The sequence below is a fragment of the Calliphora vicina genome, chromosome 3, assembly GCF_958450345.1.
Source record: "Calliphora vicina chromosome 3, idCalVici1.1, whole genome shotgun sequence".
In the NCBI taxonomy this organism is placed as follows: Eukaryota; Metazoa; Arthropoda; class Insecta; order Diptera; family Calliphoridae; genus Calliphora; species Calliphora vicina.
In genome coordinates, this window is record NC_088782.1 from 93,438,568 (window position 1) to 93,510,656 (window position 72,089).

The 72,089-nt window shown below is 30.0% G+C and overlaps 2 protein-coding genes across 2 annotated transcripts in view; one reads left to right on the forward strand and one right to left on the reverse strand.

Moving 5' to 3' along the window:
- Positions 1-3,986, forward strand: part of mRpL39 (mitochondrial ribosomal protein L39) — a 5,122-nt gene extending 1,136 nt beyond the window's left edge. The window contains exons 4-5 of the mRNA XM_065503577.1: positions 1-90; positions 3,818-3,986. The exon at positions 1-90 is cut by the window's left edge and continues 353 nt beyond it. Of these exons, the coding sequence (XP_065359649.1) occupies positions 1-90; positions 3,818-3,874 (147 nt within the window). The 3' untranslated portion in view covers positions 3,875-3,986. The remainder of the gene's footprint in view (positions 91-3,817) is intronic.
- Positions 3,987-21,264: 17,278 nt separating this feature from the next.
- Positions 21,265-53,805, reverse strand: Zip71B (Zinc/iron regulated transporter-related protein 71B). Its single transcript, XM_065504052.1, has 4 exons — positions 53,226-53,805; positions 37,052-37,352; positions 25,416-25,757; positions 21,265-22,571 (listed from the first exon to the last, which is right to left on the reverse strand). Exons 1-4 carry the CDS (start codon positions 53,373-53,375, stop codon positions 21,562-21,564), a joined length of 1,803 nt encoding a protein of 600 aa, XP_065360124.1. The 5' UTR covers positions 53,376-53,805; the 3' UTR covers positions 21,265-21,561.
- Positions 53,806-72,089: the final 18,284 nt, after the last annotated feature.

The window sequence follows — 72,089 nt, forward strand, 5'->3', positions numbered from 1 at the left end:
ATTTATAGAATGCAAGGTGTAGCCTTACCAATTGGATTTGTCCTGAATCACGTAGCCTATGGTACACTTGAAAATCGTGCTAGAAAATTGGTAGGTTTTCTTTAATATATTTTGATCTATATACAGTAGGGTGGGTCAATTTGTTCGGGCCCAAAAAACGTGGTAAAGCCTATAGCAAATTCGTAATCTACGGAAAATTCTATGAACTTTTTCAGAAGAAACCATGGTTCTAAAATCAAAATCGAGCTTCCGGTTTTTTACGAGAAGATTTGGAGCTCAAGACCTCTTTTGCTAAAAATAATAATATTTCTTCGTTTGTGTTCCGATTTCAAAAAAATTACATATATCGGAACACAAACGAAGAAATATTATTTTTAAAATTGAACATACCCGAAGTCTCCTAGCAAAAGAGGTTTTGAGCTCCAAATCTTAGATCCAAAGATAGATATTTTGAGTTAATACCCTCTTGTTGATCAAGTGCGATATATATGCAAAAATAAAAACAAATTTGTTATCATTAATCCCGCAATTCCCAAAATAGTTTTGAAAAATTTAAAAATGGGATTTATTAGTTTTTTTGGCTATAATATTTCTACCAAAGGCGGGGTTATCGGAACCCTTTACAAAATAATTAAGAACATATTTGGCCATACATATGGCCATGTGTTACTATATTCTGATATCGACTATGGGAATTTTGAGTTGAATTTTACAAAAGATAGGCGTTTTATGGACGGACCAGGTCTCAAAAATTTTTAAATTTTTTTTCATTTAAAATATTTGATGTAAAGTCAGCTTTTCAAAAAGTATAAATTAATTATACATCTTCTTTTTAGATAACATAAAGAAAGAACTTTTTCCAAAAATTATAGTGAAAAATCTCCTTTAAATTTTTTAAATTCAAATGCATTAACTCACTCACGATTTCTAAACTTGGATTAATTTAGTATTAAAATATTCCAGGGAATTCCTGGGAATGAAACGATTTAGGAACCGTAGTTGACACGAACAAAAAACTTTATAAATTAATGTGCCATCAACCTCCAAAGAGTTATATATTAAAAGTATATATGGGAAAAACACTATTCTTTCTCTTCTAAAATCCGTGTATATCGCGATTAAATTCTTTCGTACAAACATTTTAATCGACAAAAATTATAAATTTGTTCATACTAAAATTTTTTGGGATTTTACCATATGCAGTGCTTCAAAGCTAAACTCGTACAGCATGTTGTTTTCTATATTTTTTCTTAATTGTAGCAAAATTTTTATAGGCACATTAAAAGTTTATTCGTGGGTTTAATAGTAAAACAAATAGCTTGAATTAACTTAAAACCAAAACAATAACCTGTAATTAGAGGTAATCCACAAACTGTGGTTAAAGACAAACTCGTAAGCCCTTCGTACTAAGAAGGGCCATCAGATATCTCGGCAAAACAAATAGCCGCGAACACTACATTGAGGCTAAACGCAGCAAAATCATGGCAACTTGTAAATTACGGTCTGGTACCGTTCATGTTGACTACACGATACCATTTGTAACTTTCTTTAAGCAAAGCGTGCTTACACATAAGCTTACAAGAAAATTAAAAAAGGTATCGTGAAGTCAACATGAACGGTACCAGACCGTAATTTACAAGTTTTCTGACCCCTCCCATTTTGGTACCCCAGATATTCTGAATTGATAGCTGAATTGTCAACCAAAGGTTGACTACAGCAACAAGCACACTAATAAAATAATAATTATGTAATAATAAGAATACACACACATACAGTGGTTAACAATCCAAATATTTCATTAGTGGCCTAAAATCTGAAATAATTTTTTAAAAAATTTTACCTTTTTTGTAGTATTTTATTTGTATACTTTTATTAACTTAATTTAACAAAAAACAAAGTACATAATTAATTAAATTCTAAAAATGAGAAAACAAAATTAAAAGATTTCTTTATTTATTACGGCATTGACAAAACAATGGAAACTTAGGTATTATTTTAACAAATATGGTCTAAACTTTGCAATAACTCAATATTTTGTTGGGTATCCCTTATTTTTTATAACTGCTACACATCGACGATGCATTGAACCAATTAAAGATGGTCAATGGTCTCCTTTGAAATATTTTGTCATTCCCTTATAACCGCCTCCGATACATCTTCCTTCCTGGTGTAATTTTGGTTCCTTATTTTACGATCTACAATTTCCCATAGATTTTCTATGGGATTGAGATCTGGCGATTGGGCAGGCCACTTCAAAACACGTACCTCGTTGGATTGTAACCACTCGGTTACAACCCTAGAGGTGTGTTTCGAGTCGTTGTCGTGTTGGAATCTCCAAACTAGGGGCATATTTTCCTCAGCGTATGGATACATAACATCGTTTAATATGGTTCTGTATCCTATACCTGTCATGGTATCTTTTATAATATGAATTGGGCCCATTGAAAAACATCCCCATACCATAATATTGCCACCGCCAAACTTTACAGTCTTATTTGTGTACTTTGGATCTAATATTTTTCCCTTTGGTCGTCTTACAAATGTTCTCCCATGACTGCCTCTTAAATTGTATTTGGATTTGTCGGAAAAGAGGACAGTATTCCATTTCTGTATCGACCAGTTTAAATGATCCCTGGCAAATTGTAGACGAGCAGAACGGTTCCTTTTAGAAATGAGTGGTTTTTTCACAGGACGATAGCAACCAAGACCAGCCTCATTTACCCTGCGACTAACTGTTCGGGTACTTATTTCTAATTTTAGGCTATTAACAACCTCTCGAGGAGTTATTTTTGGGAATTTCTTGAACTCTCTCGCTATTAAATTATCTTGTCTAGGAGTAGTCTTACAAGGTCTTCCACCTAAATGTTGAGTTTTTACAGAACCGGTCTCACGAAATTTCTTTATAATTTTTGAAACTGCTGATTTATTTATTGAATATTTGTCACAGATACTTTTTTGTTTTAAACGAGCTTTAAAATCGTTAATTATTTTATTTTTTAAGTCTTCACAAATCTTAACTTTAGCCATTTTTGTTAACTTTGAAAAAAAGCAATTATGCGAAAAACTTAGAAAAAGAAATTGTGAAAAATTATCAGAATTTAAAAATAAAATAACTGTAAACATATTATTTTCGTTTTACACTTCTTTCTTGCAGAAGTTTAAAAGTTTCCATTGTTTTGTCAGTAGCGAAATAGTGAATATTTTTAATTTTGTTCCCTTTTTTTCAGAATATAATTAATTATGTTGTTTGTTTTTCAGTTAATTTATATAAATAAAACTATACAAGTAAAATACTAAAAAAAAAAATTATTTTAAAAAAATATTTTAAATTTTGGGCTACATATGGAGTATTTGGAAAAGTTTCCATTGTTTTGTCAACCACTGTATATAATAAAAATATTTGAAATTTCGTCTAATTTATAAATAATATAAATATGGATTTGGCTTCCAATATTCTAATTCCTAACAATAGTAAAGTTAAATAGATGATATTTATAATAGACCTTGACAATGAAGATTGTGGATGACCCCTTGGCAGGGTAGAAAATGCCAATTGTCTAAAAATTTTAGTTTATATGACAAAAAAATAATTAACAAAATTCATAATCTCAATAGTAATAGGAAATAAATATAAAGTTCTACTACAGTGTTTATCTTGGCAATAGTTCTCATCCTCTATGGAACAACGGCTACAGGTATTGCCTCATGTAAATTAAGAAATATCACTATATTTAAATCAAGCTTGTTCATGAAGTATTCCGAAACACAAAGTCAAACGTTTGAAACTTTAAATTAATAAATGATTTTATACTTTCAGAATCCTGCTCGTCAGCCAAATGAACCATTCGAAGAATCGCAAATGCAAATGGCTTAATTTGTTCTTTAAGAAAATATGTTTTATTATTTGTATTATGTTATGTACGACTATACATTTACTTATTTAGGTCAACAATTGTTATTTTGAAATAAATTTTTTTTAATAAAAACATTCACGTGTTTCCTTTCGGTTAATATATTTTATTAAATATGTATATTTTCAGACGACAATGCTGAATATTTATATTTGTCAAAAACTCAAGTGTCATAAAACAAAAATTGCATTAGATTTTAAATACCTAATACAAATAATTTTTTGATTTACGGTTGGCGTTGAACAATTTTTAAAACAATTCAAAAATTTTTTATTTTCATAAATACAAATAAAGAAAACAAAAAATGTAAAGAAATATGATATAATAATAAAATAAAAATGTGCTGAAAAATATCAATATTAAACAATAAAATATTTTGAATACTACCGTGTAAACAAGAAATGTATATGTCAAAATGATTTATTGACAAACCGAATGGATTTCATAATATTTTAAATTTTAAAAGTATTAAACGATTCATGGATCACAATATTAGTTGGGAAAACAACGTCAAATATTTGGGAATAATACTGGATCCAAAACTAAATTTTAAAAATCATATACCACATCTATTAGATAAGATCAACAAGTTAATTTGTATAATGTACCCGCTTATAAACAGAAAAAGTTTTCTTAGTGTCGATAACAAAAAATTAATCCCAAAATCCATATTTCACCCTCTAATGTTTTACTGTGCTCCAGTCTGGGCCACTTCTGCTAAATGCCATCTTAAATAACATCAAATATCCCAAAACAAACTTCTCAAGATGTTATATAACCTTCCTTGGCACTATTCGACTCCACACATTATCTGGCATTGAACTCGTTCAAGATAAAAAAAATAGATTAACACTAAATTTCAACAGAAGATGTCAATACTCTCAATACTTACACATAAATGAACTCCAGTCATAATACTATACTCAATATACTCTAGTATAACATTTTATCCTAAAACCACTGTTTCATAAAGGTTTTTGTAAAATTTTTTCCTTCCTTTTCCTAATTACTAAAAGCTCACAAAATTCAAATTTAACTACTAAGCAGAAAAGAAACAAAGTTTATAAACTCTTTAATATATATAAGACAAATGTAAACATTATTAATATATTAAAATAAATAAAATAAGCTTAAAGTATTAATACACAGTATTGTCGTCTGTAAATACCTTAAATTGTTGATAAACTTTCGTAACGTGATGTCTCCATATGTATTTAAACTTAAAACTAACAAACTCCTACATATGAATATGGGGGATTTCATGTCAAGTGAACCAACTTTTGAAATCGATGTCTTCGATAAGAAAAAACACATGCTTGGCCAAAATGTCAAATATGACCCCCTCTAACATGAAATCCCCCATATGTGTAATATACATTAGGGTGATAACCAAAACGTATAACCAGTACTGTAATATATGTATATTAAAATAAAAAATCTGGCAATCAGGTGATTGTGCCAGCTATTTTTTTCCTGGTCGCTTTCAAATACTATTAGCAGTGACACGATTTTAATAAATTTGGAACAAATAATTTTCAAAGAAGTTTTCAAGAAAATTATGAAAACTCCTCAATCTATAAATGCATAATTTAGCATATTTATCTTTTAAGTGCATATACATGTGTTACAAAAATATTATCCCACAAAAAATCATACCAACATATCTCCAGTCATTGTCCGATTTGTCCATTGTGCAATACATCCACTATAAATCTTATATATAAATAGGCCACACGTTTTTTTGTGGTACACTTTTAAGTATGTTATTGTCCACCAATATTGATGAAACTTATATGGTTTAAGAGGTTATTTTCTCTAGATGTGCACAATATAAATTTTTTTTAAAAAATTCTTTCCATAAAAGTGGTAAAAAGCGTTTTAAATTTCCTTGAAAAACAACAACAACATGTTTATGCACATCTAAATATACACATGCATTTGTACACACACATGAAAAATATTTTTGCATATATGTACTCAAAAGTAACTGTATAACATCGTTATTAGTGGTCAAATTTTGACCACCAGGCGGTCCTAGTAGTCATAATCTTGTATACAACTGCAACATATTCAAAATATTGATATTGATAATATAAATAAAGTCAACACAATTCTAAAACATTGTAACACGTACACATCGCATATGAAACAAACATATCAATCAGGCAATATTTAGTACCTAATTTTCTATTTTGATTTAATCTTATAATTTTTCATGATTTTAAAATTTGTAAATAAATAATTTTATATTTTTAAAAAATTTTGCTATATTATAATTTTATGAAAGTTAAAATATAAATTTCAAAAAGGTGCAAATAAGTTATATCCCTAATGAACATATTCGTGTTAATCCAAATTTAATACACAAATCTAACGTATAAAAATCATTGTTGTCATGTGTCTCCATGATCTGTTTAAATTCATTTTCACAGAAAATGGTTCCGCTAATTACTTAAGTCGTCAAACATCAACAATATTTTGTCAATGTTTGCACTTATCTTTATTACTCGAAAGTACACATTTCTCAAACACAATTCTTATAAATAATAATAAGTGCACTCAGAAAATGTCGATGGTCATCAGATACAAATAATATACATATGGGGGATTTCACGTCAAGTGGTTGCTTAGTGGGATGCGAGTGGGATATATAGTAAAATAAATGTTTTGTAACTCAAGATATACAACTTTGATTTTTTTTTGGCAAAATCGAACTATTTTTCAAAAGGGGCCGTTTTTTAATTTTTTTTTTTTGCTCAAAAGAAAGCATAGGTCTATTCCTTTAAGAGCTTTTTGGTCTCGTAGTGGGATAGTATCAAAATAAATGTTGTAACACAAAAATTGTATGTCTTGACTTACAAAATATTTATTTTGCTATATATCCCACTCGCATCCCACTAAGCGACCAAATAGATCTTAAAGGACTAGACCCAAGCTTTCTTTTGAGCAAAAAAAAATTTAAAAAAGGGCCCATTTGGGAAAAAAGTTCGATTTTGAAAAAAAAAAATTGCATCTTTTGAGTTACAAAACATTAATTTTGAAAGATATTCCTCTCGAAACCTACTAAGCGACCAAATAGGTCTGAAAGGAAAATATCCAAGCTTTCTTTTGAGCAAAAAATTAAAAAAGGGTCCATTTTGAAAAAAAAGTCAACAAAGTTTTTGATTTTGCAAAAAATTGCATGTTTTTTATTTTTTTTTTAAATATTTTTTTTCGAAAGAATGATGAAATAGTTATATAAACTATTTGGAACACATTTTACTAAGAACAATAGGTAATAAGTTACATGGATGAGAAAAATCACATGTTTGGTCAAAATGTCAAATTTTGACCCCCTCTAACTCAGAGAGTTCTGGACCGATCTTGTTAAAACTTGTGTCTGAATTACTATTCAATAGGTCTAACCTTGGTGTAAATTTCATCCCGATCGGAAGACATCGATTTTAAAAGTTGGTTCACTTGACGCGAAATCCCCCATATATTTAAAGTATGTAGCTCGTGTAGTACTTAAATCGTGGTATATCACGAAATATGAACGTTTAACTCCTATGGTTACCGGTCCCTAACGTTATAATAAGTATACTTTTAATTCAAAATATCTAACGGAAGAAATATATATACTATTTTGTATGTGCGGCTCTTTACATACAAAATAGTATATATGTATGTATATTTCTTCCGTTAGATATTTTGAATTAAAATTTTGGGAAATTGATTTTTTCTAGAAGATTTCAATATTATAAAAATTCCAAAAAATTAATTTGAAAAAAATTCGAAAAAGTTCCTTTTGTTCTGCAGCTCCTCATGTTTTATGACATTACTGACCACAAAATTGTGTACAAAGTATTTTACCTCGAACGAATCACTTCCTGTTCCATATTGGGATATCCAATGATGTAATACAAATTATCACAACTTTTCATTTCACATAGGTTTCGCTCAATAGAATTGGCACAATGAAATTGCAATCAATTTATTTATTTAATATCAATGCAAAGAAGTCTTTGTGTTAAGAAAATATCTATCTATGTAAGTAACATTAGTAAATATTATACATAGAAATTACTATATATGTATGTAAAAATCTCCCACAACATAAATGAGTTGGTGAGATGCAAAAAACTCGTTCGTTACAAAAATTAAAGAAAAAATTGAGATAACTATTGATTCTGGCAGTCCTTCTCTATGTTACAGTTTATTTAATTTTTTCAACTGTAGAGTTTTACTAATTCGACTAATTTGGTCCATTTAATCAGCCGCTACATGTTTTTCGCGTTTTTCCTAAATTCGGTTTATGTGTAACGAGTGAGTTTTGCATTTCACCTACTCAAATATATCTTCAAAATTAAAACAAAAAGGTTTCTATAGACAAAGTTTTAGCAATATAAATGAATAATGAAATTAAGAATTAAGTATGGTCTAAATTTGACCTCTATTCAAGTAGTCCAAGAGTTTCCTTTTGTACGTAAGTTAAGAATACGTAAAAAGTTTGAGATCATTAGAAAGTATGCTTCAAGTTCGGTGAATTCTTATCGGAAAGGAACGACATAAAATAAAAAGATGTCTTAGTGGAATATCAATCTGAATATTACGTGTTGAATTGATAAAAAACAGATTTAAAAGTAATACGATCATGATCTTGTATATTCACATCGAATTAATCTCAAGCGAGTTCATATACATCCAAATAAATATAGAGTTGATGTCATCATTTAAAGAATTTTCAAAATTAATTTGTCTAGAATCGGTAACATACAATTTTCCTAATTTGATTTTGCATATTCTTCTGGTGTAAATTTTAGTTTTGCTAAATTTACCTTGAATTATTTTCATTTTTTAAATCAACAAAAAATATATTTATTAATATCAGCAGATGTGTTCATTTTTATACGTGATACAAATTAGCATGGAAATTAGAAAGATAAAAAAACGTTTTATACACTTTAAATGTGCATCAATATTCGAAAAATATATTAAAAAAATAGAAAATAATGTACCGGAACAGATAAATGTTATGCTGTCAAAAACATTGAAATTACGATACAATCGATCCTGCACATTACTATGATGTTGTCCTCGGGAGGCTATAGCTATGTAGTCTCATTTACAAAGTTTTTTAGTTAATATAACAAACATATTAGATAATTTCTTTGTTCGAAAAATCAATCAATAAAATCGTTTTGATATTCTTTAACATATAAGCAATTACCAGCTTCCCCCTTCTGAATCCGAATTTAATGAAAACATCAATTAGTTTTTCTTTTCCTGGTTCTACAAAACCTTCTAGTGGCTTGATGTAAATTTCGGTATCTATTTTACCGTTCAAAAATGCAGTTTTCACGTCTATATAGTGTACAAACATATTTTTATAAGAAGCTACTGTTAGTAACGTTCTTAGTGTTGTTATCTTGACAACGGTAGTAAATATCTCATCGTAGTCCTGACCATATTTCTGCGAATAAACTTTCTTTGTACTTCTTATTACCATAACCACTGATTTCATTTTATATACCCATCTACAGCCAACTAGAGTTTTATCTTTTGGCATTTCAACAAGATCCCATGTGTTATTACCATGCAATTAATTTCATCTTGCATAGCCAAAAACCATTCATTACTACATGAGCTTTCGATAGCTTCTTTAAAACTTTTAGGTTCCTCTGAAGTCGATATCATATTAGCGTATCTTTTGGGTATTCCTTTCGTGGATCTTGATAATAACATCGCTTTCAGAAGTAATAACATCGTCACTACTAATATTAATGACACTATCAGTTATCTCAGTATCGTTGTCTTCTGGAGCTGTTTGAATTGACTCTGCATTACCATTTTGTTCTTCATTGTGGGTTAGATCAAACGATATTAATTCCGGAGACTTATCATTAACATTTATTTCTTCTATAATTGAACTGGTATCTATAGTTTTCAAATTTACCATCAATAAAAGTGACATCTCTGCTTATGGTAATCTAATCATTTTTTGGATTTAAAAATCGATACACCTTTGAGTCCTCACTATAAACCCAGTAGAATTTGCTTCTTAGAAACAGGATCAAGTTTACGACGTTTCTGTTTATTTATATGTACAAAAGCATAAGCCAAATTTTCTTATATGTTTCATATTTGGTATGGCCTCAGACAATGCACATTCACATTTCCATTAGGCTCCTATTTCTCCTTTCCGCTACACAGTTTTGTTTTGTTGTGGTGTATAATATGCACTGTATATGGTGTTGTTAGTTGATATTTAATGCCTTTACTTTTAAGAAATACATCCATTTTCCTATCAATTCGAATTGTTTTTATCCGCTATCCAAATTTATTTTCGGTATATGGAACAAATTCTTTGATTTTGTCAATGGTTTCACTTTTATTTTTAAGGAAATATGAAGTACAACGGCTCTTATCATCAATTAATATTCCAGATGGGGTGTCTGCATTGATTCACATAAATCACTGTGAATTAAATCTAAAATTTCTGCAGATCGATTTTCAGAAAATTTCGGAAATGGTTTTCTTTGCATTTTGGCTTTTAAACATTTTTCACAAACATTATTACAATTAGAAACACTTACTCCGTGAAATAATGATTTATTTACTGCCGTCTTAATTGCGTTTATGTCTCTATGTCCAAAACGTATATGAGCAATTCCATATCATCGTACGTGACATTTGTACGCCTATAGAGTGGAATAGATTTTGCAAAAATAAGAGTATCTGAAAAATAATTTGGTCTTTATGTTCCATTCAGAGGGTACTATATTTTAAAATAATAAAGAGTTCTTTAGAAACATTTTTGTCCAAAATATCGAGCGAAATAAGTGTATATCCTACGTGACATAAAACGGAAGTCATTTTGAGGTACGTGTAGAAATATGCGAAAATTTTCGAATCGTGAGAAGCGTTATGTTTTCTTTTAATTTCTTACACTAAACGAAATATTTTTCCTTTACAATCCGTCATATTTAAATAAAAACAATCTTTGGATGATTTTATAATAAATAAAATTTAATATCGTACGTGACATACCGTACGGGACAGATTTTTCTCTTATAGTAAAACAATATATCGTCGTCGAAAATCCTAAAGTACGTATCCTCAAAAAAAATCAAAATCGTGTTTTTTATTGATTCTTATTCATAAGGTAAAACTACATGCCTCTACAAATTTTTAGACTTCTGTGTCCAAAAATAACGATTTTATATCCATAATTCAAAACTACGTATCATTTGGCATTTATGTTTCTTCTAATTGTTTAGTGTGGATTTCATTCGACATGGTAAAGTGTACATTATAAAATAAGTAAATATAACTTATAATAAATCTGGAGAACCTACGAAAGTTTTTTTTGCTTCGAAAATGTCGAATTTTATGCCAACAAAGCGTCATATGCGGGAAGTTTTGCTTTACTTCTTTAATATGAAAAGCTTTTGCAAGCAGCAGGATTCATCCAAAAACAGGAAAATTGGGTACCATACGAATTGATGCCTAGATATCTTGAAAGGCGATTTTTCATGTCAGAAATGATGCTAAACACTACAAAAGAAAAGCATTTTTGTACCGAATCATTACTTGCGATGAAAAATAGATACGTTACAATATCTCGAAGCTTAGGATATCTCAAAGCCAAATATCCATGGCGATAACGTAATTGTCTGTATTTGGTGGGAGCAAGAGTGTTCTATCTATTATGAGCTTTTAAAATCTCACCAGATCATCACAGAGAACCTGTTCCGAACGCAACTGATTCGTTTGAAGCGAGCATAGGACGAAAAACGCCCTGAATATGCGACCACTTACTCACATGTTGCAAATGATTTAGAAATAAATGGTTGGGAAATTTTGGCTCACCCGCTTTAAGGACGTACCATAGCCATAACCATATAAAACAGCTGTTCGAACCAAGCTTATGGGCAACACTGTATATGATTATCGGTGACATACCATAACGCCATAACCGTAGATATCAACTGAATTTTGGTTTTCTGCCTTATGGTCCAGTCCGTACAATGTCCGACTACTATTTCTTTCGATCGATGCAGAATACACTCTCTGGGTTACGTTTCACCTTAGAACAGAGTGTCCGTAATTGACTTGATTCGTTTTTGGCCTCAAAAGATGAGTAGTTCTTTTGGCTTAGAATCCGTATGTTGACAGAATGATGAGAAAATGTCATAGTCATACTTTTAATAAGTTTATATTATACAAATGTTTAAAAATAAAAGCTAAAATTGAAAAAAATACCGAATTTTTAAGTCATGCTTCCAATATGAAGTTTTATGACGTTTTTTGCTTCTCCTGTAAAATTATAAAAAGTGATGTTACGTACTTTTGGATTTTCGACGACGATATATTCTGTAAATATATATATGTATACAAAAACTTAAAAAAATTAATAGAAAATATGTATACATTCGGTTTAAATAAACAATTTTATAATAGCAAATAAACAATCAGAGTCCAATTCATTTCACCCTACATGCTAACTGGGAGCTTAATTTTAACCGCAATTTCAGCCTAAAACACGCCAATTAAATTAAAAAATTAAATATAGTCAGTTTAAACTATTATTTTTGCCAATAAAATGTTGGATTAAGCTCTAAATACTTACACATAGTAATATTTTAGTGTTTTCTCCTATTCAAATCATCTTGAAAAAAAGTTTCAGGGGTTTTGGGTTTTCAGTCGTGGTATGTATGCCATTTATGAATGCAATCACTCACTGTATTTGATTTTATCATTTATTTATTTTTATCAAATGGTACCGTAAATCCTTCTAATACAAGTTTTCTAACAGATAGCAAACTTCCTTCCAATGTACGTCGAGTGCAGATACAATACCGTTGTAAATTTCCGGCAGGCTTCCTAATAAAAATGGAACAATCTTATGTTCCGGAAATTCTTCACCCATATCTTTTAAGCGATCAGCAATATTCAATAATTCGGCAATATGATCCTGCATTGATTCTCCATCTTGAAGTTTATTCCAAGTTAATTTTCGCAAAATACTTACCCCCATATGCATAAAGCAGCCGGATGATAAATGCCTGGTACGAGATGGAAAATATTGGACTGTCTTTGGTACAAATAAAAAAGCTGAAATTTGCTAAAGAATACTGGGAAGTGCTGAAGAAAAATCATGAAAAGGCGAATCTAACAAACAGAGTAAACCCCATATGCATAAACAGTTTATAAATTTATCAAAGGTTTATAAAAAACTTTTGTATGGAAATTTTCTTTGATAAATTTATAAACTGTTTATGCATATGGGGTTTACTCTGTTTGTTAGATTCGCCTTTTCATGATTTTTCTTCAGCACTTCCCAGTATTCTTTAGCAAATTTCAGCTTTTTTATTTGTACCAAAGACAGTCCAATATTTTCCATCTCGTACCAGGCATTTATCATCCGGCTGCTTCGGAATATCAGACTTTATAACATCCCATAACTCACGTTCCAACAATAGCATTTCCACATTAAATTTCCATGTGTGATAATTATTGTTATTTAGTTTTGGGAACATTGCCTTTGATATCCATTTTAACCTCTTGAATGAAAAATATTAGAAGACTTCTTTCTGTCTTTAACAAAATTTTATTTAGAATGAAGAAAATTTTCCTTCAATAAATTTGATATAAAATATTAAGGAACACTAGATTTAAATAATAACAAAATTTATAAAGTTATAGAATTAAACAAAGTTTACAAATTAACAGTTTATGCGCATTGAAGAAGTTGTGTATTTCGCTGAGATAACCATTCACCAAAACGTATATGTCATCAATGTTGTGCCCGATCGCCATAATGGTGCAGTTATCCTCATACGAAATCACTTATACTCGATTTGGCTGTGCGGGGATTTTGGAGAGGAAGTAGTTAAACAGGATTGGCGACAGGACCCCGACCTGTTTAACTCTACGGAGTTATAAGTGTTTGTCTCTAAAACTTCTGTGCACTGCAGGATTGTGACCAATAAATTTTTATTTAAAGAAATTATAGTCGAATGTGCACATTTATGCACTGTTCAGCAAAAAATGTTTTTTTTTTGTAAAAGCTTGTAGAATATACATCTTACTTTTCAAGCTTTTTGCTTGAAAAACTTGCCCTGATTGTAACACTCTACGTGTCAGACTAATTTTGATTTTAAGTTTTGATGGATAAATTTTGAGCTTTCTTATTATATTGTAAAGTTGGCACAAAGTCAGATTTTTGTGTTACTCTAAATCAGGGGTTCTCACAAAATATTGCGTCACGGCCAGACCATTTCATTAGAGGAACGGCAAACCGTATATTATATTCTTATAGCAAAACACAAAAAAACAATAATTTATAATTCGATCAAGTTTTGTTAAATATAGCTTTTTATATTAAAGAGTGAGTCAGAACAAACTTATACACAGTATTAAAGCTAAAACTTATCCTTGATCCAACAAATTATTATTTTTATAATCACGTTAGCTTTTAAAAATATTTCAGAGAAATGGACAGCGAAAAAAAGTAAGTGAACAAATATTTAAAACTTAAAAATAAAATATGATATGGAATTTCAAAAAATAGCAAAATATGTGACGTTTCTTCGTCACACTGTCTCAGGAGTGATGATTTCAGTCGATATTGCGTAATATACTTGCTAAAAAATAAGGGTGATGTAGTTATGAAACTCAAGGAATATTTTCATTATGTTAAGACCAAATTTAATAAGATTCCTAAAATATTGCGTTCAGATCGTGGCGGTGAATACCTTGGAGATAATGTTAAGAAATTCCTCAAGAGTATGGGTACACAACAACATTTGACAGCGCCATACACTCCGCAACAAAATGGAATTGCAGATAGGAGAAATCGTTATTTGGTCGAAATGGCAAGATGTATGCTTGCAGATGCTAATCTACCAAATATATTTTGGGGAGAAGCAGTTATAACAGCGAATTTTATTCAATATCGAATCAGTACAAGATCTAACAAAAGCATTCCATTTGAAATATGGGAAAATAAGAAGATTGACGTAAATCTATTTGAAGTTTTCGGTTCTGAAGCTCAAGTACTTATACCAACGCAAAAACCTAAAAAGTTAGATCAGAAAACAGAAGTATTGATATTTGCGGGATACTCAGAAGAGTCAAAAGCACTAGGTTTTTTAAATTTGACGAATTTAAGAATAGTAATAAGTCGAGATTACAAAATACTTAAGTCTACTTCAAGAAAAATCGAAATGGTATATTATAAACCAGAAGAAGTTGAAGTGAATTTGAGCAGCAAAGATTCAGATACAGTCATTCAGTGCAACGAAATTCCAAATAATAATAATGAAGATTATTATTCTGCAAAATATTTTTTAGTGCAATCTGAAGATGAAAATACTATTAATGCTTCCAGTGATGCCAATGATTTGAAGGTAATTTCAAATTCAAGTAAATCTAATGATTTAGAACAAATCTAAGAGCCACAAGTACCTTTGAGAAGATCAAATCGTTCGAATATTGGTGTACCGCCAAAACGGTATGTAAATTTAGTAAAACATTTTGAACCCAGTACTTATAAACAAGCTATAGAATGTGATGAGAAGGAAGAATGGGTTAAATCTATGAATGATGAAATGAAATCGATAGAAAACAACAAAACTTGGAAGGTGGTACCATTACCCGAGGGACGAAAAGCTATAGGATGCAAGTGGATTTATAAAATTAAACGATGTTCGAATGGGGAAATTTTAAAATACAAAGCTCGGCTGGTTGCACAAGGCTTCAGCCAAAAATAATGAGTTGATTACGACGAAGTTTTCGCACCAGTCGTAAGACAATCTACATTGAGAAGGTTTTTAACAATTGCTGGTTCCAGGAATTACAAAGTCAAGCACTACGATATAAAAACAGCATTTCTAAACGGCGATCTTGATGAAGATATATATATGCGACAACCAGTTGGATATGAAGTATGCAAAAATAGCAAAGAAGTAATGGTATGTAAACTACAAAAAAGTTTGTATGGACTCAAACAAACAGCGCGATGCTGGAACACAAAACTATTTGATATACTTAAACAGGAAGGATTTGTTCAAGGAAATGCAGATCCTTGTTTACTTAAAAAGCAAATTGATGATGAATTTATTTTCATACTTGTCTATGTAGATGACATTTTGGTAACAACAAAAACAAACGAATATTTCAAAATAGTTGAAGATATTTTACAAGGCAATTTTGAATATACAATACTTGGAGACGTATATTTTTATCTTTGTGTCAAAATTGAGCGGGAGAACGATGGTTTTTATAACATTTGTCAAAGTCAATACATTGATTCTATCGTTTCAAGAGCTAGTTTGCAGGAAAGAAAAGTCTCGAAAATACCAATGGATGTCGGTTATATTGCCTTAGATCGAACAAATTTTAAAATAATGGATAATAACACGAAATATCAAGAGCTTATTGGATGTCTGATATACCTGTCCGTAAATAGCCGTCCAGATATGTCGGCAGCAGTTTCTATATTAAGTCAACATGTTTCTCAACCAGCTGAAGATGATTGGATGGAGCTTAAAATATTAATAAAATATCTTAAAGGAACCATGAATTTAAAATTAAAACTTGGAGGGAATAGATCTGAAAAACTTATTGGCTACGTAGATGCTGATTGGGCACAAAACCGCATAGACAGAAAATCATTCAGTGGCTATGTTTTTAAATATAATGGTTGATGTGTAAGTTGGTCGTGTCATAAACAACAAAGTGTATCACTATCGTCAACAGAAGCCGAATACATAGCGCTAGCTGAAGCAGCACAAGAAACTGTATGGTTAAGAAAACTCATTGATGATGTTGGTATAAATCGCCACGAACCTACTATAATTTTCGAAGATAACCAAAGCTGCATAAAGTTAGTTGGTTCAGAAAAATTTAGCAAGCGAACAAAGCATGTGGACACAAAATATCATTTTGTACGTGATCTTAAAAATCAAAATATTCTGACGTTATCTCTTCTGTAGGACAATACCTACAGAAGAGATGCAAGCCGATATATTAACAAAACCGTTGTCTCATATTAAATTTTCGAAATTTAGAAGTTTGTTTCAATTAAGGAAGGGTATTGGAGTATTTATTATAACTAGCATAACCCTGTGCACTTCGCTACCCCTACCCTAGTAAAATTAGAAAAATATGAATGGAAATACGAAAATAACACATACAAAATTTGAGAATCTCTCAATTACAATTCACTTGAAATAATATAACTAATTGAAAATAACTAACTAATTTTGTATGGGAGATACCACTCCACTGCTCTGATCCCACCCATTTTTAAACCTTTTATGTAAATATCAAGCTTTACTTTAACTTTTCTTTATAAGGGAGGGGTCAATCCTAATAAGCCGATCATGCTTAGCTAAACTTCGAACAGGGATCAGGAATAAATTCGTTTTTAGCTAACCTCCTTAGAATGGTAATAAATTGATTGATACAGAGTTTAAATTCTTTTAGAATTATAGTTCTCCAGATATTAAAAATTATTTACTTTGCGCCATAACCACTAATGCAATCCCGACCATTTTCAGCCAATCTGTGTAAAATGGTAAGAGATCTATGCGGACAATGTTTGAAGAACCTTGCAATTATTACTTTGTATGGGAGGTGACTCACATCCTTTTCCGACCTCTCCCATTTTGGGTGCTATGCCCTCTAATCTAATTCCGCCTATATTCAGCTAAACTCCGCACAGTAATAAGAAATTAATTCGCTAAAAGTTTAAACACTTTTACAATTATAGTTCTACAGATATTCGAAATTAATTATATACTTTGTACAGGGTGTGCCACGCCCACTATTCCAATCCCGAAAAATTTCAGCGAAACTATGAAAATTTATAAAAGAGCCATTTAGACTAAGTTTGAAGAATCTTGCAATTATATTTCACAAAATATTTAGAAATAACTATTTACTTTGTATGGGAGGCGACTCACCATTTATTCCGACCCGTCCCATTTTTCATTAAACTTCATGCAGTGATAAACCGTTGAAAATCGTCACAATTATAAAATAAATATTTACTTATCTACAATTACATATTTACCCCCATATGCATAAACAGTTTTTTAAATTTGTCAAAGGTTTATAAAACAAATTTTGTTTTATAAACCTTTGATAAATTTAAAAATTGTTTATGCATATGGGAGTTAGAAAATAAAAAAACACCTTCAAAATATATTTATTAAAGCGAATTTAAATTACTAAAGTCTTCTTCTTTGTTTTCTATAACAACTCTCACTTAAAACAGAGCGAAATCAATACTGTTTAATTGTTTCTCTTATTTATTTACAACAACATATTGCACAAACACGCATTGCTTTGTTTACTTTTTTGCTTAAGGTTCACATGTACACGTTTTTGCATATGTGTTAGTAACATCTTTAAACGCTTATAACTCCTAAAAAACTGAACCGATTTCAATAAAATATATATTCTGCACTTCTGTGAATAAATCCCTTTAAAATGGTATATTTTTTGCCCAAATTGAATGTATAATGTGAGCGTAAAAGGGGTCTAAAGAAATCGACTTGCCTATTAATATTATGATGATTATTACAAACTTGTTAGTATTAACTTTGTTAAATTCTATTGAAATTTATAAATTTATATAAGTAGGTTTTTAAACTTATGTACAACAAAATGAAAATATTTTATTCTGAAATAAACCTTTGATCCAAAGAATAATAACAAGAAGTGAAACGCTGTCAAAAAAAACCTAAGTCGGTTGTCATAAAAAACCTAACTATTTGAATGTATTGGTAACATTTTGTTTATATGTATTGGTTTTCAAACCACTTTCACCACACTCCTCAAACACACAGAGTTGTAAAAAAGCGACCTTAAAAATTATAACAAAATTTTATTACAATTAAATTTAAGAATTCAAATAAATCTCAAATTATTTAATTTATATTTGACCTGGAAATATTTTATAAATAGATTTTTTTGCTTATTATACCAAAATTTCTGCAAACATTAAATTTATTTGAATTTTTTATTAATTTTCAATACGAAATTTTACAAATGTGTTTTTTTCAGTTTTAATTTCAACCCCCAAAAAATTATTGTCAAAAAAATTAAAAAAAAATATTTTTCGTTTGTGCAAAATATGCATGTTTCGGTTACTTTAATGGTTTGAATTTGTGTAAAAAAATAAAAGAATATTATGTTTTTATGAAAGACTGTGTTAGAACTGCAATTTTATTGCAATTTTCAAGAAAAAGTTTTGAAGTTAAATCTCTCTCTCAAGTGCGTTGAATTCACATACTACCCGTATGTGAGAAGAGAGAGAAGTTGTTGTTGTAGAAAAATTGAGAGGCTTCCCTTCTTGTTATTCTTTGCTTTGATCTATACGAACATAGAATTACATTTCTCTACACTTTTTTGGGACTTGTAACATTTTCTGTGTAAATTTATTTCGAGGTGATAATAAATTTCAAATTATCAAATATTTAATTAAAAAATTGATTTACATTTTTTGGTTGAAATTTAATGAATAAACCAATAATTAAAACAAGTATTATATATTTAGTAACATATTTATACTCAATTCCATTTGACTGAGATAATATTGAAATTTTTAGAAAATAAAATGGACTTAGCTTCGCCCGGTAGCATTTACTAATGTTACTTCGTCAAGTTTCTCCAACCCTGCCTGTTCTGTTTTATTTGCAAATAAAATATCTAAATTTGTATTGCATATGCTGACTTCCAAAATGTTGTTGCTTTGTATTTGAACAAAGTATACTGTTTCATAATGACGGCATACAAAATGCTTACTGTGTATACTATTTCAAAATGCCGCCAATGAGTATTTTGAACGCAGTAAAAAAGCAATCACGCATCAGTTTTATAGTTGATGCTTTCTTTGATAATTTTTTATTTACGCACACAAATAAAAAAAGAAAAGAATATAGAGAATGGACGACTTACAAATGGAAGTAATATTATTTTTTTTGGATAAAAAACTTAATATAAGCACCAAATAAATACTTTTATATATTTTTCAGTGAAAAAAATGATAATTTGCATTATGTTCATTTCATATCGTAAATGTAAACAAAGTACATAGTTGCATTGTTTAGGAAGTTTAAATATGTACATAATTAAAATACCGTAGGAGAACTGCATACAAACTTTGTATTGATACATTTTGGAAGTCAGCAATACTTTAGGGGCTTTTTATTACAGTTGACTGGACTCAAAAAAGGCGGTTTTAGCCGTAATTTCTTAATTTTTTTTTCTTTACAAACAATCTCCTGAATTCGAATCGAATAAAAAAAAATCAGCCAAATCGCTCCAGCCGTTCTCACGTGATGACATTACATACATGGACCATTTCATTTTTATATATATAGATAAATTAACCATTCCTGTCTACTAAAAACTTTAAATTTTAAAACTGTGTATACTTTATAGGACATTTTATGTTTTCTACACATATATGACGGTTAACCGGTTTAACCGGTTTTTTTGATGTCGGTTAACCGAAAAATCGTTTTTCTAAAAAAGCCCAATTTTCGGTTAACCGAGAAACCGGATTTTTAAAAAGTCTTTTTTTTATAAACACTATTGGTGCGTGATGTTTTTTATTCCAAAGACCTAAAAAAATGATTTTCATTACTTATACAACATTGGCCATCACGTGGTGGTATGCCAAAAATTTCGCCAAAATTAGTTATATGCCTAGTGTATATATCCAAAATTCTTAAAAAAAACTACTTTTGATTAATACATGATTTTGTAAATTATAACCATTGCGGACAAAACTCAATAATAAACAAAAATTTTATTGAATTTTTAAATTATCGTCATTATCATTTGAGGAGAGTGAGGTCGATGCAATACATCGTAGGTTGGCCCTTTTATTAAATTTTTTGATTTCCTATGATCCCAAGGGCTAAAATTGTTCTCCGTAATCTAAAACACAAACAGTAATTAAGTTTAAGTTTTCAACATCTCATACTTACTTGACATCATGTTATCAATGAACAATTGATTTTAAACTAAATTCATTTACTAATTTTAAATAATATTAATTTTTTGAGCTTGAGGTCAGATTCATAAATAATATTAAATATCTGAAAAATAATGTATCTTAAGTGTACCATCATCGACTCAAAGAGTGATTCAATAATTGAATTCCTTTTAATTTTATCCAACTACATTACGCAATTTTGATAAAATTTGGCCCATTTTAATAAAATTTGGCACATGTCATTGTTTTGGAACAAAATTAAATTAAACGATCCTTAAATACTCAGTGCTTTCGATAAACACATTAACTTCTATATGTATATAATCGTAAATGGTATGGATTAATTAACAACGGATATTTTTTGATGTTTTTACATTCAAATTATTTATTTTGGTCGTATATTAAGCTGTTTAATTTCGTAAATAGTATTTTATTATAGATTTTTAATTGAAATTAAAAAATTAAATTTTACAAATTCGTTTTACTTAAAACTATGTATTTAAATTGTTCGTATGTTTCTTAAGTTTTCTATGGATAAAGTTAAAAACTAATTCTTAATTACTAAGACGATGAGAGGACATTTACTTTGTATAACATAGTAATACTTGGCACAAAATAGGCGTTATAATTATATTAATTATTATTATTATTATATTAGTTGAACAGTTCTTCTAATTCATCTTCATTAATGGCTATGACTAACATTATTAGGCCACCAATAATGATACCTAAAACTTGTACTAATGAACTTTTCAATTTTCCATTGCCTTCGTTCGCCATTGCTGGAACTAAATCGGCAAAAGCTATATATAGAAAAGAACCGGCTGTTCCTGCATATATCCATTGGGTCATATTTGTATGTAGATTAGCTATTAAAAGGCCAATTGCCATGCCAACGAAACTTAAAACTGAACTGACAATATTAAGGCAAATGGCTCGTCGAATGGAGACACCAGTTTGAAGCAACAGAGCAAAATCGCCCAACTCATGCGGCAATTCGTGACAAAGAACAGCAAATGCTGTTGCCAAGCCGGTCACCGGATCAGAGGCAAATGCTGCACCTATAGCTAAGCCATCGGTTAAATTATGCAAACCATCACCAATGACGACCATAAAAGCAACAGGCGTTAAAGGTCTTGAAGGCTTTTTCATATCAATTTTGGCCTCATTTAACATAATATTCAATTCCCGTACATCGGCTGTTGCAGGCTCGGCGGCCTTTTCAGAGCCTAATGAAGGCATTGGATTACTTAATGGTTTTTCATTATTCTTCTGTGTTGGTGGATGACTGTGACTATGATGACTATGTCCATGAGATCCTTCAGCATTATCACCTTTTAACAACGGCAAGATCGTTTCAATAATGTACATAAATAGGGCAGTGAAAAAGGCACAAGCACAAATCCATATCACACTTGTATCATGCTTATGTGAGGATTCCTCTTTATGTTGATGTTCATGGGATTCGGGTGCTGAGTGTTGACTAGCCAAAGCGTGAGGAATAAGATGCATTAAAGCGTCGCCGCTTAGTGTTCCTACTGCAACAGCTACCAAAAAGTTGAGTATTTCTTGATAAGCTACCGTCTTCATTAAAGGCACTAAGAGTATTCCCAAGAGTCCACATGCTGAGAGTATAAAAATTGAAGCACTTGCGTAAATCCAAGCTAAAATAAATAGACAAATTTACATAATTATTGAAAACAATTGAAATTGTGATTCATGAATATAAATAATAAATAGTCATGGTTTGTATATATGTATGTATGCCGATTTTAATATGATTTTGGGGATTTTTGGAAATATTAATCTATTGACGAAAACAATTAGCAAGTGCTCAAACTTTAAATATTTACAATAAATTCAATTATTCGGAAATTGTTGTAGAATTTGTTGATATGTGTACTGTTGAAATATGTTTCGCACGTGATCACATAAAAAATAGGCTTTGAATGAAACAATATTTCATGGTGTTGAGATAAATTTCCTCTGGAAACTTGTTTTTATACCCTTTACCATGAGTGGCAAGGGTATATACACGCAGAGAAAAAATATAGTTGGGCATGGTTACTGTAACCATTTCAATATTGTTACAAGATTTTTAACAATATTATAGTCACAGTAACCATTTACATGATTGTGGTAACCATAATATGGTTAATTTACGATTCACATGATTGCATCAACCATATATATGGTTACAGTAAACAAATATATGTTTGTGACAACCATTCATATGATGAAGGACTTATCATATTATGTTGCTCTCGGCTTAAAGCTTATCATAATCTGAGAACAACATATTATGATAAAATTATTTATCATAAATATGGTTGCCACAATATTTCAAAATCCATTGCAACGATGTATATAAGGCTAGTAATTTGGACCTACCTACATTGGGTCAAAATTTTTTAACACGAATTTTTTTTTATTAATAATTTAAGGGGAGAAAACTAAGCACCCAATTATATAGAATAGAATGAATTTGACTCTGTTTTAAAAAAAACTCGATATATTCCAACGAAAAATGGATTTTTTAAGGATACAAGAACTATATATTAACCAAACCATTGTATGGTGAAGAATATCTACTAAATTCAGAGTGGGTTCTCGAAATTTAATAAAAATTTAGGATATAGTTTAAAATTTTCCATTGCATAGACATATACAGATGGAAATGGCTTTTAATTATAAGTATGTATGTATTAGTTCGCTTGAGTGAAATGACAGTTAAGTCGAAGGATATTTCCATTTTGATAGAAAATATAAGTTAAAATCTATTTAATACAATATTTTTAAGGGACATTTTATAGTGTTTTATTACAATAATGAAGTACACAATTTATGGATTTATATTTTAAAATATCCTTGCATAATGGATATTTTTGAAATTTATTATCCTTATTCCGTCGGATGAAGGTTTTCAATGATATATTCGGAAAATGTATGTCCCTAGGACTTATATGAGTCAACTAATTTAAAATTTGAACCTAAAAATATATTGTTACGTTTTAACCTTTTCAAAACGCTGGTTTATTTCCTTTAAATAAACCGGATACTTTTGATTGCAAATAAAAGCCGTTTAGTAGTTTAACAAATATAACAACTCTTTATTTATTTAAAATGTACAACAACCACAGAATTAAATAGCCACTCAATGTTTTTTATACACGTTTATAAATTCTCAGAAATACAGACAGAACCCAGCGGCGAAATTTTTGAGGCCTTCAGCTATAAGGCCTTCTGTAAGACCTTTTTTAGATCCAGTACTCATGATCGCTTGCCTTCTCAGGAAGACCTTACGGAAGGCCTACCTGCTCCCTTTTTTTTGTTGCTACAAACGTAGTACAAGCAGAAAATACCGTTAAAAACTCACATCCCAAAGACAAAACTACAAATACAAAAAAATGCAAAAGTGAAGAGAAAAAAAGAAGCAAACTTAAAATAGTTTTGCTTAAATTCTTTGGCAAAGCGGTTGTTCACATTTTTTACTTGGTCATTATTGGTTTTTATTATAAAAAATTAAAATAAATAAGATATCGCTTAGGCCAGGTAAGTTATTAAATTTTAATCATAGTTTAGGCTTAATCAAAGATACTATTTATTTAACAAAATTTTTTTACAAAAGACCTGAAAACAAGCCTGTGAAGAAGGCCTGCTACCAGGCCTGTTGAAGAAGGCCTACTATCAGGTCTGTTAAAGAAGGTAAAGCAGAAGGCCTTGCCTGGCTAGGACATCGTGTGTAAAAAATGTATGAGTATGGAATGGGGCAATAAGTCCTTGTGTCTGCTAAATAAGGCCTTCCAGAAGGCCTGCTTACTACTTCTTTTCGCCGCTGGGAATTTATAATGTACACGAATTTACTTGAAAAACACAACACACTTTAAGGCATTCAGTTCATGTTTATTCGAAAAGCGTCTCTGATAAACTCAACTCACGACTGCAACCTCTGCCACTATATGGTTCTATAGAAAGCTCTATTTCTACAATGTTCTTTAACTGAATATTCGAATTCGAATACAGCTTTGCCAACTTAGATCAATGGTCAACTGAAAGCTTTTATTTAATAATGCCCACAGATATGTTACAGTTTGCTATTACAGCACTGTTATTTGAAAGCATTATGCTACTTTTAAATCAGCCCTTAAAATGGTTATATTTGAATTCAAGTACAATTTCGTAACAATATTTTAAGTTTTCCGATTACAGCTAAGAATAGTCCCGCTCAGGAATATGTTTAGAATTTTTTTCTGAAATAAAATATCTTTCATAGATTTCAATCAGATAGTATTTTCTTATTTTGAGGACAAGTCAAAATTGTTATTAAAATTTAATACTCAGTGTATATGGAATAATAAATAGACATGATTTTGTACCATTGTAAACGGATTTCCAAACTTTAGAACCGATACGGTACATATTCATCAGTCAGACCCACAATCCTCAATATTTCCAAAAAGAAAAACGTTTCATATAAAATATGTAGAAATAAAATTATTTTAACTTACCATTCCATAAAACTCCTTTATTAGAATTGTCATGCGTCAAAGGCAGAGACAGTATACACACTTGTTGATCTATTTGAGCCAATAGAGCTGGACACAGTTTCATAAAAGCCACTGGCGTTAAACGAACATTGTTAATGAAATGATTGTACTCCTCTTCCAAATCATGATCGTGATTATTTACTTCCATCTTTCCGTTTAAGGATGACGCAGCTACGGAAGACGACGTAAAGGTTTTATACAATTTACGTTTATGCAAATCATCGTGGTCGACAACTAAACGCAAAAGGGATTTCGGCGATAAACAAACATTCGCAGACAATGGAGGTCCATCAAATGTGGCTTCTGGTTGTTACAAAAGTTTTGAATGACAGGTGAATGAAAAGAAAGAAAACAAAATAATTAATTAATAAATAAATAAGAGAATGTGTGATTCTGTATAGGTAGTTGGTATTTTTAAATTTGTATATAATATAGGTTGTGTGATTGGCATAAATTATTTGCAGCTTATTGAATAAAAATAAAAGAGCAACACATTATAAATATGGTTAAAACAGTATTTATTTGAGGTTGCTTCTTTTGTTTTCTAAAATTCATTGGCAGTGGGTTAAAACGATCGTTTATCGTTTATGAATGTGTACACAGAGAAAAACAGATTCGTTGTCACAACCGAATTTGTCGATAATCGAATTTCATCGGATGCATGCACTATCTTATAATTCGATTGAGTCTAGTGAATTTTTGTTACATGCTGTTTTACAAAACTATTAGTTGGAGTAATTGAATTAAATTTTAATAGGATTTTTGATTTATATTCATATCTTATGTTTTTATACCCTTCAGCTTCGTGAGAAGGGTATATATAAGTTTTTCATTCCGTTTGTAATTTCCACAATATAATTTTCCGACCCTATAAAGTATATATATTCTGGATCCTTGTAGATCCATGTCCGTCTGTCTGTCTCTCTGTTGAAATAAATTTTCTGAAGACCCCAGATATCTTCGGGATCCAAATCTTCAATAATTCTGTCATGCTTTCGAGAAGTTTCCTATTTAAAATCAGCAAAATCGGTCCACAAATGGCAGAGATATGAGGAAAAAACCAGTACAACCTCGATTTTTAACCTACATATATCTGGATTACTACTTACGTCATTAATATAGACAATATTTATATCTAATGATAGATATTTCAAAGACCTTTGCAACGACGTATATAAGACCATAGTAAGTTGGACCTACAATGGGTCAAAGACGGAAAAAATATTTTTTAACCCTAATTTCTTTTTCACAAAAAAAAATTTAAAAAAAAAGAAATTTTTTTTGAAGATTTAAAAAACAAAAAAATTTAAAATAACAATTCAAAAAAAAAAGTTTTTTGCAAAAAAAAAAAAAAAATTTTGTTTATCTAAAAATTTTTAAAATTTGTATTTTGAAGTATAATTTGCTGAAGGGTATATAAGAATTTGTTGATTGAGAATTCCGAATTTGGATTTTATAATCAATAAGAAGCTACTTTAACTTAATATTTTATTTGGAACGTAGTGAAGGCACAAAACGATTATACTAACCGAATTTACGTTTGTTGGAAACTTAAGCGATTGCAATTGTAGTTTTATTTTTGTAAGAATGGCAAATATGATATGATTCCATATTTTTGATTAAATATTTATGTATAATCAGTACCGATTTCCGACCGATCCTTTTTCTGTGTGTATGTAAATGTAATAACTTACATGTTATATTTATTTGAAAACAGATTGTTTTATTCATAAATAAATAAATAAAATAAAATACACTTTACGCGAATACGATCATATTCTTACAAGTCAAATGGAAAATTGTTCACGTGTCTTGGTAACGTTGAAAACAGTTTTATTACGTGCAAATATTTTTAATTTACGCATTGCATTTTAACCACATCTAAAGTCGAGAATTTATAGCCATTTTATTTTATATTTACCTGTTAATATCTACGTAGTAGAACAATAGTTGTTTGCTAACAACTGACAATCTGACTGACTTTGATTTACAAAAGAAGAATTCTCCATTATATTATTTGTGAACAATACAATTCATTAAACCCTCCGAATAGCAGCCTTCGAAATTAATGCAACATTATTGCAGTCTGGCAATGCCCTCATTTAAATATAAATATGTATGTGATGGCGCGCGCGCCATATAATTAACTGGTTTTTTGTATGGCGTTGTCAACAAGTGTCATCACTGCTTCCGTGTAATGTGTCACATGTGCCGCCATTTAATACAAATTATTCTGCTTTAAATGTTTTAGTGCAGAGTCAAGTCAGTCTACTTTAGTTATTTGCATTCATAAATATTTCGGTATTTAGACTAATTACTGTGTTGAAACAATTATCAACTTACATTTTAATTAGTTGCATATAAGATTCCGGGAAATAGAATTATCTATAAAAAGTATAACTTTTATTTTGTTATGATTGTTTTGTATGTAATCCAGCTGATAAATGCATTTTTTATGTCAACATAATAAGATAATTCAGTAGAATAATTTATTAAATGTGTACTTATTCATGCATATAAAAAAGAATTTTACGTTGTAGTTAGGGTTTCGGAAACGGGATTTTCCTCCCGGAAAAACTCTACCTAACATTACAGGGAAAATTATGGTATGTTACCCGGAAAACGGAAAATTCTAATTATGTAGATATAAGTATATTTTTTAATTTACTAATCTGCATACAGAAAATAGTAATGTTACTGACTGTCATTTCTAAATGGCTTGTTCGATCGGGATAAAGTTTGACGTGGACGTAAACAAGGAGTATTCGAGTTTATGTTATTAAAATGGATCCACAAATTTTTTTGAATCTAATTGAAATATTGACTTTATATTTTTTTTGTAAGACCAAAAAATAATTAATCATAAACAGTTAGTTTGGAATAAATGTGGATCAAATTGTTCCTAATATTTATTAACAAAACTCAATGAAATTTTCAACTTTTTAATAAAAATAAAATTGTTATAAAATTGTCTTAAAGAATTTTTTTTAAATAAAAGAACTCTTTTCGCCCAAAAAACAGCAAAAAACTACTATTTTTTTAATATTTTAATTGAAAATCGTTTATTTTTGGATTCATAATAGATATTGATCTGAAATTTTTTGTATATTATTGGTAATTTAGTTGTCTAACTAAAAACAATCGAGTTAAAAAAGCGGCATGGCAAAATTTTGAAAATTTAAATTTTTAAATACCTATAACTCGCACATGCAAGCATGTTTTTCAAGCCCAGCGCATTCCAAAAATATAAAAATCTTTGAAATCAGATGGAAAAAAATGGCACGTGTTTAAGATCAAATTGTTCCTAATAACTAAAACTTGAATACTTCTTGTTTATCCCGATCGGACCAGCCGTTTAGAAATGCCAGATTTATTTCCAAAGCTAGAAGCATGAAATTTGAAATATAGTTTCCCCCAGTGATGGGAAATACAGTACTTTTTTCAATCACTGAGTACTAAAATTGGAAATCTTATTAGATATGTATTTGTATATTAGATAATCTATATATAAGGAGTGAGATCGAAAAATTCTTAACACACGTTTTTCATTACATTTTTTAACCCAAGTATTATTTGAATTTTTTTTTGATCAAGTTACCTTTGAAAAACATGTCAGTTATTATGTGTAATGTCAATTATATTAATTTTTTTGTTAATCTGATTAAAATGAGTGACCAGAAAAAAGTGCGTACTGAAATTATTAAATATTTTCAACAAAACCCAACTTGGTCTTACAAAAAGTTGGCCAAGCATACAAAGGTCTGCCGTCAAACTGTTTCCAATGTTATTAAACAGTACCGGGAGAACTTGTCAGTTGATAGAAAACCTGGTTCAGGTAGAAGGAATGGTCCACATGATGTTTCTAAAGCCAAAAAAATAGAACGCATTTTCAAAAGAGCTCCCAACACATCCGGTAGGAAAGCAGCCCGGTTAGCTCAGTGCTCGGACTATTTGGTACGAAAAGTTAAAGCTAATGCAGGTTTAAAAACATACAAGGCTCAAAAAGTTCCTGACAGGAACGCTACTAAAAATTTAGAGGCCAAAAACAGAGCACGGAAATTGAAGTCAAGTTTTATAAAAAAATATTCTTGCTGCATAATGGATGACGAAACGTATGTTCTGGCAGATTTTTCGCAACTTCCAGGTCAAAAATTTTATGTTGCTGATGCTCGAGGGAATGTTGAAGAAAAGTTTAGGACCCAAAAGCAGACAAAATTTCCCAGATAGTTCTTGGTATGGCAAGCAATATGCAGTTGCGGCAAAAGAAGCCACTCATTTGTTACAACGGGCTCTATAAATACCGAAATTTACATCAAGGAATGTTTACAAAAAAGGCTGCTTCCATTCATAAGACTTCATAATGTGTCCACTTATTTTTGGCCTGACTTGGCATCCTGTCACTATGGCAAACAAGCCCTTGAGTGGTACAAGAACAATAATGTGGTATTTGTACCAAGAGAGGCAAATCCTCCAAACTGCCCGGAGCTAAGGCCAGTGGAGAGATATTGGGCTCTTGTTAAAAGAGAATTGAAGAGTACAAAAAAGGTGTCCAAAAGTGTGGTAGATTTTAAACGGAGATGGACTACATGTTCGAGCAAAGTGACAGAAAGCACTATAAAAACGTTAATGGAAGGGTTTCCGAAAAAGGTTCAAAATTTCATCACTAGTGATTAAAACTATAAAAATAATTTTTTTTGTAAATTGTAATAATAATTTCAATCAAATAAAAAAAAAATTAAAGCTGTAAGTTTAGTGGTTTCTTTTTTATAAACATATATGTATGTTAAGAATTTTTCGATCTCACTCCTTATGTATAAAAGAGTAACGTTACTGACTGACTGATTCATCATCGCACAGTCCAAACGGCTGAAGCTAGAATCATGAACTTTTAACTGTGGGTTCCTCACTCCCCAAAACGATCCGATAAGAAGGGATTTTTGGAAATTCGAACGTTTAGGGGGTAAAAACGGGTAAATTCGGTAACCTTATATCTTAAAAACTAATAATGATACAAAAAAAACTTAAAATTGCATGTTTTTTTTTATTCAAAAAATAAGCTGACAGGTGTTACGTACTTATTCGAAATTCGAAACTTTTAGGGGAGAAAACGGGTAAAAACTGTATTTTGGTACTTTTTTGGCACCCTATGTATCTTATTTTTAAATTTCAAACTTGAGGGGTGTTCAAGGAAGAAAAGGGAAATTGGTACTTTTCTCCTAATGGTACTTTTTTAACATTTTAAATTAATTCAGTTATCGACATTAAAGTTAGCTGATATGTATCTGAGTGAAGTTAGTGTTAGGAATAGGGGATAATATTTAGGTACCAAAATGAAACATGAAATAAAGCTTATATGGAACCGAAGGAGTGGGAAACCACAAGTGTGGGCTTTTTGGTACTTTTTCTATATTCTAATGGTACTTTTTTAAATTTTCTTAGAGACATGAAATTAAGCATATATGGTCCTAAGTGAGTTAGAATTCTAGGGGGCGACTTTTTGGTACTTTTTCTTTATTTGAATGGTACTTTTTGTAATTTCTTCACCAATTAACCTAGAATCATGAAATAAAGCTTATATGAACCCGAGTGACTGGAAAACCACAAGTGTATTCTTTTTAGTACTTTTTCTATATTCTAATGGTACTTTTTTTAATTTTCTATAACAATGGACTTAGAAACACGAAATTAAACATATATGGTCATAAGTGAGTGAGAATTCTAGGGGGAGACTTTTTGGTACTTTTTCTTTATTCGAATGGTACTTTTTGTAATTTCTTCACCAATGAACCTAAAGCCATGAAATTAAGCTTATATGGACCCGAGTGAGTGGGAAACCACAAGTGGGGGATTTTTGGTACTTTTTATATATTCTAATGGTACTTTTTTGAATTTCCTATAATAATGGACCTAGAGTTTCCAAAAAATCGAAGAATTTCAAAACCGCGGTTTCGGTTTTAAAAAATTAAAAACCGATCGGTTTCGGTTTTGTGATAATTTATTAAATATTAAGTATTATAGAAACAAAATTAGTTGATAATATAGGAAATGATATACAAATCAAAAATTCAAACTTGACGGGTTATGGTTTAGTGAATGCGAATTTAAAAGTGATAATCAATGGTACTATTTCCTTATTGCAATTGTACTTTTTGAATATTTTATAATAATAAACCCAAAAATTTAAAATTAGGAACACATTTTGCATTTTCTATAATAATGGACCCAGAAATATGAAATTAGACATTAACAATTAGATTCACAAAGTGAGACTTGATAGTACTATTTCTTTCTTCTAATTGGGGTGGCGAAGCGCACCGGGTCAGCTAATAATTACATATTGTTCTACAGTAAAAGGTTTCAACATAAATGTTATGATTTGGTTTCATTGATTTCAATTCATAAATAACATTTATAAATAATTTCCTAAATAAAGGTTGTTTTTTAAGAGGCGGATCACTTAAAATTTAAATAAAACAGAGAAAAACGTTTTTAATATTCATCAAATTGGCTTTTTTAATTAGATAATTTTTGGGCATGAATGTTTATATATAGGTTCAGACATGTGGACTCCGCGGCTGGCGCTTACCTTATTGTTAATGGCTGTTTAATGATATTTTTAAGTTTTTAGATTTTGTTGATTCATCTTGAAATATTGAACAATATATCGCTATTATACACAAATTGTTTAACTAAATCATTAGATAATACAATTGGAATATGTACATTTTTTATAAAATATCAAAAAATTAAATAATTTCCGTAATGTACAATTTTATAATATTTATATTCTTATTTTCGATTAATAATATTTATTAAAAAATTCATTCCAATTATGAATTAATTTATTCTGTGTATAGAAATCATAGTTATACTGAAAAATTTTCTGTAGAAAATACTGTTTTAATTTAATTTTATCTATGGCCTCTTGGCCATAGTCGGTTACAAATTTCTACTATAGAAAATATTGTACTGAATACTGAAGTTTTATATAGAATATACTGTTATACTTATTTTATTTTATTATTATTAATGAAAATTATAAATTTTAAATATTTTTAAATTATTTTAAAAATTAAATAAATAAATTAGTTTTTGAATTTTTAGCCGCAGGGTAAATGAGGCTGGTCTTGGTTGCTATCGCCATTATCAAATACAGATACATTTGAAACGAGGAAAGTAAGCCACACCTCTACGTTATAATCAAATGAAATACTGAGGGAGATAATTTTTGTAAAATGAAACCCAAGTTGGGAAACCTCCATAATAATAAATACTTGTTAGTTTGTCTTCTATTTTCAGAATTTACTTATGTTCTTATTTTTTTTGCTAATATAAATAAGTTCATAAAAGTATTCTCGTATATAAATAAAAAACTTAAAACATACAAATTTCATAATAATTTGTAAGGATTATTGGTTAATGTAAACCACAATATACTTATATGTATATTATTCTAAAGGTATGGTCACACATGGCAAATATTTACCACGTAACCACTTTTTTAACTTGTTTACTCTTAGAAGTGTTTTGTAAGATCAAACAGCATCAAATAAAATAAAACTAAATATTTGTTTTGAATTGTCCTAAGTTTTGAAATAAATTAAAGAATTCAGATATATTTTATTTAGCGGTTACGTGATTTTCGTAAAATATTTGCCATGCCATGTGACCCTACCTTAACCTCCTCAGTCCCAAGGAAAAATCAAGCGTCGGAAATCTTCGAAAAGTTTTTTTATGCTTCTGGAGGAAACAATAGAATAAAAAAATTGTTCGAAGACATAAAGGACGAAAGGATTCTGAGATATTGTAGGTGCAGCCAGCTGGACATTTGGAACCAAATGAAATAAAAAAACTTATTTATTTAAACATGTTTCTTTTTGAATTCATGAAAATAATTATACTCCTGGGTGAAAATTGATTGATTAGGAATGGAACTATATGAAGCACTACATATCATTTGTAATGCATGGAAAAATTCTAAAATGAAAATCATTTTAGCCGCTTCACTTGTGATTGAGGCAAAACTTCGGGTGCTGGTGACTCTTCTCTTTCCATTAATTCTTCCGCTATGTCCTCTTCAAAAGTCAAACCGTTTTCGTCCACCTAATATTCTTCATTAGCAATATCTTCAATATCGCTTTCCATGAGTAGGTCAACAATTTATTGTACTGTAAATTTACTTGGCATTTTTTTCGTAATAGGTTACAAATGTGCAGCGGGCTGGACGTGTAAAAAAATGCTAGAATAAGGGCCTAACAATAAATTTAATGAACATTTACAGCTGCGGTCAAAATAATAGCACCACGTCATTCATATTGTTATATAATATATTACTTAAAAACTGTTGAATTAATTTTTGTAAACTTTCAAACATTAACAATAATTTTGAAAATTAGATGCAAATTTTAAGAAAAACTACATAATACTACCTACGAAATTTATCAGTCAAAAAAATAGCACCAAGATAGAAATCGATTAAAATAAACAAAAATTAACCGGGACAAAATTTAATTTAGTAACAATTATTATGGTTTGTAAAAAGTAAAATATTGCTGCCATTTGTTTTCGTATTTTCTGGCAAACCCTCCTACCCATAAAGATTCTAAAATTTGGAAAATTTTTTATCGAACTTGTATGCCAAATATATTTTTTCATTCCCCAAAATAAATTCTTAAATATTTTTGGTTTCCTTTTACCCTTTTTATGACTCTTGGCCATCTATTTTTAATAAAATTATGTTTGAGGATATCGCATCCTGTGCCACGACATTGACCTTTTAGCTTGAAACCGAAATTTATATCAATTTATCATTCCATATATCATTCCTAGGGTCATAATTTCTTTGATTTATATCTGAGTATGATTTTATCAAGCATTTGATCTATAATATTGAATTAATTATTCCACATATTCAATATATTCTTCGAATGCTATAGTAGAAAAACCACAATCAAATTATAATTTTAAAATCTGAGTGTTTGTAAGAAAAGATGAATATAAATTTTGGTTGAAATTGGATTCGGAGGACATTCTATAGAAGTCTGATATCAAACAATATAATTTGTTTTTTAGTACTTAGAATGTTGAAAAAAGGTAATGTGACTTTGGAAATTTTACCTTTAATAGAGGATGTTATATTGTTTAATGTTGAAAAAAAAATTCCCGATTTTTAGAACAAAACACATGTTCTGCTAGCTATATAAATGGTCGTAAGACGAAAAATAATTTTTTTTAATCAGGTCTGCAGACGTTTGATAAATGTCCAGTGGGCTGCACGCCAGGACCGAGGAGGTTAAGGTACCGAGGTTGGGTAACGAAAAAATACTTGAGCTACATGTTGATGATCATAATAGTTAAAAAAAACTATTTCCTAATCTGGCCTTTACATTTTTCAAAATGATAACAAAAGAAAAACTAACATGAAAAAAATTGTAATTTTGAAAAACTGCAGTTTTAATTGCGTGTTTTGCTTATATCTCGGTTATTTATGAAAAGATTTGTAGGACTCTTTCGTCACGGAAAGTATTTCTGACAGGTTTGTATAAATTTTCGTATACATAAGCCGATTACCAGCGGAATCACAAACATATATATATATATATCAATGCCACTTAAGGTCTATTAGTTTTGGAGCTTCCTTTAAAATAAAGTTGTAATTGCTGTGCTCCACGAAACTTGTAGATTCCACTAAAAGTGAAAAGGTTTCTATCAAAGAAGTATAAAAAATATAATATGTATATTGAGATAATATTTCATCCAAATCCGGATTCCGGAATTATAGTGTTAACGTATTTTGATTTAAATTAAAATTTTATTATTCCTTAATGCAATTGTAACTATTTTATTTTCTGATCATTTACATATTAGATTCATTCATAAAAATGTAATTTATGTTTGACAATAGATTACAATTTCTACATAATTTGTAAGCATAATACTACTTAGTAACATTGTATGAATTTACTATGTTCAACAATTTTATTCAGCATGTATTTGTATTTGATTCTATAATAATTATACACTTGAAAATAAATAAAACTATAATTGAACTTGTACTTGAATTGGAAATATAATTCGGATTTTTTTTGTGTCATATTTACTTAAGTAAGTCTTACTTACTATTATAGCTTGTTATTGAATAGACATTTATTTTCTAATTAAAATTTCGAGAAATGTTTATTTATTTAAGTCAACAAATATTTTAAATAGTTATAATTATTAGGAGAAAAACCCGTGTTTTTAAGTGATGTTTATTATAGTTCTGATGATTTTTACATTATGTTAATTAAATTGTTTGAGTCCGCCAAAATAAATATTAAAATGCGATTTAGTAATGTAATAAACAATTTAATTAAACTTATTTATTTTGCAAATTATGCAAATTTTATAGTTTCAGTTGTTAGTTGCAAAAATTTATTAACAATTAAAAATTTGTATCTATTGAATTTGAAAATCAATGTTAATTATTAATATAAACAAAAACATTTGGAAAATATTATGAAAATTTCGATTTTTTTGTTGTTAAATGACTCAAAACAATTAAGTAATAGTTAGTATAACTAATCTATGATATTTATATACAGAATTTAGCAATACTAAATCGCATTGTCTTTGCTTTTACTAAATTGTAGTTTACTTAGATTTTAAAAGTTGCAAAGCTACAATATCAGAATTTATATAGACCAAAATCTAGATGGCTTCTATTTCTATCCCAATTGAAAGGATCGTACACTATTTTTCATAACACGTATTTTCAAAAAAATGTTCCAAAGGAGCTTGTGTATAGACTATTATATTTGTCGAATTATTTAAAATCTCGTGATCATAGAAATCTCTAGCTGAAAATCGTTCAAGTAAATTAACATTTTTGTTATTAATTTGATCAAATTGTTTTGAAGCGTGTGGAGAAAATCAATAATAAATAAAACTTGTTTGTAAATAAAAAGTTACTAATTTGTATCCAGCAAATATGTGCTTTATGTATGTACATTACAGTAGATTTGCATGTTAATTTGATAAAATGTCACAATAGTCAATATAGAAAATATTGATGGCGATTAGTAAACATATTATTAAATTGAATAAATATGTATTAACTAATCTATGTAAAACGATATTCTACATACATATTTACACAAGTACCTAGGATGATCGTTACAATAACAACTTAATAATAACTATATATAATCATTTACACGTCTATTATTCATTTCAAAAATTCATACTCGCCTCATCTCATACTATTTATTTTGAAATGTCTGTTTATGTGTTTGCCAATTTAACATGATAATATTTTATTGCTGCCGTACAATAGTTTTTATGGAATTTTCTTAATTATCGCAATAATTTAAGATAATAATTCCAAGAGGTAAAGTCAAGGTAATTTCAAGTACAATGTTAAGTCCTCTTTCTATATCTCCTCTCTATGAAGATAATGTGTGCTTGGGGCAAATGTGTAGATATAAATTTTGTGTTAATTCATATCTCGACATTGAGATTTTATATTATTTTCATGCACGTATCATTGATAAAGTAAATACTACTTAGTTAATAAGCTAAAAGTCATTAAACTATTTGAATTTAATACAAACACTTACCGTTTTCTCGAGGATGTCTGTGTTTGGGATCGTGCATTTCTTTAAACTCCAAAATAATATTTTTATCTTTTTGACTATCATTTTCATGGCCATTAGTTTTTTCCTGTGTTTTTTTCTGAGTGATTTGAACATCGTCTTCATCTGGCAGCAGTTTTATTGTTTGTATGTCCATGTACGATTTCATTTCCTCATGATCTTTAAAGTTATTCGCAAATCCGTTTGGATGGTGCTCGTCTATAGTGTGCGAAGCTTCAAATTCAATTTGCCCCAATCCCAAACTATACATTAAATGTTCAAGACCCTGTAAAATATTAAATGCAAATATGTTAATATACAATGAAGAAAGATAATGTAATAAAAACAAGTAAAAGTAAATACAATGAGAGTGAAACGGTTAAATCTGGTCATATATAGTAGGGCGGGTCGATTTAATAATCTCCCAAGTGACAAGAAAAATCGTACTCTAGGGATCAAAATAAGAAACTTTGCCCAAACAACCCTCTAAAATGAATTCTGATGTTCCTTACTTTAACCCATTTAAAGTGCCCCAATCGAGTCTAAATGTATGGCCGACCCCCACTAACTTTGGAGGATCGACCCACCCATGCTAGTGACCCACCCCCTGTCGTAACCTTGTACGTCTGGACCCCACAAAACGATTCCCCTTTCCAGATATTGAGATAGCCGAAATATGAGCTCGATTAAAAAACGTTAACCCGTGCCGCTCGTCGCTCAAAGTTCGAAAAAATCCAAATTTTTTTTCCGGTAATCCCCATATAATAAAAGATTAAGTTTGAACAAAACGCTCTTTATGTTTGAAAATTGAGTTCCAAAATACTTTTTAACAAAAAAATTTTAATTCCGAGACACATTATGTAAAAGCCCGTAAAATTCATAGAATACTCCCAAACTGGCTCCTACTGGTACCAGGTCACGTTTTTGGGGCTAAAGGCTTTTTAACTCGGTTTGACTTAAAATAACATCAATTATGTACATAACATACATTTTTAAGAACAATATTAGATTTTTTTTGATATATTAAACGTGTTTCTATTCTTTACCGTTCTGGAGTTATGACTCTGTATGTCAGCTTTTTGGCAAAAAATTTGGATTTTTTGAACTTTGAACGACGAGCGGCACGGGTTAACGTCGTTTAATCGAGCTCAAATTTCGCCTATCTCAATATCATGTCATAATAAACAAATTTGAAAACAAATATGCTTAGTCAAATTCTCCAATTTTTTTTAAATTTAGCCTTTGGGTCAAAATAAGGAACATCAGAATTCATTTTAGAGGTATGGTTCCTCGGGCAAATTTACTTATTTTGATCCCTAGAATACGATTTTCCTTGTCATTTGACTTGGGCGATTTTTTTGCGTCCCTACAAATCGACCCGCCTTAATATATAGTAATTCATATGCGTATTATAATATATGTGATTTTTTGAAGCGGGACCTATGGCATATTATAGACAGACCCCCTCATTATTTGATAGTATTTTTGTTTAAAAACTATTTCTCAATTAAGAAAATTATAATTTATAAATTATTTATAAATTATATATGTATATTCGTGATAAATATATACTGAAACTACAATGCCAACTGAATCCACTTGGTCGACTTCTCGCACCAAACCAAATCAAGGCTTGGTAAAGCCGATCTACCATACCGCTAAAATAAGGTACATTTGTCAATCAATGCTCTCGTGAGAGAGCAAATTATAATGTATTTTTAGTTATAAGATTGAAAAACGAAAATGTAAAAATTGTTTTTGAAATATTACCACAAATAAAAATTTATATTTTTCATTTCCAAAAATTCATTAGCATATTTTATTGTGCATATCCTTATAGAAAATTGATATAGGCAGGGTTGCACAGTGGTTTAGAAACCTTTTTTTTTTGGAAATAATTCGGTATCTTGGGAACTATTGGAGATATTGTTACGAAATTTCACATGGTTTGAGCTGAGGTTTTCGAGTTGATTTACGTTTGTTCAGCTTCCTAGCGCTAATGGGGGCAAGTTGCTGATTTTTGAAAAATTATTAAAAAATGGGACTACTTGGCATAATTTTTAAATAATAAATTTATATAATTATACCCTTCACTATAAGTGCACACAAATAAAAAATATAGTTACTATGGTCACACGAAAACAACCGATTTAGTTATCTCAAAAGTCGAATAGTCGAAAATCGTAGAATAGTCGAAAAAAGTCGACTATTTAATTGTTAAAAAAATATTTAAGTGCAACAGTATACTAAAACTAAATATGCACACAATATATATAATAGAAATAAAATAATAGCTTACAATTTGGTACCCTTGCATCTAAATTTGTTAAGGGGCCCACATTAACATTAAACAAATTTAGCACCTAGTAACGCATATAACAATACCCCCATATCTGCTGGGCATTTCATTCAAACTCTAAATCTAAATATTGAAATATGTGATAAAAAAAATTAAAAATTCTCTTGTTTGTTTCAATCATTTTTTATATTCTTCAAATTTATTTTTAATAATTTTAATTTTAACCTTTGATACTGAAATTTTGCAATTTTGTTGCTAGTATTTGACATAAAATAATTTGTTATTTTGTCAAAATCATAAACACTTAAGAAAATATGAAACCGTTGGATTTTAAAAGACATGAGTTTCTGTACATTTAGGGTATTCAATTAATCGGGTTTCTGGTTTAATCAGTTAATCGAGCAAATAATTAATCGAGGTTTAGATTTATTCGGTTATTTTAAAATTATTCGATTAACCGAATAATTTCTATTTTAATTTTAAATTGAAAATACAACAACGAATTTAGTGTACAAAAACATAAAAAACTGCATATAAGGTATTTGAGATAATTTTTGTAAACATATCGCCTATTTGTTGCAACAACGTCATAACTCAAAATCCGTGTTTTTTGAACTGAGTAATACAAAATATGCGCCGTTCTATAATCTTTCATATAGTTTTATCAGTTTTCAAAAAAGTCTATTATTTTTTGTGTGAGAGTGTTTTTTTGTTGTAAACATCAAAATTAAAATTCATGTTTTCTCGTATATTTGATAAGTAAAAATTTGGGTTAAATACAGATTAGAAAGATGTTAACATCTACTATTTATAATTCTGAAATCGCATTATTTATTGAAAATTTATTTAAGAAATAGTAAAATGTCATAAAACATTCAAAGAAGTTTTTCTCGAAACGACTTTTTTGAATTATGACGTTGTTGCAGCAAATGAGCGATGTGTGAGTTTTTTAGGGTTTCAGTGAGATCTTCTGAAATAATCGTTTATAAAAAGAATATAATTTAAACGATTTTTTTAAATTTAATAAAACTTTTCTTTGAAAAAACTGTCTCGCTGATTGTATATGTTGGAGAAATCAAAAGCATGATAAAGAATATTCCTTTTTGGATTGTTTTAGATGATAAAAGACTAATTTCAAAAAAAAAATTTCGTCTATACATGTAAATACAAAGTTTTAAAGACATATAAATTAAATATGTCAGTTGTTATACATACTCTCTAATTATGTTTATTTGATGTTCAAAAAATATCTAATTTTAATTTGAAATTTGTATTTGAATTGAAAGGGAAAATAAATACAAAAAAATCTTTTGAAGTGCAAAAAAAAGAAGGAATTTCGGTTAATCTGTTAATCGACACAAATTAATCGGTTTATTTGTTATTTGAAAATCGGCAATTTTAAATTATTCGAACAGTTAACCGTCCAAAATTAATCGGTTAATCTATTAACGGTTAATCGATTGAATACCCTAGTACATATTCATTTGCCATTTCGTTTTGTTACAAATATTATGGTGAACCAATTAATGAAGTCACGTGTTTAATGTTTAAACAGTTGGATTTATTAAAATTATTAACATAGTTATAATTGTTATAAAATTAACAGCATTGTTTTCTTATAAGCTGCGTAAATACATATGCTTTAATATGCATAGCAAATATCGTTTATAAATACTAGGGTATTCAATCGATTAACCGTTAATCGGTTAACCGATTAATTTTAGACGGTTAACTGTTCGAATATTTTGAAATTGCCGATTTTCAAATAACAAATAAACCGATTAATTTGTGTCGATTAACCGATTAACCGAAAATCCTTTTTTTTGCATTTAAAAATATACTTTTGTATTTATCCGTTTCAATTCAAATACAAATTTCAAATTAAAATTAGATATTTTTTGAACATCCTATAAACATGATTAGTGAGTTGTATAACAACTGACATATTTAATTTACATATATTTGAAACTTTATTTATATTTACATGTATAGACGAAACTTTTTTTGAAATGAGTCTTTTATCATAAATAAACGAAGCTGTTAAATTAATCAAAATCTAAAACAATCCAAAAAGGAATATTCTTTATCATGCTTTTGAGACTTTTTTTTCCAAGAAAAGTTTCATTAAATCTAAAGAAAAAAATCGTTTAAATTATATTCTTTTTATAAAAGATTATTTCAGAAGATCTCACTAAAACCATAAAAAACTCACACATCGCTAATTTGCTGCAACAACGTCATAATTCAAAAAAAGTCGTTTCGAGAAAAACGTCTTTGAATATTTTCTGACATTTTACTATTTCTTAAATAAATTTTCAACATATCATGCGATTTCAGAAATATAAATAGTAGATGGTAATATCTTTCTAATCTGTATTTAACCCAAATTTTTACTTATCAAATATACGAGAAAACATGAATTTTAATTTTGATGTTTACGACAAAAAAACACTCTCACACAAAAAATAATTGACTTCTTTGAAAACTGATAAAACTATATAAAAGATTATAGAACAGCGCATATTTTGTATTACTCAGTTCAACGGATTTTGAGTTATGACGTTGTTGCAGCAAGTAGGCGATATGTATACAAAAATGATCTCAAATACCTTATTTGCTGTTTTTTATGCTTTTGTACACAAAATTTGTTGTTGTATTTTCAATTTGAAATTAAAATAGAAATTATTCGGTTAATCGAATAATTTTAAATTAACCGATTATTAACCGAATAAATCTAAACCTCGATTAATTATTTGCTCGATTAACCGATTAAACCAGAAACCCGATTAATAGAATACCCTAATAAATACATATTTAAAACAAAATCTATTATACCCTTAACCATGAGTTTTAAAGGTTTGTCAACTAAGTTCTAAATCCTTATAGATAGCGGAGTCCGTCTCTACATTTCTATCAAGAAAATCTGTCTTAAATGAGGTTATTTAAAAAAATTCGGGATTTGTCAGAAATACTGAATGTCCATCTGCCAAGTGTACATTATACCCCAATGCACGCCCCGTTGAATTGTAAATTTTGATTTTATTTTAAAACTTTACAAATCGACTACTCGTATAATAATATGAAGTTTTATAGTATCAAAATTAAAGGTATAATTATAAATTAAAGTAGAATAATTTTCAATATATAATTTGGGTTCTACCGTGATTCAATTATAAATTTTATTCATCGACGCACCGTTGACGCGATCGGAAAAAAGTGTTAATAAATCTGTATCTTCTAAATTAATGGTTTCATTGCAAAATGATGTGCTAACGAATCGAGCAAGAAGACAAAATTTGTGATAAAGGGTGTCAACGTCGACCACTTCTGGTTTGATAAACTTTGTACAGCTCGTAACAAATATATTCGGTAATAGTCCAAGCTTATAAAGTTTTTAAACCAGAAGTGCTCAACTTTGACATCATCAAATTAATTTTCTCGGATCAGTAGTTTAGAATATACAGATTTTTTACCACCATTTCATATGGTAACTCCAAAAAAATATATATATTCATTAACCCTTAAATGCATGATTTTTACTTTTATTTTTCTATTAAGTTACAAATATTTAGTTGATTTTTATTTATTTTATTTTCATTAGCTTTAGTTTGATTTAGAATTCTTTAGCTGAAACATTTCGTGCTCCATTTGATTTTTCTGAATTAGTATCAAGCTTATATTCGTCTAAAATTAAGTGGAACTGGAATGTAGACAATTGGCAACAATATGCATTAAAAGGGTTAAGACATGCCTGTACCAGATAAACAATTTGTATACATTTCAGTAAATAATTTATATCCATAGTAGTATAAAATTCAATTAATATAAATATAAACTGGAATTCTCCGATTACTAATTTAAGAAATATAAATACATGCTGCATACAGATGTTGCAAATAGGTGTTGCAATTTTAGCATTGAATGAACGTTTTAAATTTATTGAAGCAATAGAAGACTGACTATTTATAACTAGGTATTTTTTATTTGATTTGATTAAAATGCGGAGCACGTTTATTGTCTGGAATATTTTGTATTTGTTTTGTCAAAAGAAGTACTTTTGTAGCAATTTTTTCAAATAAAATTTGAACATTTATTTGTCTTTTACATAACTTGTGTTGAAACTTATTATGGAGATCACAAATAGGATCACCGTTTCTTAGTGTATTTAAACCGCTAAAGTTGAAATTAATTTATGACACTTTTTTTTAGCTGTGATGAAAACCGAAAGAGTTCCACAAGTATATGAGTACAAAAGAAGAATTTAATTATAAGCTAGTATATCGATACATTGTTTGAATAATCATTAATGTTTTAGAAACATATTTTGCATTATAAAATTCCAGTTTAAACAAAATATTTATATTTACGAGAATGTTTTGGATTTTAAGTGTGCCTGCCCATAACAAAAATATTTATTCTTTTTTGCAATGTGTAAAGAATTATTTATTAACTACTATAAATTACTTATCATTATTTTTTGTTGTACATTTTCATATATTTAAAAGTAATTGTTTGTTTATAAGCGTGTATGCCCATAAGTTTATGATAAAATATACATTAATTCCTATGATATTCAAAAGTTTAAACACCTTTTTCAAAAACATTTACATACATACAAGTTACATCGAGTGTATAGTTGATTAATTGCCAAATTTCGTAATTATAACAATTACGCCATTAAATAAGTATTTTATTTAGAAAAAAAAACATTTAAATAATGTATCTTTAACGTATAAAACTAAATACATAAATTATATTATTCACACAATTAATACATAATTTTAAATCGAATTAGGATCAAAACTTCCTGGATATTTATTTGGATATAGTTTGCATCATTATTTAACATAATCTGTGATATTTGTTTGATTTCATATTAATTCATTTAACATATGGAAAATAATTTATGAATTAAATATGTATACATTCATAGAATAATATTTCTAATCAACGTTTAGTGTTGTAGGAAATCATTTTTAATATCCGACACCATAGTTGGTGAACAGTATAATAAATATTAAAAAAATCATAGATCTTCATTAGCTATTATTCATAAAGATAATTGGGGGTTTCACACCATCGGCTATTAGGTCATAATGTATTAATATATTATTATAGTTTAAACAAATTTTTGTTGTACTTCAAACTAAAAAGTTCTAAACTAATAAGACTTTTTGAACAATGTTTATTGTTATACCCTTCGCCTTGAGTGGCAAGTCCATTGCAACGTAAGACTATAGTAAGTTGGAAATACAATGGGTCAAAATCGGGAAACATACTTCATAAAAAAAATTTTTTTTGTCATAAAATATTTTTTCCAAACATTTTTTTAAAAATTAAAAAAAAAATTTAAAAAAAAAACTTTTTTAAAAAAAATAAAAAACAATTTGGAAAAACAAAATTTTTTAAAAAATTTAAAAACAATTTAAAAAAAATAGTTTTGTTTAAATAATAATATTTAAAAAAAATATATTTTTAAGTATAATTTGGTGAAGGGTATATAAGATATATTAGGATATTATGACTTAATAGCAGACCGTTTGAATTACCCAAATATTTTTAAAAATATACATAAATTTATTTAGATATCAACTTACATATTTATTTGGACTTAATAGATTTAAATAGACCGAAAGCATTTTGAATATTATGCGGTTAGTTAAAGTACAATATTAAGCATGAATTTATTTAAATCTTATTAATATGTTGACAGAATATTTGATAAACTAATTCAAAAAATATTTCCAACAGAAACTAATATTTTGTTGTGACGTTAATGTTTTTGTTTACCTAAACACTTTCTAAACGCTATCAGGGCTTGGTGTTGTTGGTAATTTGGGTCAATTGACAGTAACAGCTTCTGTTACCTAAAATTTAAATTTATCTTTGCATCTTAATCATCTAACTATGTACTACATATCTAAATATTAGTCGCTCATACTGATAAACAAACTAATACTCATTATATACTTGATCTTTATTTGATCTTGCTTGCCATCCATCTTAAATTCGTCTACAGTGTAAGTTATAAATAAGTATCTAAATATTGTACATACTCATAACGGATGCTTAGTACAAAACTGTAACAACTCAAAAATTGAATTTTGGAAACATGTCTCTAACTACTGAACTCTTCCAGTTAATTCCATCATTTTGCGAGTATGGCATATTTTTTGGAGTTAGAGTGATTTTTTCTAAAAGAATTTTTTTTAAATATATTCAAAGCATTATAAATGTATGTATGACATTAAATGTATGTAATTTTATTTGAAATAATATTATTTATTTTTTTGAGTTGTGACGATATTTCATTAAGTGAGCGGACATGTTCGTATGTATGTCTGGCTGGCTCTTATGCACACATGACTTGTGTCTTATTTAGATTATTTACTAAGAAATTGTGTTTTCTTTTTTATACATTTTTTTTTAAATGATAGTACCGAGATAAATACATAAGTTGATATAAAATTAACAATAATCTGTAGATATCTTAACTAAATACAATAGAGTACTTCTACTGTACACCAGCAAAACAGCATGTGTACAAGTGAAAGATGTGTGTAGGAGTTAAAAGGCGTTCTTTAACACCATTTCCATAACACCTCAGCAGTTTTACAATGTCCGATTTTTTGGGCTGACTCCAATGTATTTGGGCTATTCACACGGTCTACTATTTGGTCATAATGTCCTAATATATTATGATAGTTTAAAAAAAATTTTGTTGTGTTTCAAACAAAAAAAGTTCTAAACTATTAAGACTATTTGAACTATGTTTGTTGGTTTGTCATAAAAATAATACTTTTTTTGTTTAAAACACAACAACAACTATTGTAATATATTAAGACTTTATGACAATAATAACGCATAATATGTTGATTATGCGGAAATCCTAATAAATTTTACACAAATTAGTTCTAAGTGCTCTGAAATTATAGTGTTAAGTATGGCGAATATCGGACAACATTTGTCCCTAGTCCCCATACAAGGCCCTCTCAGAAAATGACTTGAACATTAATAATTGCCTTATAATAATTAATATCATGATGAATTTGAACATACGCTAGTTTTATACAAACCAGTCCATAATTGAATATACCCTCGATATAATCCCTATATCAGAAAACTATTTGATCGTCTATATATAATTTATATATAATGATATTACCATAGCTCTCGACATAAGTCATTTAAAGTTTTAAGAAATTAATCACTCTATTAAATTCTGTACAGTTCGTACCATAACTGATACAAGTCCCCATAGAAGGCCAAAACTACATATTGATGGTGGGTATAGAAGATTTGGATACTCACTGTTTTGATAACAAAATGCAACATTTTCTGACGTTGTGTTTGGCAATACTACAAATTTTAAACTAGAGCCCACAAACATTAAAGTGGATTAAAGTTAGTTTAGTTTTATTTTTAGATTACACATTGCAAAAGGAAAAAAAATAACCATATACGGACACCACTACATGAAAAAAGGCCAACAAAAAACACCCGTATCTCCCAGTTTTGCCCAAAGTCATGGACATTTTTTTATGGGCCCCAAAAGATTTGGACCTTCGCGAGGTCTCGGTGTCATTTTTGCAAAAAAGTTATAATTTTCTCAGGCTCATATCTTGCAAACAGTTGGGAATTTTGATTTACTCTCTGAGGCAAAGTTGTAGCCCTTGACATAAATGAACATATAAAATCAAAAAACTTCATATTCTAGATCAAAATTGCAAAAAACTTTAAAAAAATTGATTTTTTAACCTTTTTCCCCTGTTCAGGTCCATAGGTAGCAAACCGTTCAAAATTCAAGGAAACAATCAACTACAAAAATGTAACTAAGATCTCAATTAACAACTAGAACATATGAACTTCATATGAATGATTCTTAACACCGTTAAATATTTGACGTAACCACCAAATAAAATATATTTTAATGCTTGTATTTAATTCAAAAACTCCTTTCAAATTCAAAAGAAATATTTAGTATTATTTTATTTGTTGTTGTTTGATCTTACAAAACTCCTGTAAGTGTAAACAATGTCAAACTAATATGTGCTTAAAAAGTGTTTACACGTTTTTGAGTAAATATATGCCGTGTGTGATCCTACTTAAAGTAATTGAAAAATGTCTAAGCAACCAATTCGGTTCAATAATATGATACAAAATTCAATTGAACAAAACAAAAGTTCTCAAACTAAATTATGATCACTATTAGATCAGTCAAATTAAACTAATCAGAAAAATTAAATGTGTAGTATTTATTCAAATCCTAATAATATTTTTTCAAGTTAATTTAATTGCTCTGCATTATTTATTATTTATATATTGCCACAACTCGAAATTTAGAAAATTTCTTTAATTCTCTAACTAAGCTCTTTCTTATAATTCAATATTATTTAATTTTAATATTGGGTTTTTTTCAGAGTCTATTACACTCACGTAATTTGGATTAATCATATTTAAAGACTATCTAATAAAATGACATCGAAAGTGATTTTATTCGAAACAGAATTATTTGAGTTATAACTATCTTACATTAAGCAAGTGATGTTTCTCTTGTGTTTTAATTGCAATCAATAATATAAACAGATTGCATCGATCTTACTTTTAGTAGTTAATGGTGTAGAATATTAATAAAGAAATTAAAAAAATATATAAACCGTTTGGCTTTCCCGTGCTCAAAAAGTCATCGTCATTCACACAGAATAATATGTCTCCTCTTGATTTATAAATCAGACATGTTTTTTTTATTTTAATGTATTTTTAAGTGATAATATGCGTTGAGTTTTGATTAAATTTATGATGAATTTATTTACTTTTTGTAAAGATAAAGATAAGTAAAGATAGTGATATATATTTCGTTTCTATACAAATATTTACGTTTAGTACATAATGAAAATCTTTTTTTGTTATACCTATCTTCAGCTAAAGTGTCGTTGTAGCATTTGTATGGATGAGTTTAATACGAATGTTTTTTCAACCTCATTAGCTGTTCTACATAATCCGATTTAATGTTAAAATTTAGATTAAATATAAATTATGTTTTAAGTTATCATTAAATATATGCAGATATAAAATAATAAGCTTAATACCAACATATTTAGGTAATATTAGAATGGAAATTTTCAAAAGTATGCAATTTTTCTTTTGCTTTGTTTTGATTTCGAGATCTTGGAAGCTTAATGAGTATTAATATGTAAATTTTAAAATTTGTAGTCCTGCGACCGCTGTCTCTTTAATGTTGGTCGCGAAGAAACTCAACGATTGTGCGGATACACGATGGCCACTACTTGTGCGAAGGTATGTCAACAACAAAGTTCTCGAACGTATCTATCCTTTGAAAAGTTGAATTTTAACCAACATACTGATAGACGGACTTTCCTATCTACAACCATCCAGAATAGTGTATACACTTTTATTAATATTTTGTGTCATTGTATTTTTCCAGTTATTTTCTTATAAATTCCAAAAAAAAATATGTATATGGGGGATTTCATGTCAAGTGAACCAACTTTTAAAATCGAAATACATAGCTAACTAAATTACATTTAGTTAGAAATAGTTAATAACTTATATGGATGAGAAACTCAGAGAGTTCTTGACCGATCTTGTTGAAAAATTGTGTCTGAATTACTATCCAATAGGTCTAACACCTAGACCTATCGATGACATCGATTTTAAAGTTGGTTCACTTGACATGAAATCCCCCATATGTATAAAATAAATTCCGAAATTTGAAAGCAAAACATTAGACTATACCTGATTTACTTTAAAAAATTGATACCTGTGATATATTGATTGTTAACTTAGGCCCTGCAATTGTGTATTTGATAAAAACTTTTGACATAAGTGTAATTTTAAAACATAACCTGTATTTGGTATCGTTGGAAAGGTAATTAAATGTATAAGACTGTGAAATTATTGTAATTGATTTAATATAAGAATTTATTGGGAAATCTTTGGTGTGAAATTACGGGAATAATCAAACAATTATGAAAAACTTTAAGGGCCTGATTCAGAAATACGAAAGGAAAACAATTTTCATATTTTTGTATGAAAGAAGTTTTTAAATAATTTTTGAGTGTTTTTCATACAAATATTTTAAAATTGTTTTCCTTTCGTTTTTCTTAATCAAGCCCTAGTTAAAATAAATTAAAAACAAGTAAGAGTGCTATATTCGGCTATGCCGAATCTTATATACCCTTCACCTTTGTTGTGGATGCATTATTATTTTTTATAATTAGTATATATGTATGTACATTGCCCACTTTCAGCTTACAGCATCCTAAATTTATCAAGAACACAAAAAACAACAACAACGCCAAACGAAACAGAACACCAAAAGAAAAAACAAAATACGCAAGGCAATGAAACCAACACACATCCAAACATACGTTTAATTGTATAAAAAACAACAACAACGCCAAAAGAAACAAAACACAAAAGAAAAACAAAATACGCAAAGCATGCACATTCAAACATACGATTTGTTGATTTTTTGTCAAAAAAACCAACACACAACCAAACAAAAGTTTAGTTGTATAAAAAACAACAACAACGCCAAAAGAAACAAAACACAAAAAAAAACAAAATACGCAAAGCTTGCACATCCAACCATACGTTTTGTTGTTTTTTTGTCAAAGCATGCAATACATTGTGTTTTTTGATGAAATTTTCAGAGGTTGTCTCGGATTTTTGTTCATATCTCCGTTATTTATGGACGGATTTTGCTGATTTTAAATAGCAAAATTCTCGAAAGTATGTCTGACAGAATTGTTGAAGATTTGGATCCCGGAGATATCTGGGGCCTTCAGAAAATTGATTTCAACAGACAGACAGACAGACAGACAGACAGACAGACAGACAGACAGACAGACAGACAGACAGACAGACAGACAGACAGACAGACAGACAGACAGACAGACAGACAGACAGACAGACAGACAGACAGACAGACAGACAGACAGACAGACAGACAGACAGACAGACAGACAGACAGACAGACAGACAGACAGACAGACAGACAGACAGACAGACAGACAGACAGACAGACAGACAGACAGACAGACAGACAGACAGACAGACAGACAGACAGACAGACAGACAGACAGACAGACAGACAGACAGACAGACAGACAGACAGACAGACAGACAGACAGACAGACAGACAGACAGACAGACAGACAGACAGACAGACAGACAGACAGACAGACAGACAGACAGACAGACAGACAGACAGACAGACAGACAGACAGACAGACAGACAGACAGACAGACAGACAGACAGACAGACAGACAGACAGACAGACAGACAGACAGACAGACAGACAGACAGACAGACAGACAGACAGACAGACAGACAGACAGACAGACAGACAGACAGACAGACAGACAGACAGACAGACAGACAGACAGACAGACAGACAGACAGACAGACAGACAGACAGACAGACAGACAGACAGACAGACAGACAGACAGACAGACAGACAGACAGACAGACAGACAGACAGACAGACAGACAGACAGACAGACAGACAGACAGACAGACAGACAGACAGACAGACAGACAGACAGACAGACAGACAGACAGACAGACAGACAGACAGACAGACAGACAGACAGACAGACAGACAGACAGACAGACAGACAGACAGACAGACAGACAGACAGACAGACAGACAGACAGACAGACAGACAGACAGACAGACAGACAGACAGACAGACAGACAGACAGACAGACAGACAGACAGACAGACAGACAGACAGACAGACAGACAGACAGACAGACAGACAGACAGACAGACAGACAGACAGACAGACAGACGGACATGGCTTAATCGACTCCGCTATCTATAAGGATCCAGAATATATATACTTTATAGGGTCGGAAATGAAAAATGTAGAAATTACAAACGGAATGACAAACTTATATATACCCTTCTCACGAAGCTGAAGGGTATAACAAGTAAGAGAGCTATATTCGGCTGTGCCGAATATAATATTTTTAGGTAAACAAAATTTATTTTTTTCCAAAGTTGATTTTTTAAATTTTTGGAATGAAATATTTTTTCGAATTGTTTTTAAATTTTGTTTTTTAAATTTCAAAATTTTTTTTTTTTTGTTTTTAAAATTTTTTTTTAATATTTAGCGACTTTTGGTGTAAAAAAATGTTGAACCCTCATTAATATAGACAATATTAATGAGGGTTCAAAATTTTTTAGTTAGTAATCCAGATATAGGATAAAAATCGAGGATGTCCTTGTTTTTTCCTTATATCTCAGCCATTTGTTGACCGACTTTCTCGATTCTTCCGAGCCGGAAGAATTCCTGAGATATTGATGTATGAATCGTGTATGTAAGTTATTTGGGGGCTTCGTTGATTGCAACAGACAGATGGACAGACAGACGGACATGGCTTAATCGACTCCGCTATCTATAAGGATCCAGAATATATATTACAAACGGAATGACAAACTTATATATACCCTTCTCAGGAAGGTGAAAAATATAATATAGATATTGACAATTCCATGTCATCGTACGTGACATTTGTACGGCTCTAGAGTGGAATAGATTTTGCAAAAATAAGAGTATCTGACAAATAAAATAATAAGTTGTTTCGAAACATTGTTGTCCAAATTATCGAACGAAATAAGGATTATCGTATGTGACATAAAAAGGATGAAATTTTGAGGTACATGTAGAAATATGAGCAAATTTGGGAATCGTGAGAGGCGTAATGTTTTCTTTTAATTTCTTACACTAAACCAAATATTTTTCCTTTACAATCCATCATATTTAAATAAAATCAATCATTGGATGATTTGGACGTGACAGATTTTTTTCTTATAGTAAAACCATATATATTCTGTAAATATATGTATACAAAAACTAAATAAATAAATATAAAATATATATTCGGTTTTAATAAACAATTTGATGATAGCAAAAAAACAGAGTCAAATTTTCATACTACATTCTAATTGGAAGTTTAATTTTCACCGCAATCTTAGCCTAAAACATACAAATTAAATTAAAAAATTAAATATTGTCAGTTTAAACTATTATTTTTGCCTTTAAAATGTAATAAGCTCTAAATACTTTCACATAGTAACATTTTAGAGTTTTCTCCTATTCAAATAATTTTGAAAAAAAGATTCAAGGGTTTTTGTGTTTTCAGTCGTGGTTGTCATTCTCGTGGAATCGCCCATATGGGAATTGCCCATATGTATGTAAAAGATGAAATAAGTTTGAAAAACAATATGTCCACAGAATATAAGTATACAGCGATTTCATTTCGAAAAAATTTTAAAGCATAATTCTGGAATTCTGAGACAGGGGGAAAGCCATATATTGCCATTTATTTTGTTTCTATGTCAAAAGAGTTTAATAGCAGACTGTTAATTAGTGTTTACCAATATAAGCTATTTATTGCTCTGATAGCGTTTAATCTATATGTTTGCAGCAAAATGATTTTAAAACATATTATTTTGACTTACATACATAGATTTTATTGAATTAATGGGAATTTTCATTTTGATTTAACAAAAATAAATATGTATTTTGATAATGACACGATTTGGAAAACATACATGGTGAGTACGTATATGACTACGCAATGGACCGTGTTAAAAAAAAAATAACAAAAAACACCAGCAACAATAATTTCAACTCTATGTGAATTAAGCTTAAATTGTTATAAGTATGTACGTACTTTTGTATTTGCTTATTTTATTATGAATTAAAAAAGAGCGAAATAACAACAAATTAAATAAAGGTCACATTTGTTTTCCATCAATTCAAAGGTGTTACAGTCCACAATACAATATGAATAGATTTAAATTGACCTTATTTAGACTTACCTCGAAAGACATGGTCCCGCCGTTGCCATACTTTTGAAAAATATGTGCCAAGTAATGGTTATATTCGGTGGAAGCGTTTACATCCGTTAAGTTCACTAACACACAGGTGGCCATTACCAGCCAAACGGATATGAATTTCAATTGTGCCATTTTGTTACTTTGTATTTTAAATTTGTTATTGTATCCTTTTTTTCTTGACTTTATTCTTGAACTTTGTTTTGTTTCACTTTTTAATCAAAACTTTCAAAAATAACTGTAAGTATTTTTATGCACGAGTATTTGATGTGATTAATTTTTAGCGCATAACTCTAAACAAATGCATAATTTTATTTTTTAAAAAGCGTATAGAAATATTTCTATTTAAATCAATTTACACAAACTATTTTCGTAACATCACTTTTTCAATTTGATCATTAAGAGTTGATACATTTATTTCATTTGTTTTACTAGTATTTTTTACTTATTACTACTGTTATTTTCAACTGCTCATCTGCTTCTATAGCACGCTCGTATTTTTAATTTTTACCGCTTGCTACCTACTAGCTTGCTGATCGCAGTTACTGCCTTTAGCTTATTGAGCTCTTCACTTAGATTACCCTCTCTATATGTACAGACGAGTACATAAGCGAATAAATTATTTAAATATGCATGTATTGTATTCGATTGTTATTCGCTTCATTTATGAAGCTTAATTCGAAAGCTTTTTTACAATGTTTTCCAACGACTAAAAAAATAACTGATTTTATTTTAGGTCTAACACCTTCACAGCTGATAGAGATAGTAACTACCATTTCTTTTAGAATATATGGATTAAGAGAGTATATTTAGCAGTGTTGCCACCAAGAACGGGAAATCATACGGGAAAAAATTACACATGTAAATAAATTTTCGTGATTTCAATAGGAGAAATGGTCTAAAATTGTCATGAATATAAAAGGTTTGTCACAGTGGACTCTGGGATGTTTGGACCAAATACGATCACTTTATTGTCAATGGACAATTTTCACTTGCGGTGATTTTAATTTAACCAGGAATTGGATATATGAGGGATATTAAATCAAGGTTAGCAATGTCTTTTTTAGGTGAACTTTTATAATTTAATGAATTCTTGAGATAAGTCAAATATGTCAATCTCAAATACGCTTTTAACAAATATTAATCAATGTTCATTCGGAGATTGTTCCATTGGAAATTGTTACATTTCTATTAAAAATTTAACAATATTTAAAAAATAGCACACTGTTTGCTTTCGAATTTTAATTTATTCCTAATTTATATTACGTGCTTTGAAATCAGTTTTTTGTTTAAAAATTATAGCTCTGATCATTTTTCTTCCCAGTAAATACTTTACCAGTAAAATCTTGTAACGTTTATATTTTTAAAATTTGTAGTTATAAATTTGAAATAAAGCTTCCAAAATAGTAAGTCAATTTTATTGTTTATTATTTAAAACACAAACCGGAAACCAGACAGACAATAGCATAAACACAAAACAGTTCTTACGGGTATAAAAAATAACTAGTAACAATTTGTAAATAAATTTTTCTCCCACAAATTCCTACGTTCTTGTTTTTTTCTCTTAAGATTGGCTAACGTTACCCCGAAATAACTGCAATTACCGTTACCGATATAATAGTTTATACCGTTATCTGTAAATACCGTTACCCTTATTCTATAAACAATTTAAAATTATAAAAATACAAATTTTCGATTTTGGGTTATCTTGAAAATTAACGTTTTTCCAATAACAATTTGTAATAACTTGTAAAAATATATAGTTATTGTATAGTATTTGTTGTTTTATATTTATACCCTACACCACCATAGTGGGGAGGGTATTATGCGTTTGTGCAGATGTTTGTAACGCCCAAAAATATTAGTCTAACACCCACCTTAAAGTATACCGATCGACTTAGAATCACTTTCTGAGTCGATTAAACGATGTCCGTCCGTCCGTCCGTCTGGTTGGCTGGCTGTCCATGTAAGCCTTGTGCGCAGAGTACAGGTCGCAATTTTGAAGATATTTCAATCAAATTTGGTACATATTACTTTTTCGGCCCAAGGACCAAGCCTATTGAAACTGGCTGAAATCGGTCCATTATTTCACCTAGCCCCCATACAAATGTCCCCTCGAAATTGGACTTTATCGGTCATAAATGTTTAATTTATCTATGTATCTACACAAATTTCGCTCCAAATAAGTTTTATATATACAAAATTCATGTCACCAAATTTTGTTACGATCGGTCCATAATTAGTCATAGCTCCCATATAGACCCGCTTCCGAAAATCACTTTAACGTGCATAAATCGCTTAAAAATGTTGGTATACACACAAAATTCAACATAGTTAACTTTAATATAGACATAAATCACACGACCTAATTTTATGGTGATCGGTCCATAATTGGTCATAGCTCCCATATAAGGCCCACTTCCGAAAATCACTCAAAAATATAAATTATTGAAATTTTAAAAGAAAAATATTTTTACTCATTTACTTTGTGTAGGGTATTATATGGTCGGGCTTGACCGACCATACTTTCTTACTTGTTTTTTCATGTTGAAATTAAAAGTCTTATATGTATATAAACTAAAATTTAGTTTCTATTACCAATATTACGCAAACAAAACTATCAAAACGGCGAAATGTCCACTTGGAAAACCAAACATAGCAATCTCCAAATTACTTATCGTATTTTTCTGCAAATCTATTTTTCGGCCACGGGCGTCCTAGTACATATAATTCCATTATACTGAGTAACAAACGAGTACAATATAATAAATATTGTTACGAAATTGTACTTGAATTCAAATGTAACGATTTTAACGGCTGATTTAAAAGTAGCAGAATGCTTTTAAATAACAGTCCTGTAATAGCAAACTGTAACATATATGTGGGCATTATTAACATTGAATAAAAGCTTTCAGTTGACCATTGATCGTAAGTTGGCAACGCTGTTTGCTGCGACCGTATATTCGAATTCGAATATTCAGTTAAAGAACATTGTAGAAAGTACACCACAGTTGGCGTATGTATTAGAAAGCTCTAGAAAATACGAACTTTGACAGTTAAAGAGCGATCTAGAGTGCAGATGGCAGTGTTATAAATAGTGGCAGGGGTTGCAGTAGTGAGTGAGTTTATCAGAGACGCTTTTCGAATAAACATCAACTGAGTGCTGTGTTCGTGTACATTATAAAGTGTGTGTATTTCTGCGAATTTATAAACGTGTATAAAAAACCATTGAGTGACTATTTAATTCTGTTGTTGAACATTTTAAATAAATAAAGAGTTGTTACAATTTTTAAACTATAAACGGCTTTTATTTGCAATCAAAAGTATCCGGTTTATTTAAAGGAAATAAACCAACGTTTTGAAAAGGTTAAAACGTAACAATGTGAATACTTTTAGATATACTGGATTTTTATTAACTAAAATAGAGGATATTGCTACTATCCCTCATATAAATGTACATATTTATTTCAATCGGTTTTGAAATCTGAACAATCCATAATTCATTCAATTAAAATCTAAAATATAGATAAAAGACATACATTGACAATATATTTTGGATATAATTGGAATTTAAAATTACACATGAATTACACATTCACTCAATTACACATGGGCTACACATCCAAGTTAAAATTACACACAATATGTGTAATTACACATGAAGTGGCAACACTGATATTTAGGTAGGTAAATTTTTTACATTCTTGATGCATTTTTTCTTTTTAGAGTTGCCACAATTTCCGTTGCCATTTGCTCTAACTTCTGCTTTATTTTCGATTAGAGTTCGAGTTGCACAGCTGATAAGAGCGGATGAATTTTTTGTGGCGTCGATTTGATTTTTAATTTCAAAACATCAATTTTATTTTGAATAAATTACTTTTATTTGGAGAGTGAGACGACTTTTATGTAAAGTTTTATACATTTTCACTTTTGTCGACCAGTAACTACTCTTTTCACAACGAAACTTGCTAGTATTGTGCAGTGTATATGGGACGCCATTTTGTAGATTCCTTTTAATTTAAGGTTTTCTAATGAGTGATCCTGAGGAACTTTTGCTTGATCCAGGTGGTCATTTTGACAAACTGCCACCGGACAAGTCATATTTGAATGTAAATTTGTACAGCACGCCAGAAAGTGGAAAATGTGCCAACTTAACATCGGACTATATGCTGCCGGCTGATAATTTGATTATTACACCGGACAATTTACAAACGATCAGTAACTTCAGTGCAGCGACATCGGGCATTGATAGTACATCCCAGGCCACTTTCCAATTGGCTGGTAATATGGATGCAAATTCGGGCAAGAGATGCGAAATTTTTCGAATGATAAGCCGGACCATGTGATTACACGTTTAAGCGTTCCAATGGACGATTATGAAAATGTGCATTCTCCGGGCACATTAGATGCTGCCATGAATCTTATGGGATTTCAACAGGTGAAGAACAGAGCTAAGACACCGAGAGTATCAACTATGAAAAACAACCAACCTGATGTTTCTACATTCGGAACCGTTGCGATCGATAGCAACAGATTTGCCATTTTGGGTCAGATCAACATTGAACAGGAGGTCGGTGCAGGTTCTCAACAGGCTAGTCGCAGACCAGATGAAGCTGGAAGAGTAGATAATCCAGTAAGAGTTAAAGAAAGTATTTTTGTCCTCCTTATATGTTATATAATGTGAATGTTAGAAAGCTGGTCGACCAACTTAATGAGAAGAGGGTTGCTTTCAAGATTATAAATAAGGGTTGGAATAAGAGCAAACTTTTTTTTGAGGATTTTCCTGCCCATCTTGAGATGATGGAATTGCTACGGAGTCAGTGCATAGAATCGCATTCATTTACACCATCTCAATTGAAGCGGGTGTCCGTGATACTAAGGGGATTGTATTATATGACTGAGCTTACTGATATTAAGGATTCTTTAGAGGCTTTTATTCCCGGGACTGTGGACAGGGTCACTAAGTTTAAGACACCGGCATCAATTAAGGGGGATTATGATACCGGCCTGTTTTTGGTCACATTGGTACCTGATAAGAGGAAGGATGACCTGATTCGTTTGAAGTACCTATTTCACCAGACTATTACTTGGGAGTCACCGAAATCTAAGGCAACGGAGATCCAATGTTACCGTTGTCAGAAGTGGGGACATACTGCGTGTAACTGCAACAGGAAGTTTTGTTGTGTCAAGTGTGATAAGGAACACCCCCAGGCGAGTGTTCAGTGGCAAAGGACAATGGGACTGTCCCTGTTTGCGTCAATTGTAACACCAGCGGTCATACGTCGAATTTTAGGGGCTGTCAAACAATATGTTCATGACAGGAAAACTCTTGTAGACGCTGCCTTGGCAAGAAAGTCGCAACGGTCCAGCAATGTTAGGGAGGCTATTACACAGAGTGGTGTTATACAGGGTAGATCAAATGCCAGCAATTTTTATGGCGAGAAGGCCCCTACGTTTACTAAACGTCGACCAGCATATATTGAAAAATTTCTAGAGATTGCGGAATATTTTGTTAAGGAGTCTTTGGAGACAAGGATTTCTAGATTTTTGAAGGATTACAGATCGGTTCCTACAGGAGATAATGGCACAATATGGCCCGAAATTGATTGAGCATGATGACTTTTAACGTTAGGTCTCTAATAGAGACCAGTAGGAGAATTGAGTTGAATAAGGTGCTTATGGAAAGTGGAGTGGGCATTGCCTTTATTCAGGAGACCAGGGTTTCATCGGATTTCGAACTTAGTTTGCATAATTTCAATACTGTTAGGGATGGTTCTGCTTTGGGTACGGCGATTTTTATTAGAAAGGACATTGGATTTCGTTGCATCAATGTTCCTGGCATCAAGTTCAATGGCTGCTTTATTGAAATGGAGATGAATTATTCCTCGCAGTGTAAGAAGGTTTTACTTGGAAGTGTTTATGTACCGTGGACACCTCTTCTAGTTTGGATCGCATTAAGGATTTTTCGTCTTCTTATGATGCCACTATTATAAGTGGCGTTTTGAATGCCAGGAACACATCATGGGGAGATAACATGACCAACTTGAATGGCAGGACTCTTTTCGACTGGCTAGGGGACTCGGGTGCTCAATTTAGGAGTGTGCGCGATGTTAACCCCTCATTTCCTAACGGATCGTCCTTCCTCGACCACTTTTTGATGAGCGCTAATATAATGGACTTGGACAATACCGTCTTATCTCTTCCCACATTCTCTGACCACTTTCCTCTGAAATTGGATATCACTTTTCCCAGTTTTGATCTTATATACCTTCCTCCTCGAACTTTCACCTCGTATGAGCGGACAATATGGGATGACTTTCCGAGGGACTTGGCAGGAAATTGTCCTCAGTGCCTATTCCATCATATAGGGTTCATGATAATTCGGAAATTGACATGTACATTAGTGTGTCCCAAAAAAAACTTTTTTTCTTATTTTCATGTGTGCTCAAGAATAATTAAAAAGCTTATAGGGTAGAGTATTTTTGAGATTTTTTCAGATTTTTCGAAGTGGTCGCTCAAATCCAGTTTTTGCCAAAAATCGGGTTTATCGGCCTTTGAGGACACAGTTTAAAAGAAAAATGTCCATGCTTTATTTTTGTGTCCAAAAATTTTTAGGTTTTGCAATAATTTGCCTCATTAAGGTACCCACATTACAATTTTTCGAAATTTTTCCATAAATTTTGTAAATAAGGCTTTATAACTTTTAAAATTTTTATGAAAATGAAAAAAACTAACAACGCAGTTTGAACCTCTTCCGAAAAATCTCAAAAATACTTTACCCTATAAGGTTTTAAATTAAGCTTGAGCCCCAACAAAATTTTTTTTTTTGGAACACGCTAATGTACATCGATCACTTTACCGGTAGGTAAACGGGTAACGGAAATTTTTTGTTTCCGATGACATAAGAAGGCTTTTCAGGGTTAAGAATGTTTGGCAGCGAAAACTGAAGAAGATTTTTCATAGGAATTTCAACAGGACCAACTCCGCGTATCGGCACCTTTCTGTTCAGTTAGGCTCAAGATTTTGATTAAGGAGAAGGTGGAGATGAGCCAGGCGAATATGTTTAATGACAGACTAAGGAATATTAAACCTGGTCCGGATGCATACAAACGGATTAAAAATGTAATGGGTAATAAGAGAAAGCAACAGTTCCCGAGATTGATTGTGACGTCACATACACAAGGGACTCAGACAAGGTGCGTGAATTTAGTCGTCACTTTTCGCGAATATACTCTGCTAACATTCCAGCATCTGTAAATGTTCCTGACATTGATGCAGAGATTCAGTCCTTTTTTGCCGAAGTGCCCGCGAGAATGTGCTCATTTGATGATGATTTTAGACCCCTTGATAATACGAATACCACACATTTCACTAATTCTTCGGAGCTTCTCTCAATAATAGGATCTTTGAATGCAAAGAAATCTGCTGGAATTGACAATGTCTCTAATTATTTATTGAGGAAACTTTCTATTATGGCCGTGGACATTTGACTACAATTTTTAATAATTGTATGAATAATAGTTACTTTCCGGACACCTGGAAAATTGCGAAGAATTATCCGCTTCGGAAGAAGCCGAATATGTATGATATTAACAACTCGAGGCCTATATCTATGTTATCGAATTAGGTAAAATTGTTCGAGAGGGTGATAAGGCTTAAGATGGACTTGGACGTCGACTTTGACTACATTCCCCATCGTCAGTTCGGATTTAAGAAGGGTCATTCATCTTCACATGCCATGTTAAAGTTTCATGATGACGTAATACGAAACCTCGGCGATCAGCGATGTAGAGTAGCAGTGTCCTTGGACATCGTAAAGGCATTCGATCGATAGGATTCAATCCATTTACAGTTAGATTACTTATGAGCTTCTTCAATGATAGGTGTTTCTTTGTGCAGCTGAATCAGGTTTCGTCCCAGCGGGAACCAGTTTGTAGTGGAGTTCCTCAGGGTTCGATTTTGGCCCCCCTTCTTTATAGAACTTTGGTGTATGATTTTCCTCATTGCTTTAATGGATCGGATAGCATTTTATATGCTGATAATTCGTTAATATATGCGCACCACACTAATCCTGTTATGGCCCTGGAACGTGTTTCGAACCACCTCAGGATTATTAATGAGTATTATGGAAATTGGGGTATAAGGATTAACACTGGAAAATCGGAGGCGATATGTCTGAGGAATGCATCCGGCAAATATCCTCACTTTGTTGTGCCCCTGAGTAGACACTTGAAATTGACTCTAGATGGTATGGAGATTCCATTTAAGGACAGGATCAGATATCTCGGTGTGAATTTTAATAAACTCTTTAAATTTAATGAACACGCACGTACGGTAGCGGTAAAGGCGCGGATGATCAGGTCGATGTTTACTAGGTTCTTGATGAATCGCCACTTAAGTCGGGGATCAAGGCTTTTGATATATAAGGTGAGCATCAGGACTGTATTACTGTATGGATTTACTGTGTGGTTTACAATTTCCCCAGCGGACGCTAGGGAACTTGAGATTGTCGAGCGCAGTGTATTGAGATTGTGTGTTGGACGCAATTTTGAGTCTCCTAATAGGGGATTTTCGAATGAATATATTTATAAGGAGTCGAATGTTACTATGCTCTGACTCTTATGCGAAATTTTTCTTGTAAACTCCAATTCCATACGAACCCACTTATTACTGATATTTATAATCGGCAGATGGATTTAGGTTGTTCTGACAGTATGTACATTTCGCCATTTGGTATTCTTAACGAGGAACTTAATTTATCTGACGAAATTTCACTCTTGCCTGAGTTCTATGGATATAATGACCACACGTGCCATCGTGGCTGATGGCCGGTTGGTTTAGTGTGTGGTCATTGATGAGACGATCGATCCACACTACGCTTGCGGTCGCATGACTTAAGCGTATTGTGGATCGATAGTTATCATATAATTTTATGACTTTTATTTGTAATGTATATATGTTTGTAGTTACACTATGGTATATACCATATTTTTATATATTTATCCTATGGTACAAATGGCAGCTAGGCTGTTATGATGGTTTCTTGGATTTTGAATCCATGCCTGTATATATTGTACATATTTTTATTAGTTGTAAGTGTATATAATAGTTTTAATTTTAGTTTGTAAGTATCTTATGGTAATCCTTTTTTATTTCCTTTTTCTTATCAAAATGTAATTTAGTGCCGGGAGCAAGCACGATATACTCTAACCTAGACTCTTTAATGTCAAGTAACTTTTTTTAATTCGGCGGGATGCTATTTCTTATTACCCGATTAGAATCATACATATAGTTATAAGTTTTTTTTTTAAGAAAATTAGCTTTAAGGGAAAACATATGTAAACTGAATTTCCGAAGTCTCAATAAATCTAAATCTAAAAAAATTCTGCTTTATTTTCTGCTACACCATTTCCAGCTGTATTTATGAAATCGTTGAATTCCCAAAACGTTTTTTGAGAAATTTTAGTATTTTCTACGTAGAAATTTGGTACATTACACAACATTTTCACCTACGCACAGTGGTTTAGAAACTTTTTTTTAGAAATAATTCGGTATCTTGAGAACTATATGAGCTATTGTTACGAAATTTCACATGGTTTGAGCAGAGGTATTTTCGAGTTGATTTAAATTTTGTAGGCTTCCTAGCGCTAATGGGGGCCAGTACGTAGCCCCTCAAAATTGGTCACCTCGGGTCTCAAATTTTTAAAAAAAAATCGCCAAAAATCCAAATTCAGGTTTATTGATTTATTTTTTTAAATTTTGCTCGATTTACGCATTACACCGTACGACACTCAATATTAGACACGAACCGGATGACATACGTCTAAAACAATAAATTAAATGAAGAAAAACTGCGTTTTCAGTTTTTCATTTCGTGATCCTGTTTCCTTTTAAAAGAACTTAAAATTTTCAGAGGAGTACATTTTTAAAAAAATGTTCTAAAATATTTCTGATCATTCTACTATGTCAAATTTGGTGTCATATAATCAAGAAGAGTTGTAAAATATTTCACAGTATTTTTATTTTATCCTGTAAGGATCAAAAGATGTCAAAAATGTCCTTTCAAATTTTTATCCTTGAATATCCTTTTAGATATCCAATAATATTTTTTTAAAAAAAATTGTGAGTTAAAGATCCAAATATTGAATACCACATGCCAAAATTTCATCCTTCTATCTTAACTACTTAAGTGTTAAAAAATATTTTAAATTTGATTTTTTATATTTTATTTTACTATTTCATTCGAAAAAAATATAACAAAATCCGTTGTGAAAAGCAACGACGAAGACTTTTTAATAAACAAGTAAAATAGTATAGTCGGGCAAGCCGGACCTTATGATATCCTACACCTTGTATATGATCATAAAGAGTTTTCTTTTGATATGAAACTTATTTGTGTTGAATCTTATTTGAATACACACATTTTCGGTAATGGGCCTTATATGGGAGCTATGACTAATTATGGACCAATCGTCACAAAATTTGGTGGGATAAATTGCGAATATATGAAACATATTTGTGTTGAATTTTGTTTGGATACTGACATATTTCAGAGATTTATGTATATTAATGACATTTTCGAGAATGTTGCTTATATGAGAGCTATGGAATATTGTTGACCGATCGTCACGAAATTTGGTCGTGAGAGTTCGGCTTAAATAAAACTTTGTGCTGAATTTGGTTTGAATATGTTTATAATTAAGATATTTATGAGAGCTTAACTATTTCAAATAGGCCAATTGTATGGGGGCTGGGATAAATAATGGGCTGATTCTAACCAAATTCAATAGCCTTTGTCCTTGGGGCAATATAAAGGTTTGTGCCAAATTTTGTCGAATTATCTTTAAACCTGCGACCTGTAGTTTAATTACAAGGTTTACATGGATACTGTCGACTCAGAAAGTGATCCTGAGCAGATTGGTATACAGATTGTATGTTGCAAACAACAGCCCTAACCCATTATACCTCCCCCACTATGGTGGTGTAGTTTATAATCATGCACTTTTCTTAATAAAAGTTGTTTGTATACTAATAAATTTTTTTTATATTTTAATTTGACCTTTATATATAAAGGATGAAATTTTGACATTTAGTATAGAATATTTGGGTCTTTAACGCACTATTTTTTTAAAAGGAATTTATTGGCAATCTTAAAAGATATTAAAGGATAAACATTTTCAAGGACATTCTTGACATCTTTTGATCTTACAGGATAAAATAAAGATAATACAAAATATTTTACAACTCTTCTTGTTCATTTGACATACAATTTGGCATTGTTGGAATAGCAGGAGTATTTTTAAATATTTTTTGAAAAATGTACTTCTTTGAAATTTTGAAGACCTTAAAAAAGGACACAGGATCACGAAATGAAAAACTGAAAACACAGTTTTTCTCCATTAAATTTATAGTTTCAGACGTATATCATCCGGTTCGTGTCTAACGAATTTTTTCTCTATTTGTCGGACGGTGTTATATGAAAAAACGTACAAACTTGTCAAATGGGGGAAGGTTTGTGGAACTTCTGAGTAGTAAATAAAGGCTTTTTATATAAGTATTTGATATTGTTGAAAACCTTAGGACCTTTAGATTGATATTTTAGTAAAATTCAATAATTTTATAATATTTTAGGACTTCATTTACCTTAAAAACTAAAAAAAATCATATGGTTATTTTCCACAAATATAAATATAAAATTTGACTAATGTAAAATTTTAATACTTAAAGATATCATAACGAAATTTGGAACCAATATAGACTCAAATGTCCTTAAATCAATGGCATTTGAATTTTAAAATTTTTTTATTACTGAGTTTTTTTAGAAAAGTGCCTACTGTGACGTTATTTACCGTGTGATAGTAAAAATACTTAGTAGATATTTAAGAAACATATGGGGTTATATAAATATGAAGCTTGTGGATCGGTGCTTTGCCTTTTTAGAATCTTTTACTCAAACTGAATTTTTTTTTTTAATTTTCCAAGTTTGTATAGGGGGCTGATATTTTCGCTTAAGAGAGCCAAATTTTTCATTACATGCTTTTGCACTAAGTTATCTTTCCGGATCATATACAAATTCTATATAGTCTCAAAGAAATTTTTTTTCTACAAAAGAAAAAATATTTGGGCTTTTTGGGAAAAAAACGTAAAAAATACGGCCCTTTCTACAAGTTCCAACTTTGGATGCCTATAACTTTTTATAGGGAAGAGATAACTGTTAGCAAGTTTTTATTTTATTGAGAAATTTATCGCCAATGTTTTAAAAATAAATTTTGGCCCACCGTAGGCCCGACATATCTAAAAAACCATAAACAGATTGAGCAAAATTTAAAAAAATAAATCAATAAACCTGAATATCTCTTCAATTAATACAGATAACCTACACTTGTAAGCGTATTTTTTGTAGATCTTCAAGGACTATTTATATTCTTAATTTCAGCTCATTCGGATCATAAACGGATTTTTGGCGAGTTTTTTAAATAATTTGGGAACCGAGGTGACCAACTTTGAGGGGCTACGTACTGGACCCGATTAGCGCTAGAAAGCTGAACAAGCGTAAATCAATTCAAAAACACCTCAGCTCAAACCATGTGAAATTTCGCAATAATATCTCCAATAGTTCCCAAAATACCGAATTATTTCCAAAAAAAAAAATCTAAACCACTGTGCTACGTTTTTCAAAAGTTGATTTTTAAGAAAGTTTAAGTGAATTTGCGGAACATGCGGAATATTATTAAATATTATTAAAATTAAAAAATTACATGGAATCAGAGGAACCTAAAACGAAAACGGGATCCCGGGGAATTTCAAAATTGATCCCGATTTCCTGCGAAATTAAAAAGTGCTGGATATAACTCTAATTATGATGGATTTTTATTTTTTTATCATCTTCCATTTTTATATTTTGTCTTTGCTGAAAGTTTCCGTATTATTTCTTTTATATATATGCGTTTTTGTTATTAGGTACTATTCAAGAATAACAAAACATAAATTAATATGTACTTTAATTAATTGTGTGGCAATAAGGATAACTAAAGTGCTTGTGTCATATTTTACTGTATTATATGTAAGCTCTTTAACTCTTTGCGGTTGGGTGGTCAGTTTACTAACCACATTTTCTATAGTGTTTAAAACATAGTTTAATGTCATCTATTGCCATTTTGCTAAATAATTATGTTTTTTTAAGTCATCTTTTATGATTTTTTGCAAAACTTTGCCGTCAGGGTTAGTGTTTATAAAAAACCGACTTTTTAAAAAACCGGTTTGTCGGTTAACCGAAAATTGGGCTTTTTTAGAAAACCGGTTTTTCGGTTAACCGACATCGAAAAAACCGGTTAAACCGGTTAACCGTCATATATATGTAGAAAACATAAAATGTCCAATAAAGTATATACAGCTTTAAAATTTTTACTTTTTAGTAGTCAGGAATGGTTAATATTAAATACCTATGAATATACAAAAGTGCTAAGTCCATTTTATTTTATAAAAATTTCAAAATTATTATCTCACTCAAATGGAATTGACTATAAATATGTTACTAAATATTTTAATTATTGGTCTATTCACTAAATTTTTCTGATATGGAACAGAAAATGTAGCAAGTCCCAAAAAAGGACCTATAAGATGCAAACGCACATCTTCTTAGCTGTGATTATTTGTCATTATAAATCATACCAAATAATTAATAAAACTCCATTATCAGATTTCAAAATATTTCAAATTAAGGATTTTGAAATGAATAATAAAATAAAATTTTAAGAACAAAACACACTAATGATGTCAAATTGATTGAAAGAAGGTATTCACATCAAATTCAACTTGACGTTTGGTAAAATCATCACTAAGTTTATAATGAATCATTATTAAGATTTTGCTTAACTTCTAGAATTCTGCGGAATTTAATTTTTATAGTTTGTTTATGTGCAATTTTTTCTGAAAAAGTTTTTAAGTAAACTCATCGTCCTCTACTATTTAGAATCATTGTAATTTATAAAAATATCAATCTAAATAGGTTTATATTGTAAATCAGCAGTTTAGGTTTCAAATCAGACCAATAATGTTTGTACAATGAATATAAAAAATGCACAAAACCATTAGATTTCTTAATTTTAAACCTAAATTTTAAAAACCGGTTAACCGAGTGATAAAAACCGGATAAACCGGTTAACCGAAAATCAACATTTTAAATTAACCGGTTCGTAAAAAACCGAGATTTCGAAGAAAAACCGGTTTTTCGGTTAACCGGTTAACCGGTTTATAAACACTAGTCAGGGTGCTTTGGTTAGATAAATATATTAATTTGAAAATATTGTAAAACTGTTTTTTAAGAGACTTTCACGCATTCAATAAAAAAAAAGCACAGAACGTTTATTGTTCATCGAATTCAGTGTTACTTTGATATTTCGGTTGTTTGGTCAGAAAATTTTGTCAAAAATATTCGATTTCAAAAAAATTTATACGAAACAAAAATTTTGATCATAGTTATTTTTAATGCCAACCGCTAACCACTTCACTCCACAAAAAATCTTGGAATGGGGTGGTTTGTTCATGTTTTGATTAATTTGTTCCTACTTTTTATAGTAAACTAACCTGGATTAAAGTAAAAATGCAATTGTTTTGATTTTAAACTTATACACAAAAAAGCGTGGCTGAAAGAGTTAAAACCTTTAAATTGATTTTAAAAATTGTATTTCTATTTTAGTTAAAGTTGAAAATTTAATTCTTTGTTTCTTTTTCTTTAAAATTAAGAATGCATTGTTCTACGAGGGTGGGCCTAAAAGTCCGTGCCTTTTTGAATGAAACACAGGCTTTAGGATAATACATTTTATGCACTTTGTCCAACGTTTCTAAATTTTTGTTATTCTTTCCCAAAAAATAAGATTTGTCGAGGTCATCAAATTATGTATTTTTTGTGAGATGATTAAATCCGGATAATAGGGCGAAAGAGGTAGCATTTCGTAGCCGAATTCATGTATTTTTGCCATGCAAACTGTACATGTGTGTACCCTTTTGTGCACACGATTGTGAGCAAACGCGGCAGCCATTTTGCGGAAAGCTTTCTCATACCCAAGTGATCATTCAAAATTGAAACCACTGAGAGATGCCTTTGGCTTCCATAATCTCTCGCACGTTCAATCTCTGATCGGCAAACGCCATATCCTGATATTTTTCAATTGTTTCGGACGTCCAGAACGTTTGGCATCTTCCGTACTTGTACTTCCACAATGAAATTCAGTAAACCACTTTTTTATAATAGAATTTGACAGTGCAGAGTTCTTCTCATCGTATTTATCAAGCTTAGTCTTTATTTGAGTGATGGTTTTTTCCTCAAAAAATAAGAGCAGTGTTGCACTTTCAGTTGAGAGTCGGGAAATTCAAAATATTTGAAGTGGTTTAAAATGGAGTAAATTTTGTATGGGTTCTAAATCATATATTTGCTACATTTCATTCTTAACACCGTGTCTATAGCTGAAAATTTTTTATCATGATAAACGTCAAAATGGTTGTCAAGATAAATAAAATATCAGGTATAGTCTCCATTTATTAGTAGTATTGCTTCGTTATGGTAAAATTGTTAGTGCTTTTGCATAGACAACTTTGTCTTGACAACAAAGGTCATTAATTGTTATGATAAATATTTGTCAAGTATAGACAGGGGGTAATGTATTCCTAAACACTAACAAAATACCCATTTCTGAACTGCTGAAAAACATATGCAATTTTGCTATTTACATATGTATTTTGAAAATTTTGTAATTTCTATTGAAAATATTGATATCTCTAACCAACAAAAAGCGTCTTTAAATCAAGAAATACCATTGCATAATGCATGCATTTTAATTGAGAACATTTTATTTATACTAGGATCGCCAGGTGTTCAAAATTCGACCACTAATAACGAAATTATACAGTTACTTTGAGTATACCCAAAAATATTTTTCACGTTTGTGTACATGTATTTAGATGTGCATAAACATGTTGTTGTTGTTTTTCAAGCAAATTTAAAATGCTTTTTAAAACTTATGGAAAGAATTTTTAAAAAAAATTATATTGTGCACATCTAGAGAAAATAATATTTTAAACCATATAGGTCTCATCAATATTGGTGGACAATAACATACTTAAAAGTGTACCTCAAAAAAACGTGTGGCCTATTTATATATAATTTGAATTTTGGAACTATAGTTAAATATGAAATTTTGTCTTTGCAACCATGAACCCGTGCCGAATTGAAATTTAATTTAAAAGAATCGAAATATGTACGTAATTGTCGTTCTAATAAGATATAAAACACAAAAATTGGTTAAAAAATGTTAAAGTTTATTGTTGGGTTCAAATGGTATAAAAGTGGCGATTAATTGAAATTTAGAAATAAAGTTTTTATACTAAATTTTGGTAAAGGGGTAAAAATAAAACAATTAAGTTGATTATTTTCTTTTCAATGAGCGGTCAAAGTTAGCAAATTATTTATACAATTCAAGCGATTATTGTTAGTATTAAATCTATAAAAAGTAAATCTTTTATAATGGAACCTTCAACATCAGGTATTAAAGTATATAGTAAATTTTTTTTTATTAAAATTATTATAGTTTTAATAATTTTTTTAAAAAAGGTCCACAATTGGGATAATTTTCGCATTTAATGGGCTACAAGTATTAAGTTAGTAATAGTTGAAATTAGTTTTATAGATTTTAGAATAGTATAGGAATATCATCTTACATTTAAGAAAAAAAAATCCAAACAATGCCCGGTTATTAAAAAATCGCCAGGCCAATAACCCTTTCGCTACATATTTTTCTGGGAGTGTTTTAAAAATATAATTTTTATAAGAATGACATAGTTTTGATCAAAGAAACACAAATTTAAAAAAAAATGCCAACAATTTTCTTCAATGTACAAAAAATGTTGGGTTTTTAAAAATTTTTTGTTTGCAAGTTTAAATTTTATGCAAGTAATTTTAAAATAAATTAAATTTAAATAGAACAGAAATATTTTACCTACAGTTGTTCATAAAAGATTCGACGCTTGCAGCTCAGCTAGGGTTGCCAGATTCAGATTTGCAACAAGCTGGACATTGGGGTCTAAAAAGCTGGACAAATCAAAAAAAAACTGGACATTACAAAAATTACTGAGAAAATGTTAATTTTGGTTTTGTGTAATCAAATGTATTACACGGTGCTACAGTGAGAAAAAACTTGGAAAACGACAAAGCGTGGGTTATAGGTCTTGTTGAGTACATTGCAAATTGTGTCAAAAAATTTCAGAGCACTCTCAAATTCAGAAGTTATTCTAAAAAACCGTTTTAACCTTTAACTTATGAGGTGGTGGTAAATTTTACACCCTCGCTTCATTTTTTTTAAGTTTTATCAAAAAGGTTTGGGAAATAAAGTGCCTGTATTTTTGTTTCAAATAACATTTTGCTTTCTTTTTTTAATTTTTTTAAATTAAAATTGTTGTATCTTATTGTTAAAAAGCAAATATTAACGAAAAAATGTTTTTTAAAGTAAAATTTTTTGCAAAAATTATAAGGTGTAAAATTTACACCACATCTGTAACTATGTCAAAAATTTTCACGTCATATGTTAAAGGTTAAGTGATGTTCATCAACTTATCGACCAGTCAGTTTTTGTCTGATTTTAATTTGTTAACGGGTTTAGAAAGAATTTAAAATGTCGTGCATTTTTTGATTATTTGTAAGTTATAAGTATTGCTTTTGTTAAGAATATCTAAACAAAACAAAATTCATCAACTTTTTTATTTTAAGTGGCTTTTCATTGCTTATTTTGCTATGAAAGCTTATGCAAATTTATAGCAATGTATAAAGAAAATTTAGTTCTTAACAAAACATGGTTTTATTCAACTTTTCATTAATACGATTTTTAGTAAAATAATTGTAGTTTTTAATTTACAAGTAAATTTTTTCGAACTTTTTCGAAAAAGTTTACAAACTTTTGCAAATTTAAACCGATTTTAACAAGTAACGTCTTATTTTTTTCTATATATAATTTTGTTTAAAACATTGTACAAAAAAAAATAGGTTTTCATTAGTGTTTATAAACCGGTTAACCGGTTAACCGAAAAACCGGTTTTTCTTCGAAATCTCGGTTTTTTGCGAACCGGTTAATTTAATATGTTGATTTTCGGTTAACCTGTTTATCCGGTTTTTATCACTCGGTTAACCGGTTTTTAAAATTTGGGACCAAAATTAATAAATCTCATGTTTTTGTGCATTTTTAATATTCATTGTGTAGTCATTTTTGGTCTGATTTGAAACCTAAACTGCTGATTAACAATACAAACCTCTTTATATTAATATCTTTAAGAATTGCTATGATTCTAAATAGTAGAGAACGATGAGTTTACTTAAAAACTCGCACATAATGAAACTATTAAAAATTATAATTAAATTCCGCATAATTCTATAAGTTTAGGCTAAATCTTACTAATGATTCATAAAAAACTTAATGATGATTTTACCAAACGTTAAATTGAATTCGATGTACATACCTTCTTTCAATAAATTTGACATCATTAGTGTGTTTTGTTCTTAAAATTTTAATTTATTAATCATTTCGTTAGCTTTTCAGAAATATTACAGGAGATACAAAAACGTTTCTAAAATCCATGATTTGAAATATTTATACCCTACACCACCATAGGGGAGGGTATAATTTTGAAATCTGATAATGGAGTTTTATTAATTGTTTGGTATGATTTATAATGAAAATAATCACAGCTAAGAAGAAGTGCATTTGCATTTTATAGGTCCTTTTTTGGGACTTGTAACATTTTCTGTTTCATATCAGAAAGTCGAGGTGATAATAAATTTCTAAATTATCAAATATTTAATTA

Bases quoted from the DNA above. Each gene is read 5' to 3' on its own strand.
- Zip71B (XM_065504052.1), bottom strand. From the start codon at position 53,375: ATGGCACAATTGAAATTCATATCCGTTTGGCTGGTAATGGCCACCTGT. The intron at 37,353-53,225 runs GTAAGTCTAAAT...AATATTTTACAG, and splicing joins GCGGGACCATGTCTTTCGAG to GGTCTTGAACATTTAATGTA. The intron at 22,572-25,415 runs GTAAGTTAAAAT...TATTTATTTTAG, and splicing joins TAAAGGAGTTTTATGGAATG to CTTGGATTTACGCAAGTGCT.